This window comes from Coregonus lavaretus (assembly GCF_964263955.1).
Source record: "Coregonus lavaretus genome assembly, chromosome: 19".
NCBI lineage: Eukaryota > Metazoa > Chordata > Actinopteri > Salmoniformes > Salmonidae > Coregonus > Coregonus lavaretus.
The window spans coordinates 45,873,275-45,937,437 of NC_140006.1; the positions used below are offsets into that span (position 1 = coordinate 45,873,275).

The following is a 64,163-nucleotide window of genomic DNA, read 5'->3' on the forward strand; positions in this document are numbered from 1 at the left end:
TTGGCCCTGCCCCTTGGACGTGGTCCCTACTAGACTACTAGAAGACGTTTTGCCTACTGTTGGCCCTGCCCCTTGGACGTGGTCCCTACTAGACTACTAGAAGACGTTTTGCCTACTGTTGGCCCTGCCCCTTGGACGTGGTCCCTACTAGACTACTAGAAGACGTTTTGCCTACTGTTGGCCCTGCCCCTTGGACATGGTCCCTACTAGACTACTAGAAGACGTTTTGCCTACTGTTGGCCCTGCCCCTTGGACGTGGTCCCTACTAGACTACTAGAAGACGTTTTGCCTACTGTTGGCCCTGCCCCTTGGACATGGTCCCTACTAGACTACTAGAAGACGTTTTGCCTACTGTTGGCCCCAACATTGTCTATTGTAAATAGTTCCCTGACCTCTGGCTCAGTTCCAGCCTACTTTAAAACTGTTCCAACCTCTCCTTAAAAAGGCCAACCTCCTCACTTGTCAGCTTCCTGCTTCTCCTGTTTGTCTCCTGGCCTCTAGAGGTCAGCTGTGTTCCCCTCTGCCTTTGTTCTTCCTCATGTGTCCTCATTAGTTTGATCCAGGTCACCTGTGCCTTGTTTTCCCTTTAGTATTTTAGCTGTGTGTTTTCCCCTTGTTTCTCACTTGGTTATTGCGTCCTGACTATGTGTCTCCTGCTTTGTCCCACCGTGTCAGTCCTAGTAAGTTGTTCGAAGTTATCTTTAGTTTGTTTTTCTCCCCTCGTGGAGTTGTTTTGTTTTGCCTCCTGTTTTGGAACATTAAATCTACTTGCCTGGAGTATTGCCTTGGGTGTTTCATTTGGGTCCTACAACATCTCCTCTGTGGCTAAGGGGTAGTACCCCCAGCTCTACACATCTGAGACCGGAGTTCTAGCCCGGCTTGTGACAGAATAACCAAGTCAATCATGGACCCAGAAACACTCAGTTCCCAGGACCTGTTGGCGGTGATCACTCGACATGAGGCTTCTTTCCAGCGCCATGAAGCCGTTCTCAGCCGACAAGAGGAGCTGATGGCTAGTCATTCTCAACTCTTGGCCGAAATGATGAGTGCCCTTCGCCAGCTCTTTGAACGCCTCCCTGGTCCTCTCCCTTCCCCCAGGTCACCCCCCAGTGACGACAGGCCTTCTCGGTTGGCGGAGCCCCGACTACCACCTCCCAAGCCCTTTTCTGGGGATCCAAGCTCTTGCCAGGGTTTCCTCACCCAATGCTCCCTCACCTTCGAGCTCCAACCCTCAAGTTTTCCCACAGACCGTTCCAAGATTGCCTACATCATTACCCTTCTTTCAGAAAAGGCGCTCGCCTGGGCTTCTGCGGTGTGGCAGTCCCAGGAGGCCTGTTGTGACTCCCACGCTGCATTTGTAGAAGAGTTCAAGCGGGTGTTCGATCATCCTGTCAGTGGGCGGGAGGCTTCCAAGCGCCTACTGTCTCTCCGTCAGGGCCCCCGAAGCACGGCAGATTTTGCCATTGATTTCCGGACCATAGCAGCAAGGAGCGGATGGAATGATGAAGCGCTGAGGGTCTGCTTTCAGGGAGGGTTATCTGAGCCCCTTCAAGATGAGTTAGCCACCCGAGAACCAGCTGGAGATCTCGAGTCCCTCATAGCCTTGGCCATCCGCCTGGACAATCGTCTAAGAGAGCGGAGAACGGCTCGCCGTCAGGTGTCTCAGTCCCAAGTTCCTCTGAGCAGCTCTGTTTCTCCTGTTTGGACTCCGTCATTCAGAGCTGCCCCGGCTCCTGAACTGCCCCAGGATTCCCCGGAGAGCATGCAGTTAGGCCGTTCCAGGCTTTCTCCCAACGAAAGGGAACGTCGCATGAGGGAGCGTCGGTGCCTCTACTGCGGGGTTGCCGGCCACTTCCGCTCCACTTGCCCCGAGCTTTCGGGAAACGCCTGTCCCCGCCCAGCTACAGGAGGGTTGTGATGGGGAAAATTAGAGCTCCTCCTACTAACGCGGTCCTAGCTATTCCAGCCACTCTGTCCTGGGAGGGCCACCAGCATCGGGTCCAGGCTATGATCGATTCCGGTGCCGCAGGTGATTTTATGGATGTAACCTTGGCTAAGGAACTTAAGATCCCTACCCAACTACTTCCTCAACCCCAGGCAGTTACTGCCTTAGATGGCAGACCTCTGGAACCAGGAAAGGTTACTGAGGCGACTCAGTCCCTGCGACTTACCATCTCTCAACACCAGCAGGAGGAGACCTTCTATCTCATTGACTCTCCCGAGTATCCTATTATCCTGGGTCACCCTTGGCTATGCAGACATAATCCCCAGATCGACTGGCCTACTGGCACCATTCTAAGCTGGGGTCCCACTTGCCAACTCACCTGCATGCTTCAGAGTCCCTCAGCCCCTAGTACCCAGTTTCAAGAGTCTGTTGACGTCTCCCGAGTCCCCAGTGTTTACCATCGGTTCAAGGCAGTGTTCAGCAAGGCCCGGGCTACTGCCTTACCGCCTCATCGCACGTATGACTGTGCCATTGATCTACTCCCTGGGTGCTGCCCTCCTAGAGGTCGGATCTTTTCCTTGTCCTCCCCCGAGCACGCAGCTATGGACACCTACATTAAGGAGTCCTTGGCAGCCGGCCTCATCTATGCCTCTACTTCCCCGGCTGGGGCGGGCTTCTTTTTTGTTGAAAAGAAAGACGGGGGTCTTAGGCCTTGTATTGATTACCGGGGACTCAACAAGATCACGGTTCGGAATCGATACCCCCTTCCTCTCATGGCCACTGCTTTTGAGCTGCTTCAAGGGGCTTCCATTTTTACTAAGCTGGATCTCCGCAATGCTTACCATCTCGTGCGGATCCGGCCAGGAGACGAATGGAAGACGGCGTTCAACACGCCCACGGGGCACTATGAATATCGGGTGATGCCGTTCGGGCTCACCAATGCCCCCGCAGTATTCCAAGCCCTGATTAATGATGTTCTCCGGGATATGCTTAATCTGTTCGTCTTCGTGTACCTGGACGATATCCTCATCTTCTCGAGGTCACTGAAGGAGCATGAGGGGCATGTTAGCCGGGTTCTCCAGAGGCTCCTTGACAATCACCTCTACGTTAAGCCTGAGAAGTGTGAATTTCATGTTTCTCAGACTCAGTTTCTCGGGTTTATTGTCACTCCCGGGCACCTAGAGATGGATCCCAAGAAGGTCAAGGCGGTCCACGATTGGCCCACACCTGCCACGGTCAAGGAGGTTCAACGGTTCATTGGCTTTTCTAACTTCTATCGGAAGTTCATCAAGAATTTCAGCTCGGTGGTAGCCCCCTTGACGACGCTTACCAAGGGAGGAGGGACCAAGATTCACTGGGGTCCGGAAGCAGCAGGGGCCTTCGAGGATCTCAAGCGCCGCTTCACTTCTGCTCCGATTCTGGTGACCCCTGACCCAGAAAGACCTTTCGTGGTGGAGGTGGACGCCTCAGAAGTGGGGGTAGGAGCCGTCCTGTCACAGAGGGGTGCGGATGGGAGATTACACCCTTGTGCCTTCATGTCTCGCCGCCTGTCTGAGGCCGAGCGCAACTACCACGTGGGGGATCTAGAGTTGCTTGCGGTAAAACTGGCCTTGGAGGAGTGGCGCCATTGGCTTGAGGGGGCTCAGCACCCTTTCCAGGTTCTCACAGACCACAAGAACCTGGAATATCTCCAACAGGCTAAGCGGATGAACCCTCGGCAAGCACGATGGTCTCTTTTCTTCAATCGATTCCAGTTCCTCCTGACTTACCGACCTGGCACCAAGAACGTCAAGCCGGATGCTCTGTCTCGAGTCTACTCTCCCGAGGTACAAGAGAAGCCCTTGGCATCGATTATTCCGAGGTCTAGGATCGTCGCACCTCTTCAGTGGGAACTAGAAAGAGGGGTACGAGAAGCTCTTGTCCAGGAGCCCGATCCAGGCGGTGGTCCTGCCGGTCGCCTGTACGTTCCTCTCTCTGTTCGGGCCCGCGTCTTGCAGTGGGGTCATGAGTCGCCCTTGACATGCCATCCAGGCAGTGCTCGCACACTGGAGTTCCTCCGACGGCGGTTTTGGTGGCCGTCCATCAAGAAGGACGTGCAGGTCTATGTTGAGGCCTGCCCTGTGTGCAACCAGGGAAAGTCGACACGCCAGCGACCCCAGGGACTGCTCCATCCCTTACCTGTTCCTCGAAGGCCATGGTCACACCTTTCTCTGGACTTTGTTACGGGACTTCCTCTATCCCAGGGCAACACCGTCATCCTAGTGGTGGTAGACCGGTTCTCTAAGGCTGCCCGGTTTATCCCCCTGCCCAAGCTGCCCTCGGCTAAGGAGACTGCTGAGCTCCTCATGAACCATGTCTTCCGGATATTTGGTATTCCCCTGGACGTGGTCTCTGACCGAGGTCCCCAATTCTCGTCCCGGTTTTGGGGGGCCTTCTGCAGGCTTGTTGGGGCCACAGCCAGCCTATCGTCGGGGTTCCATCCAGAGTCTAATGGCCAAACGGAACGGATTAATCAGGATCTGGAGACCACCCTGCGGTGTATGGCGGCCAGTAATCCCACGTCTTGGGCCACCTATATCATTTGGGCTGAATATGCCCACAACACCCTCCAGTCCTCAGCCACCGGATTGTCCCCATTCGAATGCCAGTTCGGTTACAACCCTCCATTATTTCCAGAGGAGGAGGCGCAGGTTGGTGTTCCCTCGGCCCAGCGCTTTGTCCAACGCTGTAGGCGGACCTGGAAGAAGGCCAGGCGTGCCCTCCTTCGGACCTCCCAGAGATACCAAAGTCAGGCTAATCGCCACCGCCGGACGGCCCCTAGTTTCCGAGCTGGTCAGAGAGTTTGGTTGGCCACTAAGAACCTGCCCCTCCGGGTCGAATCCAAGAAGCTTTCCCAGAGATACATCGGCCCTTTCCGCATTGCTAGAAAGGTTAACCCTGTGTCTTATCGTTTGGTTCTCCCTCGCTCCCTTCGTATTAACCCCACTTTCCATGTTTCACTTATTAAACCTGTCTTGTCTTCTCCCTTTGCCCCCCCACGCAGACCCCCGCCACCTCCCAGGATTATTGACGGCCAGCCAGCCTACACAGTCCGCCGGATACTGGACTCCCGGAGGGTCCAGAACTCTCTGCAGTATCTGGTGGACTGGGAGGGCTACGGGCCAGAGGAGCGCTCCTGGGTTCCAGCCAGGGACATCCTGGATCCAGGGTTGGTCCGAGATTTTCGCACCCTGAGGCCAGGGTGTTCTGGAAGGAACGTCAGGAGTCGTTCCTAGAGGAGGGGGTCCTGTCAGCTTCCTGCTTCTCCTGTTTGTCTCCTGGCCTCTAGAGGTCAGCTGTGTTCCCCTCTGCCTTTGTTCTTCCTCATGTGTCCTCATTAGTTTGATCCAGGTCACCTGTGCCTTGTTTTCCCTTTAGTATTTTAGCTGTGTGTTTTCCCCTTGTTTCTCACTTGGTTATTGCGTCCTGACTATGTGTCTCCTGCTTTGTCCCACCGTGTCAGTCCTAGTAAGTTGTTCGAAGTTATCTTTAGTTTGTTTTTCTCCCCTCGTGGAGTTGTTTTGTTTTGCCTCCTGTTTTGGAACATTAAATCTACTTGCCTGGAGTATTGCCTTGGGTGTTTCATTTGGGTCCTACAACATCTCCTCTGTGGCTAAGGGGTAGTACCCCCAGCTCTACACATCTGAGACCGGAGTTCTAGCCCGGCTTGTGACATCACTGAATAATTATAGACGTATCTCTAAGCTTCCTTTTTTATCCCAAAGTTATTTTCAAGCAATTGCTGGCTCATTTCTAGTTATTTTGGATACTTTTGATCATAACACCTTTGTTGACCGGCTGGAGAGGTCGGTGGGAATCTCCTGTGTTGCCCTCGACTGGTTCAGGTCATATGTTTGTGGCAGATGTTTCTCAATGAGCATGGGTGTTTAAGTATCGTCCCCAGAACCTATTCACTATGGTGTCCCTCAGGGGTCAATTGTGGGACCCATCCTTTTCCCCCTGTATATGCTTCCCATTAGTGACATCATCTGCAATCATAACATTCCGTTTCACTGCTATGAGGAAGACACACAGCTCTATTTACCAATCAGACCCAGTGACCAAGCTAGCGTAGCTAACCTTCAGACCCAGTGACCAAGCTAGCGTAGCTAACCTTCACAACTGTCTTGCTGACATCAAATGTTGGATGTCTGACAATTTTCTCCAGCTCAATGATAAGAAATCAGAGGTTGTTGTATTTGGCCCCCACGTTGAAGGAACTCAGATTGTAGATAACCTTAGTACTTTTTCCACCAATGTAAAGCCTACGGCCAGAAACCTTGGTGTCGTCTTTGACCCTTGAGCTGCATGTAAAGAAGCTTGTCCAATCCTGCTTTTATCATCTAAGAAGTATAACTAAAGTCAAGACTTTTATCTCAGTCACTGATCTGGAGAAACATAGAAATGCTTTTATTTCATGCCTAGATTATTGTAACTCTTTGTATACCTGCCTCTCGCCTACTGTCATGCGTGAATAGTATAAATGTTTTACGTTTGGCTGGGGGTTCAATGTGTCAGTAGCTACAGCAGTTGTGTGTCGGTCCTCTCCTGTGATATAATTGGGTATTAGTGGGTGGTCCTGGGGGTTTTGCCTGACGGTCCTCTCCTGTGATATAGCTGGGTATTAGTGGGTGGTCCTGGGGGTTTTGCCTGACGGTCCTCTCCTGTGATATAGCTGGGTATTAGTGGGTGGTCCTGGGGGTTTTGCCTGACGGTCCTCTCCTGTGATATAGCTGGGTATTAGTGGGTGGTCCTGGGGGTTTTGCCTGATGGTCCTCTCCTGTGATATAGCTGGGTATTAGTGGGTGGTCCTGGGGGTTTTGCCTGACGGTCCTCTCCTGTGATATAGCTGGGTATTAGTGGGTGGTCCTGAGGGGTTTGCCTGACGGTCCTCTCCTGTGATATAGCTGGGTATTAGTGGGTGGTCCTGGGGGTTTTGCCTGACGGTCCTCTCCTGTGATATAGCTGGGTATTAGTGGGTGGTCCTGAGGGTTTTGCCTGAAGGTCCTCTCCTGTGATATAGCTGGGTATTAGTGGGTGGTCCTGGGGGTTTTGCCTGACGGTCCTCTCCTGTGATATAGCTGGGTATTAGTGGGTGGTCCTGGGGGTTTTGCCTGACGGTCCTCTCCTGTGATATAGCTGGGTATTAGTGGGTGGTCCTGGGGGTTTTGCCTGACGGTCCTCTCCTGTGATATAGCTGGGTATTAGTGGGTGGTCCTGGGGGTTTTGCCTGACGGTCCTCTCCTGTGATATAGCTGGATATTAGTGGGTGGTCCTGGGGGTTTTGCCTGACGGTCCTCTCCTGTGATATAGCTGGGTATTAGTGGGTGGTCCTGGGGGTTTTGCCTGACGGTCCTCTCCTGTGATATAGCTGGATATTAGTGGGTTGTCCTGGGGGTTTTGCCTGACGGTCCTCTCCTGTGTTGTAGCTGGATATTAGTGGGTGGTCCTGTTTTTTTCCCCTGACGTTCCTCTCCTGTGGTGTTGCTTTGGAAAGGTCCAGTATGAAAATGTATGCACTCACTAACTGTAAGTCGCTCTGGATAAGAGCGTCTGCTAACTGACTAAATTGTAAAATGTAAAATAACAATGGGGTCGTCCATCGACCCATATCTCTTCACCACCTTGCTTTCTCTGTCTATCAGGACATTTGATTTTGCCTGTGGACAGAGAGAAACAGATTCACATTTCAAGTTTTATTAGCGTCAGGTAAATTAGTGGTTAAGAGCGTTGTGCCAGTAACCGACTAGGTGAAAAATCTGTTGATGTGCCCTTGAGCAAGGCACTTAACCCTAATTGCTCCTGTAAGTCGCTCTGGATAAGAGCGTCTGCTAAATGACAAAAAAAATATATATATATATATATATATATATATATATATATATACAGTGAGGGAAAAAAGTATTTGATCCCCTGCTGATTTTGTACGTTTGCCCACTGACAAAGACATGATCAGTCTATAATTTTAATGGTATGTTTATTTGAACAGTGAGAGACAGAATAACAATAAAAAAATCCAGAAAAATGCAAATTTTATAAATCGATTTGCATTTTAATGAGGGAAATAAGTATTTGACCCCTCTGCAAAACATGACTTAGTACTTGGTGATAAAACCCTTGTTGGCAATCACAGAGGTCAGACGTTTCTTGTAGTTGGCCACCAGGTTTGCACACATCTCAGGAGGGATTTTGTTCCACTCCTCTTTGCAGATCTTCTCCAAGTCATTAAGGTTTCGAGGCTGACATTTGGCAACTCGAACCTTCAGCTCCCTCCATATATTTTCTATGGGATTAAGGTCTGGAGACTGGCTAGGCCACTCCAGGACCTTAATGTGCTTCTTCTTGAGCCACTCCTTTGTTGCCTTGGCCGTGTGTTTTGGGTCATTGTCATGCTGGAATAGCCATCCACGACCCATTTTCAATGCCCTTGCTGAGGGAAGGAGGTTCTCACCCAAGATTTGACGGTACATGGCCCCGTCCATCGTCCCTTTGATGCGGTGAAGTTGTCCTGTCCCCTTAGCCGAAAAGAAAGCATAATGTTTCCACCTCCATGTTTGACGGTGGGGATGGTGTTCTTGGGGTCATAGGCAGCATTCCTCCTCCTCCAAACACGGCGAGTTGAGTTGATGCCAAAGAGCTCGATTTTGGTCTCATCTTACCACAGCACTTCCACCCAGTTTTCCTCTGAATCATTCAGATGTTCATTGGTAAACTTCAGGCGGACCTTGCGGGTGCTGCAGGATTTCAGTCCATCACGGCGTAGTGTGTTACCAATTGTTTTCTTGGTGACTATGGTCCCAGCTGCCTTGAGATCATTGACAAGATCCTCCCGTGTAGTTCTGGGCTGATTCCTCACCGTTCTCATGATCATTGCAACTCCACGAGGTGAGATCTTGCATGGAGCCCCAGGCCGAGGGAGATTGACAGTTATTTTGTGTTTCTTCCATTTGCACCAACTGTTGTCACCTTCTCACCAAGCTGCTTGGCGATGGTCTTGTAGCCCATTTCAGCCTTGTGTAGGTCTACAATCTTGTCCCTGACATCCTTGGAGAGCTCTTTGGTCTTGGCCATGGTGGAGAGTTTGGAATCTGATTGATTGATTGCTTCTGTGTACAGGTGTCTTTTATACAGGTAACAAGCTGTGATTAGGAGCACTCCCTTTAAGAGTGTGCTCCTAATCTCAGATTGTTAACTGTATAAAAGACACCTGGGAGCCAGAAATCTTTCTGATTGAGAGGGGGACAAATACTTATTTCCCTCATTAAAATGCAAATCAATTTATAAAATTATTGACATGCGTTTTTCTGGATTTTTTTATTGTTATTCTGTCTCTCACTGTTCAAAAAAACCTACCATTAAAATTATAGACTGATCATTTATTTGTCAGTGGGCAGATGTACAAAATCAGCAGGGGATCAAATACTTTTTTCCCTCACTGTATGTATGGTATATGCAGTAGTTAAAACAATGTTCTGGGGCCGGTTGCATCATTTCTTCAACCCACAGCTTATTGTTGGGCGTAAAACAAATATTCATTTCTTTATACTTATAAGCAACATTTTTAATTAGACATTTCAGCCTTTCATAGACTTGCTGTAGAAGTAAAGCCCTGACAACCTATACTGTGGAACACAGAGGTATCGGGTGCAGGACAGCACAATATTTTGAAAATGTATGTCGACCCTGTCCTCACATTGCTGACATTGGCTACTGTAATAGATTTAACACTGAGATATGCGGCCTGGAAAAACAATCTCAGAATTTTTGCACAGTTATTGACAGCTGGCGGTTAACAATAGCATCAGGGTTTGGCAACGGTTCTGGACAGCTGCAAGGCTTTTGTTCCACCGCAGCTCTATCACAGCTGATTCAGCTAATCAACTGCTCATAGTCTTGATTCAAATCAATCAGGCGTGTCAGCTCTATCACAGCTGATTCAGCTAAACAACTGCTCATAGTCTTGATTCAAATCAATCAGGTGTGTCAGTGAACAAAGCCTGTGCACACTGCCAGCAGGTCTCCAGAACTGGGCTTGGTCCGCTACATTCATCTACAGCACACCTTTACCCCTTCCTGTCCAGGTACCGTTTTACCACTCCGTTACAGTGCTCACTCCATTATGAGAATCCTGAGCTTTGGCCTTTGTGGCCAAGTGTACAGGTGTGCCCTCTAGCTTGGAGTACCAGGTAAGCACTGAATTACTTTGACATTGATCTAAGATCTGTTTTGTAATTTCCCCCGTAATGGTTAAGTTGAGGACTTGGTAAGCTGATTCTAAGGAAAGCTTATACCCAATTGTGGATCTAAGAGAAACATGTCCCGCTGATACCATGACAAATGTCAAATATCATGTAAGATATCTACACACCTGCCCATTAAAATATATTGAAAGTCATGAACTCCATTTTAATAATCTGCATGGCATGAAGACTCTCTCTATCCACAACCGCGTCCAGAAAATATGTTGTGACAGCTGTGTGGAAGAGTTGGCCGATACTCAATCACTACAAAGGCTTCAAACAATAAGCCTCGACTGCAGAGATGAGAATAGCATAGCTCAAGAAATTAAAAGACTGTTGGCCTTGCCTACTCAACATGACTCCTGCAGCGCCCCCTATGATGTTTCCAACAGTGGCTTTATAAATACATGACATTGTCACATTGTTGCAAATAGGTTGGGAGAACATTGTGACAACTTTATTCTGCTAGTAGGGGATCGGATGAGACGCATGATTGAATAAAACAAAATGCCACATTAATTTAGCTGAACCAATTGGAAATAAATAACTTTTACACAACAATTGATTGTAGACGTTTGACAGAAAAGATTCAATGGATATTAAAAGCTGTGAAATGATTGACTTGAAAGAAAAAGAGTTGATTGATACCATGAACCTATGTCTCTTAACAAATACAAATCGCACTAGTATATCAAACCTTAAGGATAAATCTCAGCTGAAATCTCCAATGTGGAGAAAGACAGGAAGTGTTTCAGGATTTGTGATTCTTTTGGTGACACGTTATTACTTTTCCTTTATCTGAAGGTGATACACATAAAGGCGTTCAAAGCACTTTTGAAAAACCATTCATAACACCTTTACGTAAATGTTGTTGTACCGTTCATAGCAACATTCATAACACCTTTAAATAAGAAAATAAGTGAATTTCATATCAATAAGGTGTTATGACTTGCAGATAGCGGGAGATCGCAAACGTTGAGATTTACATTCAAGCAGTAGGTTGAGTTCTAAACTAAAGCACTGTATTTGATTTACGTAAATTACAGTTTGTACAAGTTTAATAAGTACAACAGCTCAAGGTCAGCCACAGAGCTTTACTCTCGTAGCAGGTTAGATGGACATGTCACATGCAGACATTCCTGCAGTAGGTAACCTGATCCTCCTTAAGGTCTCAACATAGTCTAGAACAATCAATGGTTAAAGAATAAGGAGTGTGGTTCTCCTGGAAGTGGGTGGGGCTAGTGAGACACAGACACACAGAGGTCTCTCATCCAATCCATTTCCTTCACCAGAGTGGTCCATAATTAACTTTTGCTTGCTTGGCACTTCCAAACAGATATAAGGAGGCTGAGGCCTCAGCGTTCTTAAGTCAGATACCTTCTTCCTCTGTGGTAAGACTCTCTCCGCCTCCTTAGATTTGTACATACAGTTTCATATTTGCGCTCAGCATCTGAGGCAGTAACTAACTGCACTGTTTGAGTTCAGCATTTTTTAAACTTTTTTTTCTCTTTCATATCTCGTAAGACTTTATAATATGCAATCAAGTGGCATTGATTTTAAAATGTAATTTGTAAAATGTTGACTTTAAATGTGTTTTGCTTAAAATCTGTCACTTTCATTCACGGTCAAAAGTGCTGCACCTGCATTTTGTTTGTAAATTGAGGGGGGTGGTCTAGAATGTAACTGGGTTTTCAGGGCTATTTGACAGAATGTACAGTAAAGTAAGAACATGAACGTTTCCAGTTGCACCTGCAGTTGAATTGGATGGAATGGCTGTAATGATTGAGATGATTGACGCCATTCAAAATGTTTTCTTGCTTTTCTGATTCTACGATAAGTTGATTGAGATGTCTTCTTGCCCTTCTGGGCCTTATCTACGATAAGGTTTTAGACTTGTGCGTATTCACAACACCTTAATGTTTTCACAGGGTCCTCCAAGACGTACAAATTCATCTGTAGGAGTGGGAAAAGAAGGTGAGACGTGGTTTGAGTCTTCATATAAAAAAGTGAAGGTGAAAATATTCTGTGTGAGATACCGCTGACTCTGTTGACTGGGGAGGAATGCACCACAGAGTCAATCATGTCTCTTGTTTCATCTCTTTCCTAGTGATCCGTCACCATGAGTACGGACGCGGAGATGCAAATCTACGGCAAGGCTGCCTTGTACCTTCGTAAACCCGAGAAGGAGAGGATGGAGGCACAAGCCACGCCCTTTGATTCAAAGAACGCCTGCTATGTGACAGACGTCAAGGAGCTGTACCTTAAGGGTCTGATCATTGGCAGGACAGAGGGAAAGTGTACTGTAAAAGTCACGAATGCTGACGGCACTAAAGTGGTAAGTCTGATCTGAAAAGTACTCAAGTAAAAAAATTATTCAAATGATAAAATAACATGCCAAAAGCCAATATGAAATCAGTAACAAAAAAATAGATTAAGAAGCATTTCTTTGTTAAAATAATAATATATATATATATATATATATATAACCTTCAAATCTTTAAATATAGAAACTCGGATTACAACACTAGATCACAGGGTTGGTTAACGATGGAGACTTCACGTGTATCCACAGAGTTGGGTAAATCTCCCTTCTCCTACCAGGCCCCTATATATATATATATATATATATATATATAAAATGTGGAATAATCTCCAAGTAACGTTTCATTTGGATGTGTTGTTATCTCTAGGTCAGTTTATGAGAAACTCTAGGGATTTTTATATTGATTCATGTGTTTATTTTGTATATATAACGATAGCTATTTATTTAATTTTGTGTTTTAAATTGTGTATAAAACGATGCATTTTTAAAAAGATTGAACTTGTATTTAATGAGCAAAAAGCATTCAGTCATGTCCAGTTTGATCCGTGTGTAATCTAGATTTCTGACCGTTTCAGGATAAAGAGTTCAAAGAAGCAGACATCTACCAGATGAACCCCCCTAAGTACGACAAGATTGAGGACATGGCCATGATGACCTACCTGAATGAAGCCTCTGTGTTGTATAACCTCAAAGAGCGTTATGCAGCATGGATGATTTATGTAAGAAACCTGCATAAACATACACACATACTGTAAATGAACATAAGAAATTCCCACATGCATGAACACACAAACAGTACTACACAGAAATGAACGGTAGAAACCAAAACATACCAATACAGTAGATCCACATTAGTATATCAAAGCACACCCTCATCCTCACATAAATCCCTTAATTTCATTGAATCCCTTTCATCCAGACCTACTCTGGGCTCTTCTGTGCCACGGTGAACCCCTACAAGTGGCTCCCCGTGTACGACGAAGAGGTTGTCAACGCCTACAGAGGGAAGAAGAGGATGGAGGCTCCACCCCATATCTTCTCCGTCTCTGACAACGCCTTTCAGTTCATGATGATTGGTACGAGCTCTCATGGATGGATGGATAGATAGATAGATAAATAGATGGATGAATGAATGAATGAATGGATGCAAAATATATATATATATATAAATAACACTTAACCAGCACTTCTAGCTCTGACTCTACTGACAGCTACCTTATTGATGGCGCAGTGGTCAAAGGCACTGCATCACAGTGCTAGCTGTGCCACTAGAGATCCTGGTTCGAATCCAGGCTCTGTCGTAGCCGGCTGCGAACGGGAGACCCATGGGGCGGCGCACAATTGGCCCAGCGTCGTCCAGGGTAGGGGAGGGAATGGCCGGCAGGGATGTAGCTCAATTGGTAGAGCATGGCGTTTGCAACGCCAGGGTTGTGGGTTCGATTCCCACGGGGGGGGCAGTATGAAAAAATTATAATGTGTGCACTCACTAACTGTAAGTCGCTCTGGATAAGAGCGTCTGCTAAATGACTAAAAATGTAAATGTAAAAACATTGAGGAAAAATTTACTTTCTATGCCTGTAATATGTGGTTGTCACTCCCAGCTATCTTAAGATGAATGCACTAACTGTAAATAGCTCTGGATAAGAGCATCTGCTAAATGACAAAAATGTAAAATGTAAATGGATGGAGGGTATTTACTGTTTCCTAGTTGAAGCAGTTTACTGGGAATATTTGATTTCACTAGACTTGAATGGAAAATGTACCAAAATGAAATTCATGATGATGCTTATGAATGCAATTGTGTACCCATAATGTTGCTTGAGTATAATAAGAAACATGTTTTTTGGTTCTAGATAAGGAGAACCAGTCCGTCCTGATTACGTAAGTTATATACTATAATTCCACTTGAGAAGATGTTTCTATTGTAATATGTTGGGTCACTTGGTGTTATAAAATACATGACATTATGAATGGATTAGGTCACTTGGGTGTGATGAAAATATACTGAACAAAAATATAAACGCAACATGTAAAGTGTAGGTCTCATGTTTCATACGCACAAAAAGCTTATTTCTCTTAAATTCTGTGCACAAATTTGTTTAGATCCCTGTTAGTGAGCATTTCTCCTTTGCCAAGATAAACCATCCACCTGACAGGTGTGGCATATCAAGAAGCTGATTAAACAGCATGATCATTACACAGGTGCACCTTGCGCTGGGGACAATAAAAGGCCACGCTAAAACGTGCAGTTTTGTCACACAACACAATTCCCAGTCGTGTGAAATCCATAGATTACGGCTTAATTAATTTATTTCAATTGACTGATTTCCTTATATGAACTGTAATACAGTAAAAACGTTGAAAATGTTGCATGTTGCGTTTATATATGTGTTCAGTATACATTGCATTATGAATGGATTAGACTGTGCGTAATATTGAGTCGATGAGTGGAAATATTTGTTAATGATTTACTTATGTTAGAAAACAGGTGAACAGTGTATTTGTCAGTGCTATTTCTTAGCAAAAGCCAATATGACACTTAAACCCATCATTCTCGGTCATATAAACCAGTGGAGAATCCGGTGCAGGAAAGACTGTCAACACCAAGCGTGTCATCCAGTACTTCGCCACCATTGCAGTTTCTGGTGTCAAGAAGGAAGTAGACCCCACCAAAATGCAGGTAGGTTATGCCTTTTTAACATATTTCAGTTTGGTGGGCTGTGTAAACTTTATTTCCAGCGCTGAATACTGTTTTAAGTAAAGTGTTTCCCAGTTTCTGAGCAAGTTGTGTTTTTTCTCAAATCAGGGGTCTCTTGAGGATCAGATCATTGCAGCTAACCCTCTGCTGGAGTCTTACGGTAATGCCAAGACAGTGAGGAACGACAACTCGTCTCGCTTTGTAAGTATGAAGAATTGACTGTGGAAGTACGTTTTATTGGGTGTAAAAATGTCAGTAGTTCCATGTAGTTGTATCAATAGATGTCCAACGAACTGTAACACTTCAAGGGGTCTATTAAAGTAAAATGGTAGATGTATTTAGTTGACCTATTTCTAACCCCCATGCTCTACTATAGGGTAAATTCATCAGGATTCACTTCCAAGGAGGCAAACTGGCTAAAGCTGACATTGAGACCTGTGAGTTGGTTTTGATTGTTTCTCAATGCTTTCCTTAAAGACTTGCTCCGGAACTTTGAAGACTAGCAAGTATTTTTTAAATCTCGCGCTTTGGGCTGGATGTGTCAATGTGTAGTTCATACATGCACAATCTGTCTTAACTTAATTAGCCAGGAAATCCCTAGTTTTAAAGCGACTGTTTTCTGGAAGTTGTGTGGCTCAATTTTTCCCTACATTTCCATCCAGGTGACCTTAGCAATTCAAGTTTCAGCCAATGAGCTTCAGCCCTTCGCCATTTGAGTGACAGCTAGCAATTTGCACACACAGCAGAGCAAAAGAGAGAGTAATGACTTGGTGCACATATCTGCACATATGTGAGGTAGTACGAAATTTTCGGGGACCATTTTTGACTCGTGAGCGATACTTTCAGAACTACTGGCTATAAAGTATACAAAAGTACTGGAGAATATTTTTTATTCACACAGCATATTTTGAGGAGATCATATCATCAGATATCATATTTTTCTATCACTTGTTCTCTTTCTCTCTCAGACCTGCTCGAGAAGTCCAGAGTGGCCTTCCAGCTGCCCGCTGAGCGAGGCTACCATATCTTCTACCAGATGATGACCAACCACAAACCTGAGCTAGTTGGTAAGGCAAAGTAGAGGTTTATGTGAAATTATTCCCACCCCCATCTGTGGAATTTATTAAACATTTTCCTACTCCACACTGTTAATATTATTACAATGACTACATCCAAGGTAACAAGGCATCTAAACATGGGTCAGTTCTTTCAAGGTCTTTCATGGGATAGATATATCAAGTAATGCACTGTGATGCACTAGTCCAGGAGCCTCAGTCCCCTCTTTTGATGCTATGTATTATATACTACATGTATCCTTGAGTCCATCTATTGAGTAAAGGAGGGAGAGATACTCTAAAGGTAGGACAGCACAATTCTAAGAGATTTAACTGACAAACCATTCTCCGTTGTCCACAGAAATGACGCTCATCACCACCAACCCCTACGACTTCCCCATGATCAGCCAGGGTCAGATCACTGTGGCCAGCATCGACGACAAGGTCGAGCTGGATGCCACAGATGTGAGTCATACAAAGTGTTAACCAAACTCTAGATATGGAATGGGTAGGATCACCATACACACTGAATGCACTGTGCAATTCCAACTTGGTGGCAGCTGGGCACCTTGTGTTAGTTAGGCACGTGCTTCAAGGCACTCTTCATGCCTTCACTCTTCGCCTTGAGGCACATACCTGCAAGACATCCACAAGAGACTGCCACTATATGCCCTGTGGAACTGTGTAAAACTAATTTTGTGCTGCCATATACTAGTGTGTTGGCCAAGAGTAATAATGTGGAACAGAGAAGCCAGTCAATTATATCCATCCCATTTGTTCTGGACTGAACCCAGAAACGGTAGTGTACTGTAACTGAGCAAACTGCCGTTCAGTTCTTCACGGTTGTACTTCCTCTCTAATGCCAGGATGCCATTACAATCCTGGGCTTCTCTAATGATGAGAAGATGGCCATCTACAAGCTGACAGGAGCTGTAATGCACCATGGCAACTTGAAATTCAAGCAGAAGCAGCGTGAGGAGCAGGCCGAGTCAGATGGAACAGAGGGTGAGTCCCACTCATAGATATACAATATGGAAAGCATTAGTCCCTTTCCCAGTCCCAAACATAGAAGTAGAACACATAAGAGGGCAATTCCACAAAGTCACATCTTTCACTTAAAATGTGTGCCAAACAAAAATCATGAATTTTAAAGTTAAAAAAAAACATTCAACTCTATGACCAATGACCACTTTTAACAATTTACACTGAACATATTACAAAAACACATTTACTGGAATAACTGTGCAGATGCACATTTTGGTAAGAAGAATTTTGGTAAAATCTCCCTCATTTTTTTTCTCTTAAATATCTGCTCCGAATTGAGATTCAACAATGTCTGCAAATGGCACTGCTGGGTTATTTGAAAAGTCATAGTAAATCCATCAATGATATAATAACACTCTTAGCAAAAATGTTTATCTTTAATTTACAATATTTAGAAACTATGAGAAAAGAAAGGTTCAGTACTTTTGTGAAACGTCAAAGCACAGTTGAAAAATATATGGCAAATAGAAATCAAAACTGGATGGTGTTCAGTGATAGATGGGTTGAGGGGAGCTGAAGGTTGGGACTAAAAATAACAACATAACTAAGGTAACATATACTGTGAACAAAAAATAGAATTATTGTAAAATTGACTGTGTCCAAAATTTTTATTTAGTATGTATAAGCTGGAAGTAGAAGCCTAATTGTTGTTGTCCATTAGTTTAATTAGGGTTAGGGGAAAATAATAAAATAAAATATATATATATCTTTTTTTATATACTGTATATATTTTATATATGGACTTGTTTCACAAGTTTGGACATCAAAGTACAGAGCATCTAGAGTTTTAATCACTTAATAATTCATAAACCAAATTGATATTAGTAAAGACTAACTAATTGGGAGGTCTACCTTTAAGTTCAATATCCTCCCTCCTCTGGGAGAGAATCTAGAACATAGAACTTTTAGAATGTTATAGACCATGTTTTAAACTTACAGAAACATTTCTCCAAAATGAAATATAAGTGTTGATATTAGTTGAACGGATCTTTACTACAACATTGTGTTTTTTGATGTATTTCTAATACCTTTTAAGAGTTTTTCCGGTAGATGTTTTCGAAGACCCTTTTCCATCTGTTTGACCAGAAATCAAAGCCTTTACTGATTCCTCATTTTCAGGATGGAAAATGGTTGAAAAAATTATATATGCCTTAATTTCTAAAAAAATATAGACTCTTAGCTTTCATTTGACACCCAATTTGACATGTTCCAATGATATGCTCCAATGAACTTCAAATGTTTGTGCTCATGGGTCCTTTCACATGGAGATGACCAAGACAGACAGTGCCACATGAAAGTCAGGCAGGATATCATTTTGGAGACCAAATTCCAACCTCCAGAAAGGATTTGAATAATGGATGTGGGTTAAAATCTTAACCTAACCTACAAAGAGCTGGCCAAACTATTTTGTCAGTGTGACATCAGAAACAAGCGATCTGTTGTTGTTGGCTCTCTCTCCAGTTGCTGATAAAATCGGCTACCTGCTGGGCCTGAACTCAGCTGAGTTGTTGAAGGCTCTGTGCTACCCCAGAGTGAAGGTCGGCAACGAGTACGTGACCAAGGGACAGACTGTGCCTCAGGTAAGGCGGTCAAACACAGCATCTACCATTTTCTAACGACCTGAATTATTTTGGGGGCAATTGCATTGCTTTTAAAAAATATCACCATATCACTAGACATGGTCAATATCTCATATATTAATTTGAGGTATTATCATTGCAGGTTTATAACGCAGTCATGGCTTTGGCCAAGTCCATCTATGAGAGGATGTTCTTGTGGATGGTCGTCCGTATCAACGAGATGTTGGACACCAAGAATCCAAGGCAGTTCTATATTGGTGTGCTCGATATTGCCGGGTTTGAGATCTTTGATGTGAGTATGAGACCAGAACAAGACAATTAGTTGTGATTGAGAAGGATTACAGCCTTGTATAATGAAATTATCCCTTTTGAAATTCCATCAACAGTACAACAGCATGGAGCAGCTGTGCATCAACTTCACCAATGAGAAACTGCAACAGTTTTTCAACCACACCATGTTCGTCCTGGAGCAAGAGGAGTACAAGAAGGAGGGAATCGTCTGGGCCTTCATTGACTTCGGCATGGACTTGGCTGCCTGCATTGAGCTTATTGAGAAAGTAAGTTATCTGTAAGGATTATTATGGGCATCAACAGCAAAGCTCATAGGGAGCGCATTGAGAGATATTATCACAGTGGTACAACGTATCTGAACTCAATATGTTTCCTATTATGTGCCCCTAAATTAATAGAATCCTATAAAAGCATGTTTGCTAAAGGAATAAATGTGATCCTAAATGTAAATATCACTCATTTGATATACATTTCCTTTTGTAAAGCCATTGGGCATCTTCTCCATCCTTGAAGAGGAGTGCATGTTCCCCAAGGCGTCAGACACTACCTTCAAGAACAAACTGAACGACCAACATCTTGGCAAAACCAAGGCATATGAGAAGCCCAAGCCTGCCAAAGGCAAGGCAGAGGCCCACTTCTCCCTGGTGCACTACGCCGGTACTGTGGACTACAACATCACTGGCTGGCTGGAGAAGAACAAGGACCCCCTGAACGACTCAGTTATTCTGATGTATGGGAAGTCCTCAGTTAAACTGTTGGCTGCCCTGTATCCTGCTGCCCCACCTGAGGGTAAGACCAGCATCACGTCAACATATTTAATTAAGACCTAGTTACAACTCTAGACCCACATTGTCTTTAAAGCCAACAAACTCTTCTGAGTCAAGATCACTTTCTGAGTCAGAATGCAAGCCAAGAAAATGAAAGACTGTGCAACATTAACCAATTAATAACAGTACTGTAGAAATGAGGTTTGTGCAGTAGGCTATAGGCCCAATACATTATCACTGCATATTGGCTTTGCTTGAATTGTCCTGCCAATGTTGTTCTTCTCAGACCATTTAGAAATTCTATATATTTTAAAATAGGTATATGATCACACTGGTAATATTACTTGTTGTATTACTTGTGAGGCATAGCTGAGTGAGCATAATAATTAGCTTTTTTTTTTTACTGAACTGATGGCCTTCATCTGATGGTCAGTCTGTGGGGAGGGAGGGAGGGAACAGCGCGGTGAGGCTGCCTCTCACCCAACTCACCGTCCCTCCTCTCTCCCTCCCTCCGCTGAGAAAAGGGGACACAGTCTTCCAGCTGATGGCGAAACTCAAGTCGCACTGCATTATTTCTGCCTCATGCACCGACTCATGTTGTTACTGCTATGACCAGAGAAAGTGAAATATTCTGCGCTATTAAAAAAAGACACAAGCTGCTAATAATAACAACGCAAGCTTATCGGAACACATTGCTGTACTCATTCATTGTAGCTGCAGTGCTGGTTGTAGGGTGAGTGGAAGTAGGGAGGACGCACATTTTATGGCTTAAAGTGTTGAACAAAGTGTTGACAGTGTTTAATAATAACGTCTTATAAAAGTGTTTAACAAAGTGTTGAATAACAACTTAAACATGAACTCACTAAAATAAAAACAGCAGCACTTTGCTGTATTCGTTGATTCTCTCCAGTCACGTTTTGAAATTCACAGTTTCAACTTTGCTGTGCGTTCGAGGCTTCTTCTTACATTTTAGTCATTTACAGACGCTCTTATCCAGAGCGACTTACAGGAGCAATTAGGGTTAAGTGCCTTGCTCAAGGGCACATCGACAGATTTTTCACCTAGTCAGCTCTGGGATTAGAACCAGCGACCTTTCGACCTTTACTGGCACAACGCTTTTAACACTAAGCTACCTGCAGCCCAGTGGCTCGAGGAAACTGTGCAGACGCGATGATCTGACTTATCTGATTGCCCACAGTACGTACATACGTGCAGTTGATTTGCTGTCTACCTTCAAACATGAAGTGGTTCAAAATGGGAAAATGTTGCCTTCCCAATGCTATGGCTGCTGAATCCATTGCAGCTACCGTCAACAACAACAACAATACGACCGCTTTATCACTGTTGTTTTTACAGAAATGTTTGCTGATCGACTCACCGGTTGGTGACCACTGCTTTAAAGCCTTTGAATGTATCACAATTTCTCAGGGTTATCCACTGGGTTAATTTACTCATACAATAGGTGTTATTTTACACAATCTCATTGGCGGCGTTTGCATTTGATTATCTAATTTATAATTATATTTTACTTTTCCACATTTGAACAGATACAACCAAGAAAGGAGGCAAGAAGAAGGGTGGTTCCATGCAGACTGTGTCCTCCCAGTTCAGGGTGAGCTCTTGAAATGTGTATATTCAGTCCTTCAAAAGGTGCATTGATTATCATAAATGATGTCTGAGAAAATGGTTTGTAACCCTCTTACAGGAGAACTTACAAAAGCTGATGACCAACTTGAGGAGCACTCATCCTCACTTTGTGCGCTGCCTGATCCCCAACGAGTCAAAGACTCCAGGTACAAGAAATATTGCGTTAAATATTACATCTTATCAATACAGTATGAGTAACCTTAATGAGCCCAATCTTTAATCTGTTTATGTATATTAAAATAGACTTGGTTTGTTTTACCAGGTCTGATGGAGAACTTCCTGGTTATCCACCAGCTCAGGTGTAATGGTGTTCTGGAGGGTATCAGGATCTGCAGAAAGGGCTTCCCCAGCAGAATCATCTATGCTGACTTCAAGCAGAGGTACACACACACAAACACAAATGCACACACACACAACAACAACACACACACACACACACGCACACACACACACACGCACACACACACACACACACACACACACACACACACACACACACACACACATAAAGTTCCAAGGGTTTTCCCAGCATCAGAATAGGCTTATCTTTTAAACGAGTTTTTGCTTTGTCATTATCGGATATTCTGTGTAGATTGATGAGAACAATATATTTTTTAAATACATTTTAGAATAAGGCTGTAACGTAACAAAATATGGAAAAAGTCAAGGGGTCTGAATACTTTCCGAATGCACTGTATAACCAACCTATTACAACTTCACATAAGTTAAACATGTCTCCTCATTCAGGTACAAAGTACTGAATGCCAGTGTCATCCCCGAGGGCCAGTTCATGGACAACAAGAAGGCTTCAGAGAAGCTGCTTGGGTCCATTGACATAAATCACGACGATTACAAGTTTGGACACACCAAGGTCAGTCAAATACCCCCAGCAAAAGCTGACAACAAAACACAACTTCAATGATCATTTCAACCCTAACTGTTCAACATCTCACCAGTATCTTCATTTAACTAATGAAAAAGGTTGAAAAACAATTTTTTTCTTCAAATTCGTACAAGTATAGAAACTCAACTCATTATCATGTTGCATTGGTTTATAGTGGTTTGGTTGCAGTTATCTGTATCTGTGTACATTATTCATCTTCAACTGTACAATAACTTACAACTTAGAAACAGCCTATGCAATGTTTATGTTGTTCAAATCAATCTAGTGGTGTTGTTGCCCTGTTTTGATCCAACCCTTTCTATCTGTAACCATCTGACTGTGGTTCCAATGTTCCATGTTTACCTGTGCCTCAGGTGTTCTTCAAAGCTGGTCTGCTGGGTGTCCTGGAGGAGATGAGAGATGAGAAGCTGGCCGTTCTGGTCGGCATGGTCCAGGCTCTCAGCCGTGGATTCCTCATGAGGAAAGAGTTCACCAAGATGATGGAGAGGAGGTGAGGAATAGTAGACATTTTGGCAAAGCTTTCTGTGGACCACCTGTATGTAATGCATTATGATTACATACTGTATATGCTGTGAGGTGATCAGAATGAGAAAGTATGTCTTATAATGCTTTATTAAATTATTATTATTAATTTTTATTTATTTATTATTATTATTAATGCTGCAGTTTGGGATTTGGGAAGCTGTTCAGTTGTCATTTATATTTGTGATATTCATTCTTAAAGAATATAAAATGCCTCATGATTTAAGCATAACCTGTCAGTCCATGCATCTAGAGCACTGTCTATGAATTTAAAAGTGGTTCCATTTCCTTAGCCCCATTCCTCAGCTGTAGACAAAAAGTGTTGGGGAAGGCCCGTTTTGTTGTTCTTCAAATCCCAGAATGTAGCTTTAAGCATGTCACTCACCATGCCACTCACCATGCCGCCCACCATGCCACTCACCATGCCGCTCACCATGCCGCTCACCATGCCGCCCACCATGCCACTCACCATGCCACTCACCATGCCACCCTATCCTTTCTGTCGACCAGAGATGCTGTCTTCACCATCCAGTACAACATCCGCTCATTCATGAATGTGAAAACCTGGCCATGGATGAAGGTGTACTTCAAGATCAAGCCCCTGCTGAAGAGTGCCGAGACTGAGAAGGAGCTGGCTAACATGAAGGAGAACTTCGACAAGATGAAGACAGACCTGGCCAAGGCTCTGGCCCGCAAGAAAGAGTTGGAGGAGAAGATGGTGTCCATGCTTCAAGAGAAGAATGATCTGGCACTCCAAGTTGCATCCGTGAGTGAGAAAAAACCTCATAAAGGAACATTTACGTAAATATGAATACAAAACAGTGGTACAAAACAAGGACACACATTTTTATTGCCCATGTTAAATATATATTTCATGAATTTATATAGATTTGCTCTGACCTCTGACTGAATCAAATCTATATGTTGATACACAAAGTGAGGCTGCTGATTTTTCTCCTGTTCTGAAACCAGGAATCAGAGAATCTGAACGATGCTGAGGAAAGGTGCGAGGGGCTCATCAAGAGCAAGATCCAGCTGGAGGCCAAACTCAAAGAGACGACTGAGAGGCTGGAGGATGAGGAGGAGATGAATGCTGAGTTGACTGCCAAGAAGAGGAAGCTGGAGGATGAATGCTCTGAGCTGAAGAAGGACATTGATGACCTGGAGCTCACCCTGGCCAAAGTGGAGAAGGAGAAGCACGCAACTGAAAACAAGGTCTTGTGTCTTCCATAGACAGTCTAACCAAACAATAATCAACTCAAAACATAGCTCAACAGAAATTGAATTCCAGTTGGGTGCAGGAAAAATGAAGACACAAAATAGTGGAATAGTGGTACTCCCTACATTCATTGTATGTACTGCGCCCCCTTTATGACTTCCATTCAGTATACTGGCATTGAGTACACTGCCATCTAGTGTTCAATCTATAGTACAGTACTTGTTGACATTTCTAATCTGAATGAAATAAATGCAATACATATCAAACTAATTCTCCCCTTTATGGTCAAGTGCCCAAAGACTAATTTTGTTGTGGCCGTTTTCAGGTTAAAAACCTGACAGAGGAGATGGCATCTATGGATGAGAGTGTTGCCAAGCTGACCAAGGAGAAGAAAGCCCTCCAAGAGGCCCACCAGCAGACACTGGACGACCTGCAGGCAGAGGAGGACAAAGTCAACACTCTGACCAAGTCCAAGACCAAGCTGGAACAGCAAGTGGACGACGTGAGTGGAGTTTGACATTTTGGCCATGATAGTATGTAAGATGATATTATCTTCAGTTGTTTACATAAGAAAAATACATGTGTGTTTTTATCTTGTAGCTTGAGGGTTCTCTGGAGCAAGAGAAGAAGCTCCGTATGGACCTAGAGAGAGCCAAGAGAAAGCTGGAGGGAGATCTAAAACTGGCCCAGGAGTCCATAATGGACCTGGAGAATGACAAGCAGCAGTCTGATGAGAAAATCAAGAAGTAAACACAAATGAATTACTACAGTATTACCTGCCATCTTGATCATAATGGTTGTTCTTGACTAATTCTTGAAATTATGAAATAGCATTTGCATGTGATTCGTATAATACTCTCTCTTTACACTATCGAACCAAAACCATCTTTGCAATCGACGTGTTTGTGTTTCTTAGGAAGGAGTTTGAGACCTCCCAGCTCCTCAGCAAGATTGAGGATGAGCAGTCTCTGGGATCTCAGCTGCAGAAGAAGATCAAGGAACTCCAGGTACAGTACAGGAAAGCACACACCTGAAACATTTCATAAAAAAATATTCTGGTAGCACACATTTTACCTGGTGGCTTGTAGGTTGAAACATGGGGCTTCTTGCTGGTGCTTCTTACTGTTATGGTTTCGGTTCCCGCATGGGACACTATTTACTTATTATATTAGTGTAACTGGCTTTGTATGAACACATTTCTGAAAAATATACATACTATTATTATTTTATGTATTGTAGTGTTCATCCCTCCCTGCTCCTGCCCCCTGTTCTAGGCCCGGATTGAGGAGCTGGAGGAGGAAATTGAGGCTGAGCGTGCTGCCAGGGCTAAGGTTGAGAAACAGAGGGCCGATCTCTCCAGGGAACTTGAGGAGATCAGCGAGAGGCTGGAGGAGGCCGGAGGCGCCACTGCTGCACAGATTGAGATGAACAAGAAGCGTGAGGCTGAGTTCCAGAAGCTGCGTCGTGATCTTGAAGAGTCCACTCTGCAGCACGAGGCCACAGCCGCCGCTCTGCGCAAGAAGCAGGCCGACAGTGTGGCTGAGCTCGGGGAGCAGATCGACAACCTGCAGCGCGTAAAGCAGAAGCTGGAGAAGGAGAAGAGTGAGTACAAGATGGAGATTGATGACCTCTCCAGCAACATGGAGGCCGTCGCCAAGGCTAAGGTGAGTAGTGATGCTTTGATCAAGCAGTGTTGAGGAGGGTCAACTACATTACCATTCAAGTGAACTGAAGTTGACAGGAGTCCCATATATAAAGTTATGATGGAACATGTTTCACTAACAGGGCAATCTGGAGAAGATGTGCCGTACTCTTGAGGACCAGTTGAGCGAGATCAAGACTAAGAATGATGAGAATGTTCGCCAGATCAACGACATCAGTGGACAGAGGGCCAGACTCCTGACAGAAAATGGTACCATCATCAACAATGAACAACAAACCAATGCTTTCTTTCTGTAAAACACAATAACATGGGTTGGGGGCTGTGCCCACATAGTCCAGTCCACATAGTTTATACTGTACTGTTCACAGAGAGTAACTGATGACATGGAATCTGATTACAAAAAAAACGCAAACTGTAATGGTCGCACTTTAAAGCCATGGTTACATTATCAGAAAAAAGATTGTAATCAAATTACTAATACTTTTGAAAAACTAGACGATTACTTATTTGATTACTTTTAAATTCAGAAATGATGTTTGGCAAAAAATACATATTTCTGTTTTCTCGCAAGTTTGTTTGTTTGTTCCAAAAGCGAGTCTGACCACAATTCAGAGACCACTATGATGAAAAATGACTATGACTATGATGATCACCAAATGCATTTGATGGATCCTTTTTGTCTGCTTCTAATGCCACTTAAGGGGAAAATAATCCAAAAGTAACGGAAAGTAATCCGATTACATTACTGAGTTTGGGTAATCCAAAAGTTACGTTACTGATTACAATTTGACAGGTAACTAGTGACTAACGGATTACATTTAGAAAGTTATCCACCCAACCCCGACTATTCAAGACCTAACACTGCCCTATGTTACCTTAAAAAACATTTTTCAAACTTAGTGAACAGAGACCCCATTAACAAGAGGTCCCTCTATCCCTGCAGGTGAGTTTGGCCGCCAGCTGGAGGAGAAGGAATCCCTGGTGTCTCAGCTGACCAGAGGAAAACAGGCCTTCACTCAGCAGGTGGAGGAGCTGAAGAGGCAGATTGAGGAGGAGGTCAAGGTAAGGGACTCAAAACGGACACCACTGACCACAGACTTTAGAGCCATATCTTCGTATAGACAAGGGATGGGAAACATATCCGGCCTGCCTGCCCATTAAATCTGGCCCGGGGGAGATTTTATTTGAGGGTTATTTGGTGGGGGGGGCACTCTTGAATGTCTAAAACTATATATAATATCGACGTACTTTCTAATGGACCATTAAGTGTTAAATTAAATAAAAATGTTCTGGCCCGCATATTTATCTGACGAACAAATCGGTCCGAAAAAATCTGTGTGGCCCTCAACTGATTTTTTTTATCCTGATGTGGCCCTCGAGACAAAATGATTGCCCACCCCTGATATAGACGGTGACTAGGCCACCCTCAGAGACGTCTACTGTCATTTGTTTTACTATCTCTCTTAGTCTTTATATTTCTCTCTTTCTCTCGCAAAGGCTAAAAACGCACTGGCCCACGGTGTCCAGTCTGCCCGCCATGACTGTGACCTCCTGAGGGAGCAGTTTGAGGAGGAGCAGGAGGCCAAGGCAGAGCTGCAACGCGGAATGTCTAAGGCCAACAGTGAGGTGGCTCAGTGGAGGACTAAGTATGAAACTGATGCCATCCAGCGCACAGAGGAGCTGGAGGAGGCCAAGTGAGTCGCACTCAACAGCAAAAACTCAAACATACGGTGTGGATGGTGAGGGTGGTAGGGGGCTCTAAGAAAATATTACGTCGATATGTATTTGAACATTTGTACACCCTCTGTCGTCCAACAGGAAAAAGCTGGCCCAGCGTCTGCAGGAGGCTGAGGAGACCATTGAGGCAACAAACTCCAAGTGCGCCTCCCTGGAGAAGACCAAGCAGAGGCTGCAGGGAGAGGTGGAGGACCTCATGATTGATGTTGAGAGAGCCAACGCAATGGCTGCCAACCTCGACAAGAAGCAGAGAAACTTTGACAAGGTTAAAATGAATAAACCTCACTCTAGGGTGATATTTTCTGTCTGCTATATAATCAATTGTAGTATAATTGTAGCATATTTCTGATTCCAAACTTCATCAATGTCTTCTAATGGATTTCCCTAGGTTCTGGCAGAGTGGAAGCAGAAGTATGAGGAGGGTCAGGCTGAGCTGGAAGGAGCTCAGAAGGAGGTTCGCTCTATGAGCACTGAACTCTTCAAGATGAAGAACTCCTACGAGGAGGCTCTGGATCATCTGGAGACTCTGAAGAGAGAGAACAAGAACCTGCAACGTGAGCATTTGACAGCAGTAATCTGTAATCTGTAATCTGTAATCTGTAATCATCAACATTTTCTATTATACCATAAAAAAAAAAAACTTGTAATCGGTATTCCTTTGAACAACCCAAGGAAGTGGGGGCAATTAGATTTGCAAGACCCTGTGAAGTGCTGATTAAATCATGTATGAAAATGTATTTGTCACAGGCTTCGTAAACAACAGGTGTAGGCTAACAGTGAAATGCTTACTTACGGGCCCTTCCCAACAATGCAAAGAGAAAGAAAAGAGAAATTATAGAAAAATTATAACCCAAGGAAAAAAATACACAATGAGTAATGATAACTAGGCTCTATACACGGGGTAAAAGTACCGAGTCCATGTGCAGGGGTACGAGATAATTTAGGTAGATTTTTGCATATAGGTATAGATAATAAACAGTAAAAGCAGCACATGTGATGATTTAGTGCAAAAAGAGACAATGCAGATAGTCCGGGTAGCTATTGGTTAACCTCTACGGGATCGGTGTCCCATATACAGGACAGTTGAGCTAACCTGCGCTAATGTGATTAGCATGACTGTTGTAACTAACAGCACATTTTCCAGGACATAGACATGTCTTATATGGGCAGAAAGCTTAACATCTTGTTAATCTAACTGCAATGTCCAATTTACAGTAGCTATTACAGTGGATTGCGGGGAGCTCGGCCCCAGTAATTATTATGATTAAATGTCAACTTCATTGCATTGGCAATATCCCCCAAAATCTCCCAAGTCTAAACTGCTCCTGTGTTTGTGTGTGCAGAGGAGATCTCTGACCTGACTGAGCAGATTGGAGAGACTGGCAAGAGCATCCATGAGCTGGAGAAGGCCAAGAAGACTGTGGAGACAGAGAAGTCTGAGATCCAGACCGCTCTGGAAGAGGCTGAGGTACAAACTACAGCTGTTTGATTGGAAAAATAGTGTTATCCCCATGAGCTTTTGCAGAACCATCAGCTACTCTTCCTGGGGTCCACTAAAAACACAAAACATGACAAGTAACAAAACCCTGATAGACAAGGACAGTCACACACATTTAAAATATGATATACAAACAATACGACTAAAGTGGTACACTAGCCAATGCCAGCTACAGTCCAACACTCCCTGTATTGGTGTTTATTGTAGTCATATATATGTAATTCCTTGTGTTATACACATCCAAATGTATTGAACACAATTTGCCTGACTGCTTCTCTTTGTTCAGGGAACACTGGAACATGAGGAATCCAAGATTCTGCGTGTGCAGCTGGAGCTGAACCAGATCAAGGGTGAGGTGGACAGGAAGCTGGCTGAGAAGGACGAGGAGATGGAGCAGATCAAGAGGAACAGCCAGAGGATGGTTGACTCCATGCAGAGCAACCTGGACTCTGAGGTCCGGAGCAGGAATGACGCCCTGAGGGTGAAGAAGAAGATGGAGGGAGACCTGAACGAGATGGAGGTCCAGCTGAGCCACTCCAACAGGCAGGCCGCTGAGGCCCAGAAACAGCTGAGGAATGTCCAGGGACAGCTCAAGGTAAAGGGACTGGGGAGGGATTTGCTTGTGAATCTGTAGAAAATTATAGCACAGAGGAATTTAATAGAGTTAACTAATATGCTGTAGAACGGTAGGGATATTGGGGAAATTCTTACCAATGAGCATTTCTATCACCCATCCTATCACCTCTACTTCCACAAGTAATTTATATTTACATTTACGTCATTTAGCAGACACTCTTATCCAGAGCGACTTACAAATTGGTGCATTCACCTTATAGCCAGTGGGACAACCACTTTATAATATGATTATTATTCAAAAAAAAAAATAATTGGGGGGGGGGTAAGGGGGGAGTAGAAGGATTACTTTATCCTATCCCAGATATTCCTTAAAGAGGTGGGGTTTCAAGTGTCTCTGGAAGGTGGTCAGTGACTCCTAATGAACCTATGTCATTGTGAACCCCAGGATGCCCAATTGCACCTTGATGACGCCGTCCGCGCCTCAGATGATATGAAGGAGCAGGCAGCCATGGTGGAGCGCAGAAACGGTCTGATGGTGGCTGAAATCGAGGAGCTGAGAGTTGCTCTGGAGCAGACAGAGAGAGGCCGCAAAGTGGCTGAGACTGAGCTGGTAGACGCCAGCGAGCGCGTTGGACTGCTGCACTCCCAGGTACGGGTCAAAAGCCCCTTCAAATTAAACTCTACCTAACATACCGTTTACACACACCTGGAATTTGACATTGCTTGCGTTCAGATTTTAATAATTTCAGCTTTGTGACTTGTAAGTTCTCTTGAGAGTCAAACAAATCGTTTTACCTCCTCCAGAACACCAGCCTTCTGAACTCCAAGAAGAAGCTGGAGTCTGACCTGGTGCAGGTGCAGGGAGAGGTGGAGGACATCGTCCAGGAGGCCAGGAATGCAGAGGAGAAGGCCAAGAAGGCCATCACTGACGTGAGTCAATTACATCCACTTGATTTGTATCCAAGGGCCAATGGTAGCCGGGCTGGTTTACCACAACAAAGATCTCATAGGGACGTTATGATTATTGCCAATTGGTGCATAAATTAAACAAACTACCATTCCAGGCGGCCATGATGGCTGAGGAGCTGAAGAAGGAGCAGGACACCAGCTCTCACCTGGAGAGGATGAAGAAGAACCTGGAGGTCACGGTCAAGGACCTGCAGCACCGCCTGGATGAGGCTGAGAATCTGGCCATGAAGGGAGGCAAGAAGCAGCTCCAGAAACTGGAGTCCAGGGTGAGTTAATAGCAGGGTGGATTAGAGTTGATTGAAAGACTGATTGCTGGAAATGTATTTGATCATATACAAATACACAGGAGCATTGAGTAATGACGTTTTATCTCACCTAGAGAATGAAAAGATGTTGTTATCATTACAGACCCCCTTCAATTAAAATTGTAAAAGTACATAGGAAGAGACAATCTGATTTCACCACCTCAAATAAATGCCTACGTCCATTTTTTCCACAAAGGTGCGTGAGCTGGAGACTGAGGTGGAGGCTGAGCAGAGAAGAGGTGTAGACGCGGTCAAGGGAGTCCGGAAGTATGAGCGCAGAGTCAAGGAGCTCACCTACCAGGTAAGAGAAAGTACCTTCTTCACAAACTTGACACTAACACAGACAGGTTTGTGTATAAAACTATGGGGTATTGATTCTTTGATCTTCTCCCACAGACTGAGGAGGATAAGAAGAACGTTAGCAGACTTCAGGACCTGGTAGATAAGCTGCAGATGAAAGTCAAGGCCTACAAGAGGCAGGCTGAGGAAGCGGTGAGTCACATACTTAGTCAAATACTCTGAAAGCATACATTCAAAAACATATTTTTTTCCCTTGTAGACATTACAAAACATAATTGCATTTAGATTTTAGCAGACACTCTTATCCAGAGCGACGTACAGGAGCAATTAGGGTTAAGTGCTCTGCTCAAGGGCACATCGACAGATTTTTCACCTAGTCGGCTCGGGGATTAGAACCAGCAACCTTTCGGTTACTGGCACAACACTCTTAACCACTAAGCTACCTGCCGCCCCATGTCCATACAGTTTAATGTCCATAGTTTAGGCTCTTTCAATTCCTAGTGGTAGATGGCTGTAAAAAAAAGCAGACACTGAATAACCCTTTGAGGGTGGTGAAGTTATTAATTAGGCTTTGGATGGTGTATCAATACACCCAGTCACTACAAAGATACAGGTGTCCTTCCTAACTGAGTTGCCGGAGAGGAATGAAACCTCTCAGAGATTTCACCATGAGGCCAATGGTGATTTTATAAACAGTACAGTGTTTAATGGCTGTGATGGGAGAAAACTGAGGATGGGATCAACAACATTGTAGTTACTCCACAATATTAATCTAAATTACAGAGTGAAAAGAAGGAAGCCTGTACAGTATAAAAACATGCATCCTGTTTGCAACAAGGCACTAAAGTAATACTGGCAAAGGAAAACATTTTGTCCTGAATACAAAGCGTCATGTTTGGGGCAAATCTAAAACAACACATCACTGAGTATCACTGTCCATATTTTCAAGCATGGTGATGGCTGCATCATGTTATCGGTATGCTTGTCATCGGCAAGGACTGGGGATTGTTTCAGGATTAAAAAAAACAAAAACAGAATGGAGATAAGAACAGGCAAAATCCCTGTAAGATGAAAAACCTGGTTCTGTCTGGTTCTGGGGGACGAATTAACCTTTCAGCAAGACAATAACCTAAACACAAGGCCAAATCTACACTGAGGCTTTCTTACCTAGAAGTAAATGAATGTTCCAGAGTGGCCTAGTTACAGTTTTGACTAAAGTAAAGTAAAGAAACTAAAGGGAAGGAGGAACGGTGATATCAGGTGCCGCTAAAGTTGTTCATGGCCAAAGTTCACACTGTGAATGGGAGTAATTCCATCCCATGCGTCATCAACTTCTTTCGGTGTAGCTGGAATGGGAGTGGGGGATCATCTCCACGTTTGAATTGAATAATACATTAGAAACGCCAAAGCAAGGCTTCTGCCTACAGCCATATTGATCACACATACGTGAGTAAAAATAGGCACCAAAAAAATATTCAAAAATCGGTCCAGACCTGTACAGGCTGTCAGTCGATACACTCAACTAAATAAAATGTAAAACAGCCTATAAATGAAGCTCACAGACGAATTCAACTACTCACACCAAACACCTACTCGCTCAGTATTAACTGTGGGTAGCTAATGAGAGGGATTTTGACTTGAAAAACTATGGCAAGACTAGCAATGATGGCTGTCTAGCAATGATCAACATCCAAATTGACAAAGCTAGAAGAATTTTGAAATTAGTAAATGGGCAAATATTGCACAATCCCGGTGTGCAAAGGTCTTAGAGACTTGCCCATCGCTGTAGTTGCTCCCAAAAGGTGTTTACATCATGTATTGACTCAGGGGTGAGAATACTTATCTAGTCCAGATATATTAGGGTTTTATTTTTCATCAATTAAAAAAAAAAACGAATCATTCTTCCACTTTGACATTAGAGTATTTTTTTTGTAGATCGTTGACAAAAAATGTAATTTAAATCCATTTTAATCCAAATTTGTAACACAATTAAATGTGAAGATATCCAAGGGGAGTTAATACTTCTGATTGGCCCCTGGAGGCCCCTGGAGGCCCCTGGAGGCCCCTGGAGGCATTGGTTTGTTCCCCCGTTCCACCACTCACGTTCTCTGCTGTATCATCTATCTCCCTATGAACATTGCTATTCCTAAATCAGTCAATAAAATAAAATAAAACGTTGAAATACCTTAAGAAAAAAAGAATATTAATATGCTACCTGAAGCTTCAAATTTTGAATACTGATGTTTACTCCTCTCTTTTCCTCACCCAGGAGGAACAAGCCAACAGCCACATGTCTAAGTTCAGGAAGGTTCAGCATGAGCTGGAGGAGGCTGAGGAGCGTGCTGACATCGCTGAGACTCAAGTCAACAAGCTCAGAGCCAAGACCCGCGACACTGGAAAGGTACAGAACTGCTGCTAAACCTGTATCTGACTAAATGATCAAATATGTGACCGACTGGCTCGATTTAGTCTTATGTAGCAAAATTTGAAATGTTGTTTTTTACATTGGATAAAAGTAGAGACTTGTATAAAAAAATATATATCATGCACTACAGTTGAGGAACAATGGAAAAGTAATTCTGCTTTTAAAGTTGATAAACTTGTAACCTCACTTTTGAGAAAAGGGCCCTTGAATGTTTTGGTACACCTACTGGAGAGCTCTTCTTTGTCTACACCCATTCAGCATCGTTCACACCCACTTAAGCCCTAGCCCCACCCATTTCTTTAAGGATTCACATGTGAGGCTATGTATTAAACAACCAAAGATTTCAAGACTAAAGGCTGGTTTATACTACGGGTGTGTTCGTAAATTTAATCTGGAGTGCCAGAGTGTGCTCTGGACATTTGTAAACTCAGAGCGTTGTCAGATTGTCAATTTTTATGTTATCCAGAGGCTGTTTTTATGTTACCAGAGCGTTGGTGACCATAACTGTGCTGCTGGCAACAATTGAATTATGCTTTTTTGCCAACGTTTACTGACACTGCCCATATTCAATGGGTGTTGAGCTTTCGTACATTTGTTAGTTATTCTGCACTCTGGCACAGTCATACGAGAGTGCTCTGAAGTCGGAGTAGATAGCCAGAGCGAATTTATCAGCTACGTCTATCGACAGTTGTCGCAGTGACATCATAAAAATTATATTGAAATAGTTACTTGCATAGTGGAGTCTTTTGTTTAGACATGTAGCTAGCTAGCTAAACAATTAGCCATAATCCCAACTCTAATGTTACTACCCTGACTGAATCTGCAGGTAGCTAACCAACCAGGTTCAATGTTAGCTAGCTAACATTAGGCTATAACTAGCAATGAAAATGGCTCTGAGATACTAATAATATTACTACACAGATCATACACGTAATGTTAGCTAGCTAGCCAGCCAGCTAACGTTAGCTAGCTAGCTAACAGTACACTTTAACTTGAAATGAAAACGACATTCTGACAAAATTAGAAACGTGTAATGTCTGAAAATGTAGCTAGCTAGACTATCTTGCCCATATACATGGATGGACACTTCTCCCTCTCTGTCATGGATGCCATGGTTGCCTTTAGTTTGAAGATGTAATCCGGAGACAGGTGTTTTATACAACAGCCTTCTGTGTGTTCTCTTTTCGACTCTGTCTGCATATTTGCAATGAAACACCAGAATTGTCTCCATCTCCTTAGCTATCATACTCTAATTCTCCTAATTTCAAAACTTGGTCCTCCAGAAAGTGGAGAGCAACACTTATGCAATTGTACGACGTGATATCTTTCAAAAACAACGCGTTAGAAAGGATTACCTACACATACCGACCAGCTCATATTATAGACAGTAGCGTGCTACATGGCAGACCAATCCGAACTCATCTCTCGGCATGTCCAGCCCACTCAGTATCTCAGCCAATCTAGCGGGAAGGTTGCTGTCTTTTTCCATGGCTTAACCAACTAGTCTCGTAATTTAACAATTGTATTCGTATTTACAGATGGCATACAAGTTTGTTATTAAGGCACATGAAAGTTCACATGTTCCAGAAGGCAATCTGCCAAAAAAACGCATTTTGATAAATAAATAAAGTTTATGTTCAAATGGCGCTCCTGTGAAGTAGTGACACGCGACATACACCTAGTTTCCTGAAACAAGTCACATATGGGCACATCAACACCACCTATGATGCAGTCTTCACAGAGGTCAATACAGAACTTTTACACAAAAAATAAAAAATAAATAAAAAAATAAATATTTAATTAATTAATTAAATAAAATACTAAAATGTATTTAAGATCTCTAAGAATAACATTTCGGGTCAAAACATAAATGGATTAATTAAAACTAAGTTGGTACGTCAAAATTGAAAATCAAAGCTTAGCACTGAGCCTTAAATGTTTGATCCATTACATGATTTCCAAATGTACATATATTAATATATTTAGCATGTTCATTATTAATACTCATCCATTATATTCTGTCTTTCTTCTTACAGGGCAAAGAAGTTGCTGAATAAACAAGACCAAAGTCTTATATCGTTTTCCTGTGTTGCATAAAATATGATTTTCATGGTGAAAATGAGCATTGATTAAAAACATGTAGACCTACATACACTTCCTTTGTGACTGTGGATTTATTACTCAGCAAACAGCTAAAACATGTAGGCCTGCATACACTTATTTTGTGATTGTGGACAACAATAACAAAAAACGAAGACTTGGAATGCTTGTTTGAACATCGAAGAACTGTCAATGAACAATCATATCAATGGATGGAATCAGTGAATGAATGGCTGCAGCAACCGTCACATGGTCTGCAAGCTGCTTAACATATGAGGCATAATTAGACAAAATAACAAAATAGCTTGTTCAAACGACTTTGTATCTCATTCGAACGACTTAGTATCTTGTTCAAACGACTTAGTATCTAATTTGAATGACTTAGTAAAAAAAATTATTGTTTAAAAAGTTCAAACGAGATACTAAGTTGTTTCTTTTCCTAAGTCGTTCAAACAAGATACTAAGTCGTTCGAATGAGATACAAAGTCGTTTGAACAAGCTATTTTGTTATTTTGTCTAATTATGCCTCATATGTTAAGCAGCTTGCAGACCATGTGACGGTTGCTGCAGCCATTCATTCCCTGATTCCATCCATTGATATGATTGTTCATTGACAGTTCTTCGATAGCCTAAGGCAGGGCTGCTTTTGAATGCCAGTTACTAAGTCGTTCAAACAAGATACTAAGTCGTTCGAATGAGATACAAAGTCATTCAAATGAGCTTGAGAATGCCAGAGCATGTAAGTGTAGAGTGAGGAGTAGAGTGTAATTCGAGCAGACTTAGAAAATGGTGTCTGCCTTCTCTCTGTGCTCCAATTTCGCTCTGGTTCTTCTCAGCCACAAGCTCTGGGCATGCTCTGCCTAGCATTTTTCATTTCCTTTATCACTATTCTTTTAATTGGGGCTATTCGGTTGTAATTATTTATCCTACCCCACCCACAGTAGCCTATATATAGTTTATATTCTACTTTCTAACATTAGGATATGTAGTTTCTATTGTGAAGGACTTCAAATGTATTAAAATATGTTTTAGGTAGGCAATATATAGGCTACTGTAAAATGTATTTTTGTTTTTCTCGGAATAGAAAAAACATCATATAAATCAATTTAATTAAGCTAAAATATCAGAAAGAAATCATAAATAATAATTCCCATGCTCAATGCATATGTCAAGCTTGTTGGTTCTTGCTTCTGTGAGCAAATAATTTGACCGCTGCAGTTTGAAATTATTTATTTTATTTTATTTATGAAAAAAAGCTGATACTGGCCTTTACTTTTTATGATTTCTTTCTGATATTTTAGCTTAATTAAATTGATTTATATTATGGTGTTTCTATTCCAAGAAAAAATAAAATTAATTTCACAGTAGCCTATGTATTGCCTACCTACAACTGTGGGTGGTGTAGGCTAAAGGTAGCTTAGTGGTTAAGAATGTTGTGCCAGTAACCGAAAGGTCGCTGGTTCTAATCCCCGAGCCGACTAGGTGAAAAATCTGTTGATGTGCCCTTGAGCAAGGCACTTAACCCTAATTGCTCATGTAAGTCGCTCTGGATAAGAGCGTCTGCTAAATGACTCATGTAAGTCGCTCTGGATAAGAGCGTCTGCTAAATGACAAAAAAAAACAATTACAACCGAATAGTGATGAAGGAAAAAAAAATGCTAGGCAGAGCAGACCAAGAGCTTGTGGCTGAGCAGTACCAGAATGAAATTGGAGAGGGAGAGAAGGCAGACACCATTTTTTTTCTCATCCGCTCGAATTCTTTGGACAACAGCCATGTTGAGATCTGGCACCATTACTCCTATACACTCACAGGGTATAGTCCCGAGTTGTGTTTAGTAGGCACCAAACAGACGAAAACAGACTGAAACATGGAGGGTATACTTCGACCGATAAGAAATACACATTTTTGTTTTCAAATTGCAAAATGTTTGAAGATGTTTTTCTTTGCATGTCCTAATGACCATGGGCCTTGCTTTTTATAGCAAATCTCCGAATATCATGGGCCAAACAAGCAGTATCTCCAAACAAGTAGTATAACTATTCTCCAACAGAGGGCACTAAATGCCCAGGCTAGAAGAGGCTATGCTAAGGGTCTTTTCTTGCCTGCCACTGCACAGGTTAGGAGAAGCCAAAAAAAATTGCCTAAACAAACAGTTAACCTCTCCACCAATCAAGGAGTAGAACATGGGAATGAGACTACGATATTATCCACTGGCCTACATCACTTCCACCCTGACCGTCTGAGTCAGCATGCAGTGAGGGCTTCCACTGACAGTTTGTTAACTAGCCTATTTATAGCCAACGTGTTTTAGGAAAATGGGGAATCGCTGCGGTACTCATCAAGGGCTTCCGCTGGGCTGGTTGGTGGTTACTGTGGTGTGTGTGAGCTCACGCTTCAGGAAACAGGCAAGGGATCACCGCATAGCTACGTGTGTGTAGAAGGAAACACAATGAAACATATTTCAATGTAGTTGATTGGTGTAACGTTAGCTAGAAACCACAAGTGTCTATCCAGATAATGAAAAGGCACCCAATAAAGACAATTCAAGGAAATTATAGTTACATTTAATTTGCGGCGTACATGATCATGAGCAAAGTCATTGTAGCCTATCATTTCCCTTCCCCTGTGAGAACCATGAGCATGGGTTGACTTGGCTTTGCTATACTGCACCGAAGCCTGCCAGCAGCCAAGCTAACAAAGGTTGCACTGTGTCCATTACAATGTAGAAAAATGCATATCAGCTACCTTTCAATAGTTCAGAAAGGAAACATCAAGTAGAAATATGTTTAATCTGGATTTGAATCTGAATCTGAATCTGGAGCCATTCTTTCTAAAATTAGCCGCCGAAATTGTCGCAACCCCTATTACTAGCCCGTTCAACCTTACCTTTCGTATCGTCTGAGATCCCCAGAGATTGGAAAGCTGCCGCGGTCATCCCCCTCTTCAAAGGGGGTGACACTCTAGATCCAAACTGTTACAGACCTATATCCATCCTGCCCTGCCTTTCGAAAGTATTTGAAAGCCAAGTTAACAAACAAATCACCAACCATTTCGAATCCCACCGTACCCTCTCTGCTATGCAATCTGGTTTCCGAGCTGGTCATGGGTGCACCTCAGCCACGCTCAAGGTCCTAAACGATATAATAACCGCGATCGATAAAAGACAGTACTGTGCAGCCATCTTCATCGACCTGGCCAAGGCTTTCGACTCTGTCAACCACCGCATTCGTATTGGCAGACTAAATAGCCTTGGTTTCTCAAATGACTGCCTCGCCTGGTTCACCAACTACTTCTCAGATAGAGTTCAATGTGTCAAATCGGAGGGGCTGTTTTCTGGACTTCTGGCAGTCTCTATGGGGGTGCCACAGGGTTCAATTCTCGGGCCGACTCTATTCTCTGTGTATATCAATGATGTCGCTCTTGCTGCTGGTGACTCTCAGATCCACCTCTACGCAGGCGACACCATTTTGTATACATCTGGCCCTTCATTGGACACTGTCTTAACAAACCTCCAAACGAGCTTCAATGCCATACAACACTCCTTCCATGGCCTCCAACTGCTCTTAAATGCTAGTAAAACTAAATGCATGCTCTTCAATCGAACGCTGCTTGCACCCGCCCGCCCGACTAGAATCACTACTCTTGGCGGGTCTGACTTAGAATATGTGGACAACTACAAATACCTAGGTGTCTGGTTAGACCGTAAACTCTCCTTCCAGACTCACATTACGCATCTCCAATCCAAAGTGAAATCTAGAATCGGCTTCCAATTTCACAACAAAGCCTCCTTCACTCATGCTGCTAAACATGCCCTCGTAAAACTGACTATCCTACCGATCCTTGACTTCGGCGATGTCATTTACAAAATAGCTTCCAACACTCTACTCAGCAAATTGGATGTAGTCTATCACAGTGCCATCCGTTTTTTCACCAAAGCCCAATTTACTACCCAACATTGTGACCTGTACGCTCTCGTTGGCTGGCCCTCACTACATATTCGTCACCAAACCCACTGGCTCCAGGTCATCTATAAATCACTTCTAGGCAAATCCCTGCCTTATCTTAGCTCATTGGTCACCATAGCAACACCCACCCGTAGTATGCGCTCCAGCAGGTATATCTCACTGGTCATCCCCAAAGCCAACACCTCCTTTGGCCGCCATTCCTTCCAGTTCTCTGATGCCAATGACTGGAACGAACTGCAAAAATCTCTGAAGCTGGAAACTCTTATCTCCCCCACTAACTTTAAGCATCAGTTGTCAGAGCAGCTTACTGATCACTGCACCTGTACACAGCCCATCTGTAATTAGCCCACCCAACTACCTCATCCCCATATTGTTATTTATTTTGCTCATTTGTACCCCAGTATCTCTATTTGCACATCATCTTCTGCACATCTATCACTCCAGTGTTAATACTAAATTGTAATTATTTTACACTATGGCCTGTTTATTGCCTCACCTCCATAACTTACTACATGTGCACACACTGTATATAGATTTTCTATTGTGTTATTGACTGTACGTTTTGTTTACCCCATATGTAACTCTGTGTTGTTGTTTTTATCGCACTGCTTTGCTTTATCTTGGCCAGATCGCAGTTGCAAATGAGAACTTGTTCTCAACTGGCTTACCTGGTTAAATAAAGGTTAAATAAAATAAATAAAAAATAAAAATAAATATTAAAGAATGAATAATGCAACTCTTGGCGATATAGGCTCTGCTCCTTCAGGGTAGCTCACTGCCCAAGCAAAGCGTCAATATAAAATAGCCTACAGGCAGTAAGCTATACCAATCCCCCAAAACAGCACGACGATGTGTAACTAAGGCAGAACGCGCCTTAGTCATCCTACCATTACAAGACTGTGTATACCTTGTGTGAATATTACCCATGTCTAGGATGAGCTGTGCAACGTATGTCTCATATGACGCACGTCTGGGTACCCTCGCTTGAGGCAAGATGAGCTGTCATCTTGGTATATGGGAATATTCTCCCTAGCAACCGTAAGCAGCATGAACCCAGCCGCCCTGGAGACGCACTGCCGGGTGCCCTCGCTGAAACTAAATGAGTAATCATCTGGTAATCATCAACATTAAAAATATCTACTCATGTACATGCAAACCTTAAGCAATATGACCCAGGCAACCACTTGTAGATATAGGCAATGTACTTATATCAGGTAGCCAGCGAAGATGGCAACATGTAGGCTGTTGACCATTTGCTGACGCCATCATAGCAAACTTAATGAGGCATGGTACTGGCAGGTAAACTCATTGCCGTTTATGAGCTCTCAATAGACCAGCGAAAGGTCATTCTACATGACTGAGTACTAGGCCTGTGTGTGAATATTAACAATCAAATTCAATCAAATGTATTTATAAAGCCCTTTTTACACCAGCAGATGTCACAAAGTGCTTATACAGAAACCCAGCCTAAAACCCCAAACAGCAAGCAATGCAGATGTAGAAACACGGTGGCTAGGAAAAACTCCCTAGAAAGGCAGGAACCTAGGAAGAAACCTAGAGAGGAACAAGGCTCTGAGGTGACCAGCAGGGTAAAATAATCACAGTGGTTGTAGAGGGTGTAACAGGTCAGTACCTTAGGAGTAAATGTCAGTTGTCTTTTCATAGCTGAGCATTCAGAGGTCGAGACAGCAGGTGTGGTAGAGAGAGAGAGAGAGTCAAAAACAGCAGGTCCGGGACAAGGTAGCACGTTTGGTGAACAGGTCAGGGTTCCATAGCCGCAGGCAGAACAGTTGAAACTGGAGCACGACCAGGTGGACTGGGGACAGCCAGGAGTCATCAGGCCAGGTAGTCCTGATCCTAGGGCTCAGGTCCTCCGGGAGGGGAGGGAGAGAGGGAGAGAGCGAGAATTAGAGGGAGCATACTTAAATTCACACAGGACACCATATAAGACAGGAGAATTACATCAGATATAACAGACTGACCCCAGCCCCCCGGCACATAGACTATTGCAGCATACAGTAGATACTGGAGGCTGAGACGGGGAGGGGGGGGAGGGGGGACACTATGGCCCCATCCAACGATACCCCTGGACAGGGCCAACCACTATGACCCCACCCACTTTGCCAAAGCACAGCCCCCAACACCACTGGAGGGATATCAACAGACCACCAACTTACTACCCTGAGACAAGACTGAGTATAGCCCACGAAGATCTCCTCCACCGCACGAGCCTGAGGGGGGTGCGAAAGCGGACAGGAAGATCACGTCAGTGGCTCAACCCACTCAAGTGACGCACCCCTCCTAGGGACGGCATGCAAGAGCACTAGTAACCCAGTAATAGGGTCAGAGGTGAGAGGGGAGCCGGCCAGGCAGAGAGAGCAAGGGCGGTTCGTCGCTCCAGTGCCTTGCCGTTCACCTTCGCACCCCTGGGCTAGACTACATTCAATCATAAGACCTACTGAAGAGATGCCCTTGTAGAGTCTTCAGTAAAGACTTAAAGGTTGAGACCGAGTCTGCTTCTCTCACATGGATAGGCAGACCATTCCATAAAAATTGAGATCTATGGGAGAAAGCCCTTTCTCCGGCTGTTCGCTTAGAAATATCTAGAGACAATAAGGAGGCCATGCGTCTTGTGACTGTAGCGTACGTGTAGGTACGTACGGCAGGACCAAATCGGAGAGATACAGTAGGTAGGAGCAAGACTATGTAATTAGTTGCAGGTTAGCAGTAAAACCTTGAAATCAGCCCTAGCCTTAACAGGAAGCCAGTGTAGAGAGGCTAGCACTGGAATAATATGATACATTATTTTGGTTCTAGTCAAGATTCTAGCAGCCGTGTTTAGCACTAACTGAAGTTTATTTAGAGCTTTATCCAGGTAGCCGGAGAGTAGAGCATTGCAGTAGTCTAATCTAGTTGTTGCAAAAGCATGGATTAGCTTTTCTGCATCATTTTTGACAAACATTTTAGATTTTTGCAATGTTACGAAGATACATATTCTTGATAAGTTTGTCAAAAGAGAGATCAGGTTCCAGAGTAACGCTGAGGTCCTTCACAGTTTTATTTGAGACGACTGTACAACCATCAAGATGAATTGTCAGATCCAACAGCAGATCTCTTTGTTTCTTGGGACCTAGAACTAGCATCTCTGTTTTGTCCGAGTTTAAAAGTAAACAATTTGCTGCCATCCACTTCCTTATGTCTGAAACACAGGCTTCCAGGGTAGGCAATTTTGGGGATTCACCATATTTCATCGAAATGTAGAGCTGTGTGTTGTCCACATAGCAGTGAAAGTTGACATTGTGTTTCCGAATGACATCACCAAGAGGTAGAATATATAGTGAAAACAATAGTGGTCCTAAAACGGAACCTTGAGGAACACCGAAACAAACAATTGATTTGTCAGAGGACAAACCATCCACAGAGACAAACTGATATCTTTCCGACAGATAATATCTAAACCAGGCACTTGTCCGTGTAGACCAATTAGGGTTTCCAATCCCTCCATAGGAATGTGGTGATCGATGGTGTCAAAAGCAGCACTAAGGTCTAGGAGCAGAAGGACAGATGCAGAGCCTTGGTCTGACGCCATTAAAATGTAATTTACCACCTTCATGAGTGCAGTCTCAGTGCTGTGATGGGGTCTAAAACCAGACTGAATCATTTCGTATACATTATTTGAAATTTGAAATTTGCTGTCGTAACTGTTAGCAACACCTCAGCCTTTGCGGGATGTGCGGGGGATATGGTCACTAGTGTAACCAGGAGGAGAGGCCTCATTTAACACAATAAATTAAACAGGCTTGAGCCATGTTTCTGTCAGTCCAATCACATCAAGATTATGATACGTGATTAGTTCATTGACTATGACTGCCTTGGAAGTGAGGGATCTGTCATAAAGTAGCTTATTTTGCCAAGGTAGCAGCTACTCTTCCTGGGGTCCAGCAAAATTAAGGCAGTTATACATTTTAAAAACATTACAGATTTCACAACATAATAAGTGTGTGCCCTCAGGCCTCTACTCTACTACAACATATCTATAACACAAAATCCATGTGTACGTGTGTATAGTGCGTATGTTATCGTGTGTTTGTATGCATGTGTCTATGTTTGTGTTGCTTTTGTGTTGCTTCACAGTCCCCGCTGTTCCATAAGGTGTATTTTTTATCTTTTTACTGCTGGCATGAGTTACTTGTTGTGGAATAGAGTTCCATGTAGTCATGGCTCTATGTAGTACTGTGCGCCTCCCATAGTCTGTTCTTGACTTGGGGACTGTGAAGCAACCTCTGGTGGCATATCTTGAGGGGTATGCAAGGGTGTCCGAGCTGGGTGCCAGAAGTTCAAACAGACAGCTCGGTGCATTCAACATGTCAATACCTCTCACAAATACAAGTAGTGATGAAGTCAATCTCTCCTCCACTTTGAGCCAGCTGCTTGAGTCGTCACTACTATTCGACTGGACGGTGTTGCCCGGAGCGCCCCCATTTGATAGCGGAGTCGAAGGAGCACAGCAAGAAGAGCATGGCAATCAATGATCGTCGCATGTCAACAAAGGTGGTTCACGAGCCGTGGAAGCCGAAGACAGCGGTCTCCCGCAAAAAGCAGTCTACACTCCCAACGAGAGGACCGGTGCGGATACAAACAACAAATCGTTTCTCCGCCCTGGAGCCTGATCTTCCTCCACCTTCGTCACCGGGGGTACCTGTGTCTGCCGATGTGCCTACTCCTACACCTCCCCCTACGATTTTCGAAGTCGACGTCAGCAACCTTCCGTCCTTGCTCTGGATCGAGCGGGGCTTCTCCATCTGTCGGAGGCCTGCACCAGGCGCTACAGGCTCAAGTTATCTTGCTTGTGGCCCGTCCTTAAAGGGTTCTCTGAATCTTCCTGCACCTTCGTCGCTGGGGGTACCTGTGTCTGCGGCCGCAGTGCCTACTACTACGATTTCTAAGTCGACGTCGGCAACCTTCCGTCCCTGCTCAGGAACGAGCGGGCCTTCTCCATCTGTCGGAGGCCTGCATCCTGTGAAGCGTGGGAGTGGGCGGATTTCCTCGTCCTTCTCACCAGCCGTGATTTTGGGCAGCTGCATGGTAAGAAATGTGACTGTTCCTGGTGCAAAAATAATGTCCTATCCCAGATCTTGAGTAAATTACATTACTAAGCTGCTCCCGAATGTACTACGCCAGGCAATGGACATCGATTCTATCATAGTCCATGTGTGTTTTAATGACATTATGAAGGGCAGCTCTGAACAGTTGAAACCGGATTTTAAAGAGCTGATTGACTCTCTGCTAGACACTAATAAAAAGCCCATCAAATCTGGCCCTGTGCCCTGTCACGGTTTCGGCCGAGGCTGCTCCTCTTCCTTGTTCGGGCAGGCTTCGGCGGTCGTCGTCTCCGGAGTACTAGCTGCCACCGTTCTATGTTTCATGTTCTTTTGGTTTTGTCTGTTTCATAACACCTGTCCCTTATTTGTGTATTAATTGTTTCCCTTATTTAGTTCGTGTGTTTGGGTCAGGTGTTATGCGTGATTGTTCATTGTCAGCCTGCCTCTGTGAAGTTCGGATTATTTCTCTCGTTGTGTTTTACCGAGAGCTCGCACTGTGTGCGCTTTTCTTGTTTTGACGCACTGTGTGTTTTGTGCGTAATTGTGTGCGCCACCCGGTTGGGTTGGCTACTCCTTGTTCTCGTTGCTTTGGGAACATTACTAAAGACGGTTGAAGTCATCCTGGGTCCTGCGCTTGATTCCTTCCACTCACCTACACACACCACTCTGACAGAATCACGCATCAATCATGGAATCAGCAGGAGCGACCACGCCGACAGCCGAGATGGCAGAACGTCTTCGTGGTCAGGAGGACCGCATCAATCAGGTCTGTCACGCCCTGGAGGGAGTGATGAATACTCTGCACCGATGGGAGACCAGCGGGGTTCCCACACCTCCACCAACCGAACCAGCCCCATCGGTCAGCCCCCCCGTCTCATCTCCGGAACCTAGTGGGATTCGGCTCTCGCTCCCGAGGGCGTACGACGGCTCCACTGCCGGGTGTCAAGGATTCCTGCTGCAGGTGGAGCTCTACCTCGCCACCGTCCACCCGGCGCCCTCGGGACACGAGAGCGTCTCAGCCCTCATCTCCTGTCTCACCGGCAAGGCGTTGGAGTGGGCCAACGCCGAGTGGAGGAGAATGGACGCCGCTACTACGAACTATGCGGAGTTCTCCCGCCGCTTCCGTGCTGTGTTCGACCATCCACCGGAAGGGAAGGCGGCGGGGGAACGTCTGTTCTACCTCCGACAGGGGATGAGGAGCGCCCAGGACTTTGCCTTAGAGTTCCGGACCCTAGCGGCTGATGCAGGGTGGAATGAGCGGGCCCTTATCGACCATTTCCGCTGCAGCCTCCGGGAGGACGTCCAGCGAGAGTTGGCGTGCAGGGACACGTCGTTGACGTTCGACCAGCTGGTCGACATGGCCATCCGGCTGGATACCCTGCTCGCCACCCGTGGGCGTCCCGGAGGGGGGGGTTCGCCCATTCCACTCTCCAGCACCTCCGAGCCGAGCCCTATGGAGCTCGGAGGTGCTGGCGCTAGGGAACGGAGGAGGAGGAGCCCGAGGGGACCCGGCCCTTGCACCAACTGTGGTCGTGGAGGACACACCGCGGCTAGGTGTTGGGGCGGGTCCTCCAGTGAGGGAGATGGCAGGTCACGCATTGGGGGGTCCCCCCAGGTGAGTAGGCGCCCTGCTTACCCAGAGCTTTCTGTCGTGCACCTAACCTTGCCTGTTTGTTTCCCACAGGTTGCACCTCGTTCCCAGCATAAGGCGCTGGTAGATTCAGGCGCAGCTGGGAATTTTGTAGATCGCCAGTTCTGTATAGAGTTAGGGATTCCCCTCCTTCCAGTGGATAAACCTTTCCCCGTCCATGCCCTAGATAGCCGTCCGTTAGGGTCTGGGTTGATTAGGGAAGTCACAGCACCCATTCAGATGACGGCGCAGGAGGGTCATGAGGAGAGAATTCAGCTCTATCTGATTGACTCTCCTGCGTATCCGGTAGTGCTGGGTCTTCCCTGGTTGATGACTCATGACCCTATTATTAGGTGGCGAGAGAAAGCTCTTAAAGGGTGGTCTGCTCAATGTGAGGGGCGGTGTCTGGGTGTTTCCATAGGGGCGACCTCGGTGGAGAGTCCGAATCTAATGCCAGCACTGCAGATTCCCCCCGAGTATGAGGATTTGGCACTGGCGTTCAGTAAGACTCGGGCGGCGCAGCTGCCGCCTCATAGACGGGGGGATTGTGCGATAGATCTCCAGTCAGGAGCAGCTCTCCCGCGGAGCCATGTGTATCCCTTGTCTCAAGAGGAGAGAAAGGCTATGGAGACATACATCTCTGAGTCTCTGAGACAGGGATACATACGGTCCTCCGTTTCACCCGCTTCCTCAAGTTTCTTTTTTGTAAAGAAAAAGGATGGAGGTCTGCGCCCGTGTATTGATTACCGCGGTCTCAATCAGATCACAGTGAAGTACAGCTATCCACTTCCTCTGATTGCGACTATGACGGAGTCATTGCACGGTGCGCAGTTCTTTACAAAATTGGATCTTAGGAGCGCATATAACTTGGTACGCATTCGAGCGGGCGATGAATGGAAGACAGCGTTTAGCACGACTTCCGGACACTACGAGTATCTAGTCATGCCATATGGGTTGATGAATGCTCCCTCAGTCTTCCAATCCTTCGTCGATGAGATTTTCCGGGACATGCAGGGACAGGGAGTAGTTGTGTACATCGACGACATTCTGGTGTATAGTCCTACCCGTGCTGAGCATGTAGCCCTGGTGCGCCGAGTATTGAGGAGGCTGTTGGAGCATGACCTATATGTCAAGGCAGAGAAATGTCTGTTTTTCCAGAAGTCGGTCTCCTTTCTGGGTTACCAGTTGTCTGCGTCAGGGGTGAAGATGGAGGTAGACCGGGCGTCAGCTGTGCGTAATTGGCAGACCCCAACCACTGTGAAGGAGGTGCAACGGTTCTTGGGTTTTGCGAATTATTACCGGAGGTTTATCCGGGGTTTTGGACAGGTGGCAGCTCCCATAACGTCTCTGTTAAAGGGGGGTCCGGTGCGCTTGCGGTGGTCAGCTGAGGCGGACAGGGCATTTGGGAGACTAAAGGACCTGTTTACCTCGGCGCCGGTGTTGGCGCATCCGGATCCTTCTTTACCGTTCCAAGTAGAGGTGGACGCGTCAGAGGCCGGGATAGGGGCCGTTCTTTCCCAGCGTTCTGGCACTCCACCTAAACTCCGTCCCTGTGCGTTCTACTCTAAGAAGCTCAGTCCGGCGGAGCGGAATTATGACGTAGGAGACAGGGAGCTGTTAGCCGTGGTACAGGCCCTAAAGGTGTGGCGGCATTGGCTCGAGGGGGCTCAACACCCTTTCCTCATTCTAACTGACCATCGTAACCTGGAGTACATCCGGGCAGCTAGGAGACTGAATCCTCGCCAGGCTCGTTGGACTATGTTCCTAGCCCGGTTTGTGTTTAAGATCACATACATCCCTGGGTCCCAGAACGGGAAGGCAGATGCTCTGTCTCGGCGGTATGACGCAGAGGAGAGGTCAGTTGAGTCCACGCCCATACTACCGGAGTCTTGTCTGGTTGCTCCGGTGGTGTGGGAGGTTGATGGTGAGATCGAGCGGGCGTTACGCACCGACCCGAGTCCTCCACAGTGTCCTGTGGGTCGGACGTACGTTCCGCTCGAGGTACGCGATCGCCTCATTTGTTGGGCTCATACGTCCCCCTCCTCTGGCCATCCGGGTATCGGCCGGACAGTGCACTGCCTTAGCACGAAGTACTGGTGGCCAACGTTAGCTAGGGATGTGAGGATTTATGTCTCCTCCTGTTCGGTGTGTGCCCAGTGTAAGGCGCCCAGACATTTGCCCAGGGGTAAGTTACAACCCCTGCCTATTCCACAACGACCCTGGTCCCACCTCTCGGTGGATTTTGTTACCGACCTCCCCCCCTCACAGGGGAATACTACCATCCTGGTCGTTGTGGATCGGTTCTCTAAGGCCTGTCGTCCCCGAGCTCCGGGTCGGCGCACGGCTGGAGCCGCGCGTCAAGGGGGGGGTACTGTCACGGTTTCGGCCGAGGCTGCTCCTCTTCCTTGTTCGGGCAGGCTTCGGCGGTCGTCGTCTCCGGAGTACTAGCTGCCACCGTTCTATGTTTCATGTTCTTTTGGTTTTGTCTGTTTCATAACACCTGTCCCTTATTTGTGTATTAATTGTTTCCCTTATTTAGTTCGTGTGTTTGGGTCAGGTGTTATGCGTGATTGTTCATTGTCAGCCTGCCTCTGTGAAGTTCGGATTATTTCTCTCGTTGTGTTTTACCGAGAGCTCGCACTGTGTGCGCTTTTCTTGTTTTGACGCACTGTGTGTTTTGTGCGTAATTGTGTGCGCCACCCGGTTGGGTTGGCTACTCCTTGTTCTCGTTGCTTTGGGAACATTACTAAAGACGGTTGAAGTCATCCTGGGTCCTGCGCTTGATTCCTTCCACTCACCTACACACACCACTCTGACATGCCCTCTCTGAATCATGGCATTGAATGCTTTAGCAGGATTCTTTCTCTTCACAACTGGCTATGTGATTATTGCAACTCAATGGGTATAACTTTTGTTGACAATTTCGATACCTTTTGGAAACAAAGCACGTTTTATAAGGAGGATGGGATTCTCCCAAATCATTTGGGTTCCTGGATCATTTCACAGCATTATAAGGCTGCGTTGAGACAATGAATTATCAATGACCCAAGCCCAGCTCAGCTAATGCCTACCAATGTGACGCAGAGTTGTCAAAATGCTTCAGCAAATGTACATTACATCAGGGGCATTGGTAGACACAATGTAAGTAACCTAATATATGTCCCTCTAACTGCCCTGAATGCCTCTGCTGATCCTACAGCTATTGTATTCAGCAATAATGTGCCCATGAACCAGAGTAATAGTGTTAGCAATGAGGCGGTAACTTCTGCTAAGCTTCCCAGTAAAGCAATGAAAACAAGCAAGCATCCCAGAAAAGTGTTCAAAATAGCCCACGTTAACATATGTAGCTTAAGAAACAAGGTTCATGAAATTAATAACATGCTAATAACAGATGACATTCATATTCTGTCTATGTCTGAAACTCACTTTGACAATACCTTTGATGATACAGTGGTAGCAATACAAAGTTATAACATTTAGCGAAACGACAGGAATGCCAGTGGTGGAGGTGTTGCTGTTCATATTCAGAACCACATTCCTGTAATGATTAGAGAGGATCTCATGTTAAATACTGTTGAAGAAATATGGCTACAGGTTTATCTGCCTCACCTAAAGCCCATTCTTGTGGGAAGCTGCTATAGAACACCAAGTGATAACAGTCAGTATCTGGATAATGTGTGAAATGCTTGATAATGTATATGATATCAACAGAGAGGTATATTTTCTAGGTGATTTAAATATTGACTGGGTTTCAACAACCTGGGGTCTGACAACTTGGATGGAAAATTACTGAGGTTAATAGCGGACGATATTGCTACTCCTATTTGCCATATCTTAAATTTAAGCCTACTAGAAAGTGTGTGCCCTCAGGCCTGGAGGGAAGCAAAAGTCATTCCGCTACCTAAGAATAGTAAAGCCCCCTTTACTGGCTCAAATAGCCAACCAATCAGCCTTTTACCAACCCTTAGTAAAGTGTTGTTAGAAATAGTGTTTGCCCAGAAAAAAATGCTATTTTACAGTAAACAAATTGACAACAGACTTTCAGCACGCTTATAGTGAAGGACATTCAACAAGCACAGCACTTACACAAATGACTGATGATTGGCTGAGAGACGTTGATGATAAAAAGATTGTGGGGGCTGTTTAGTTAGACTTCAGTGCGGCTTTTGACATTATCGATCATAGTCTGCTGCTGGAACATTTTTATGTGTTATGGCTTTACACCCCCTGCTATATTGTGGCTAAAGAATTACCTGTCTAACAGAACACAGAGGGTGTTATTTAATGGAAGCCTCTCCAACATAATCCAGGTAGAACTAATGGGGATCCATAATAAACCCCAGGAAGAGTAGCTGCTGCCTTGGCAGGAACTAATGGGGATCCATAATAAACCCAAGGAAGAGTAGCTGCTGCCTTGGCAGGAACTAATGGGGATCCATAATAAACCCCAGGAAGAGTAGCTGCTGCCTTGGCAGGAACTAATGGGGATCCATAATAAATACAAATACAAACCAACCTATAATGAAATAGAAGGTCAAACTTGAGATAACAATAGATGTCAAAGATAGGCCAGTGGTTTCCATCTGGGGCTAAGTTTTCCCTAAATCAAAGTTTATGACAAATCTGGCTCCAGAACCAGCAAGAGCCAGCAAGCTAATCTTTTGAATACGGTGTAGTAAAAAAAAAAAAGCAACAGATAACGTTAGCTAACTAGCGAAGATTAGCAAGATAGCTAGCTACTGACAGCTGTCAGTGCCCCATTTGTTGATGTTTATCAACTTCACATGGAACTTCCCACACCCAATTTGTGAATATGTATAAGTAGCCTTCGTCATTCTTCGGAGGCAGAACCTAAACGTGTATGTCCTCTCTAGGACATAAATTATGTTGAAATAGTGGCAGCAACTTCCTCTGTGGGGGACCTTTAAAGCTGCACTTTACAACATTTTTAGCAACCAAAAAGGCTGTCATCGGCAGTGCTATTGTAACCTGTAATGCGGCCTCTGCCAAAAGATATGGACCGTAAAAGGTAGGTAGCACAAACGTAACCACATGTAACATATGGATATGCATTAGTATACACATCAAAAGTCTAAATGATGCTTAGTTAACCATGTCATGTTTTATGGGATAGAGCGAAACACATTGCTGATACCAGTTTCGATCTGTCAGCACCACTGACTGGCTAGCGCTTAGCCAGCTAATGTTAGCTATCATATTTTTGCACAATTAATGTGAAAGGTAGCTAGCTAACTAATGATTGCCTAAACACTTAAAATTTTAGGAGAATACGTTGTTGTCTTTTAATACCAATATGCATGTCAATATGCTAGTGTCACGGTTCAGTAGCATGTTAGCTAGCACAACAGCTAGGCTGTCCCCGCCAGCTGGTCTAGGCTGTCCCTGCCAGCTGTTCTTTGAGGTTCTGAAGAATGTCTATACAGTGGGGAGAAGAAGTATTTGATACACTGCCGATGTTGCAGGTTTTCCTACTTACAAAGCATGTAGAGGTCTGTAATTTTTATCATAGGTACACTTCAACTGTGAGAGACGGAATCTAAAACAAAAATCCAGAAAACTACATTGTATGATTTTTAAGTAAATCATTTGCATTTTATTGCATGACATAAGTATTTGATACATCAGAAAAGCAGAACTTAATATTTGGTACAGAAACCTTTGTTTGCAATTACAGAGATAATACGTTTCCTGTAGGTCTTGACCAAGTTTGCACACACTGCAGCAGGGATTTTGGCCCACTCCTCCGTACAGACCTTCTCCAGATCCTTCAGGTTTCGGGGCTGTCGCTGGGCAATACGGACTTTCAGCTCCCTCCAAAGATTTTCTACTGGGTTCAGGTCTGGAGACTGGCTAGGCCACTCCAGGACCTTGAGATGCTTCTTAAGGAGCCACTCCTTAGTTGCCCTGGCTGTGTGTTTCGGGTCGTTGTCATGCTGGAAGACCCAGCCACGACCCATCTTCAATGCTCTTACAGAGGGAAGGTTGTTGTTGGCCAAGATCTCGCGATACATGGCCCCATCCATCCTCCCCTCAATACGGTGCAGTCGTCCTGTCCCCATTGCAGAAAAGCATCCCCAAAGAATGATGTTTCCACCTCCATGCTTCACGGTTGGGATGGTGTTCTTGGGGTTGTACTCATCCTTCTTCTTCCTCCAAACACGGTGAGTGGAGTTTAGACCAAAAAGCTCTATTTTTGTCTCATCAGACCACATGACCTTCTCATTAAATTATCTGGCAACAGCTCTGGCTGGTGGACATTCCTGCAGTCAGCATGCCAATTGCACGCTCCCTCAAAACTTAATAAATCTGTGGTATTGTATTATGTGTCAAAACTGCACATTTTAAAGTGGCCTTTTATTATCCCCAGCACAAGGTGCACCTGTGTAATGATCATGCTGTTTAATCAGCTTCTTTATATGCCACACCTGTCAGGCGGATGGATTTTCTTGGCAAAGGAGAAATGCTCACTAACAGGGATGGAAGCAAATTTGTGCACAAACTTTGAGAGAAATAACCTTTTTCTTTTGGGACACTTTAAATGTTGCTTTTATGTTTTTGTTCAGTGTAGATAAGACAGAAGGCTCAGTCAACCAATGACAACCAAAATAATAGCATACCGCAGTATTATGTAGGGAGACTGGAAAAACACCCCAAATAGTGTCTAGCGGTGAAGTTTCCCCTTTAAAAACCATTGTCTCTCTTCAGCCTTGTTCACAAACACACTGCTAGATACACCTAAATGTAGACCTACATCGTTTTATATTTAAGCAATAAGGCCCCAGGGGGTGTGGTATGTGGCCAATATACAGTGGGGGAAAAAAGTATTTAGTCAGCCACCAATTGTGCAAGTTCTCCCACTTAAAAAGATGAGAGAGGCCTGTAATTTTCATCAAAGGTACACGTCAACTATGACAGACAAAATGAGAAAAAAAATATCCAGAAAATCACATTGTAGGATTTTTAATGAATTTATTTGCAAATTATGGTGGAAAATAAGTATTTGGTCACCTACAAACAAGCAAGATTTCTGGCTCTCACAGACCTGTAACTTCTTCTTTAAGAGGCTCCTCTGTCCTCCACTCGTTACCTGATCTGATAACATTCAGTGTGCTGGAACGCATACTACGGGTGGGTGTTGCTATGGTGACCAATGAGCTAAGATAAGGCGGGGATTTGCCTAGAAGTGATTTATAGATGACCTCGAGCCAGTGGGTTTGGCGAAGAATATGTAGTGAGGGCCAGCCAACGAGAGCGTACAGGTCACAATGGTGGGTAGTATATGGGGCTTTGGTAACAAAACGGATGGCACTGTGATAGACTACATCCAATTTGCTGAGTAGAGTGTTGGAGGCTATTTTGTAAATGACATCGCCGAAGTCAAGGATCGGGAGGATAGTCAGTTTTACGAGGGCATGTTTAGCAGCATAAACCTCCTACATGTTTTTTTCTCTGTAAAAGTACATGGATGTGTATGAAATGTGGAATTTGCTCAAATGTGCAGAATTTGTGTAATTTCAGTAGCCTAGACAAGGAAGCATCATGAAAAATATATTGGCACACTCCACTTGCCATGACAATTGGTAACAAACTAAACCAACCAGCTGGATGGTTTAACAAACTCCCTCTGGTGGCTAAGTTGTCCTGTATAATAAATGTGATTGGATGGTGCTCTACCATTTAAGGTTGATTCGTTATTTAGTTACTGGAACTAATAGTCTGCTCAGCTGTTGTGTAACAGCCTGAATTTAAAATTGATTTCATTGAGATTTTGTGTCACTGATCTACACACAATACTCCATAATGTCAAAGTAGAATTTAGTTTGTAGAACATTTTAGAAATGAATAAAGAATTTAAATCTGAAATGTCTTGAGTCAATAAGTATTCAACCCCTTTCTTAATGGAAGCCTATATGAGTTCAGGAGTAAAAATGTGCTTAACAAATCGCATAATAAGTTGCATGGACTCATTCCATGTTCAGTAATAGTGGTTAATATGATTTTTGAATAACTACCACATCTCTGTACCCCACACATACAATTATCTGTAAGGTCCCTCAGTCGGGTAGTGAATTTCAAACACAGATTCAACCACAAAGACCAGGGAGGTTTTTCAATGCCTCGCGAAGAAGGGCTCCTATTGGTAGATGGGTAAATATAAAAAAAAGCAGACACTGAATATCCCTTTGAGCATGGTGAAGTTATTAATTAGGCTTTGTATGGTGTATCAATACACCCAGTCACTACAAAGATACAGGCGTCCTTCCTAACTCAGTTGCCGGAGAGGAAGGAAACTTCTCAGGGACGACTATGTAGTATGGTGCCGGAGGGGATGGCTGCCGTTTTATGGGCTCCTAACCAACTGTGCTATTTTCTTAATTTTTTCGCATTGTTTGTAACTTATTTTGTACATAAAGTTGCTGCTACTGTCTCTTCTGGAAATCAGAACAGCGATTACTCACCTCGAACTGGATGAAGATTTTTTATTTTATGTGTCCGACACGAAGGATATACTGCTTTCAGGAGAACAGGCCCAAATCCCCGCCATTGGCGTGAAGAAAAGGCGAAGATACAGAGGGAGAAGTTCGGGGTGCTAGGATTTGTAGGCGAGAGAGCACCATCAGTTCTATTGGCCAATGTGCAATCACTGGAAAACAAACTCGATGATCTACGATCGAGTCTATCCTACCAACGGGACATAAAAAACGGTAATATCTTATGTTTCACCGAGTTGTGGCTGAACGACGACATGGATAATATAGAGCTGGCTGGGTTTTCTGTGCATCGGCAGGACAGAGTAGCTACGTCTGGTAAGATGAGGGGCGGGGGTGTGTGTCTATTTGTAAATAAATGCTGGTGCGGGATGTCTAATATTAAGGAAGTCTTGAGGTAGAATACCTCATGATAAGCTGTAGACCACACTGTCTACCAAGAGAGTTCTCAGCTATATTATTCGTAGCAGTCTATTTACCACCACAAACCAATGTTGGCACTAAGACTGCACTCAACAAGCTGTATAAGGCCATAAGCAAACAAGAAAATGCTCATCCAGAAGCGGCGCTCCTAGTGGCAGGGGACTTTAATGCAGGAGAACTTAAATCCTTTTTACCTAATTTCTACCAGCTTGTCACATGTGCAACCAGAGGAAAAAAAAAAAAAAACTATAGACCACCTTTACTCCACACACAGAGATGCATACAAATCTCTCCCTCGCCCTCCATTTGGAAAATCTGACCATAATTCTATCCTCCTGATTCCTGCTTGCAAGCAAAAACTAAAGCAGGAAATACCAGTGACTCGTTCAATATGGAATGGTCAGATGATGCGGATGCTTTGAGAGAATGCCAAGAGTGTGCAAAGCTGTCATGAAGGCAAAGGGTGGCTATTTGAAGAATCTCAAATATAAAATATATTTTGATTTGTTTAACGCTTTTTTGGTTACTACATGATTCCATATGTGTTATTTCATAGTTTTGATGTCTTCACTATTATTCTACAATATAAAAAATAGCAAAAATAAAGGAAAACTCTTGAATGAGTAGGTGTGTGCAAATTTTTGACTGGTAGTGTATGTAACATTACATTACATTTTTTCTTTTTTTTTTAAGGGGGGGGGGGGGGGTAGAAGGATTACTTTATCCTATCCCAGGTATTCCTTAAAGAGGTGGGGTTTCAAATGTCTCCGGAAGGTGGTGAGTGACTCCGCTGTCCTGGCGTCATGAGGGAGCTTGTTCCACCATTGGGGTGCCAGAGCAGCGAACAGTTTTGACTGGGAAGAATGCTGTTAATTGACTACAGCTCATCGTTCAACACCATAGTGCCCTCAAAGCTCATCACTAAGCTAAGGACCCTAAGGACCCTGGGACTAAACACCTCCCTCTGCAACTGGATCCTGGACTTCCTGACGGGCCGCCCCCAGGTGGTAAGGGTAGGCAACAACATATCTGACATGCTGAGCCTCAACACCGTGGCCCCTCAGGGATGCTTGTTTAGTCCCCTCCTGACTGCGTGGCCAAGCACGACTCCAACACCATCATTAAGTTTGCTGACGACACAACAGTGGTAGGCCTGATCACCGACAACGATGAGACAGCCTATAGGGAGGAGGTCAGAGACCTGGCAGTGTGGTGCCAGGACAGCAACCTCTCCCTCAATGTGAGCGAGACAAAGGAGATGATCGTGGACTACAGGAAAAGGAGGGCCGAACAGGCCCCCATTAACACCGAAGGGGCTGTAGCGGAGCGGGTCGCGAGTTTTAAGTTCCTTTGAGTCCACATCACCAACAAAACTATCATGGTCCAAACACACCAAGAATGTCGTGAAAAGGGCACGACAACACCTTTTCCCACTCAGGAGACTGAAAAGATTTGGCATGGGTCCCCATATCCTCAAAAAGTTATACAGCTGCACCATCGAAAGCATCCTGACCGGTTGCATCATTGCCTGGTATGGCAACTGCTCTGCATCCGACCGTAAGGCGCTACAGAGGGTAATGCGTATGGCCCAATACATCACTGGGGCCAAGCTTCCTGCCATCCAGGACCTATATACTAGGCGGTGTCAGAGGAAGGCCCAAAAAATTGTCAAAGACACCAGTCACACAAGTCATAGACTGTTCTCTCTGCTACCGCATGGCAAGCGGTACCGGAGCGCCAAGTCTAGGTCAAAAAGCCTCCTTAACAGCTTCTACCCCCAAGCTATAAGACTAGTAAACAATTAACCAAAAGGCCACCCGGACTATTTACATTGACCCCCCGCTTTGTTTTTACACTGCTGCTACTCGCTATTGATTATCTATGCATAGTCACTTTACCCCTACCTACATGTACATATTACCTGGACTAACCTGTACCCCCGCACATTGACTCGGTACCGGTACCCCCTGTATATTGCCTCGTTATTGTTAAGTAATTTTTTTGTGCTACTTTTTATTTAATTATTTACTTTAATTTATTTAGTAATCATTTTCTTAACTCTATTTCTTGAACTACATTGCTGGTTAAGGTCTTGTAAGTAAGCATTTCACTGTAAGGTGTTGTGTTGTTTCGGCACATGCCTCGTTATTGTTAAGTAATATTTTTCTGTTACTTTTTATTTAATTTTTTACTTTAATATTTTCTTAACTCAATTTCTTGAACTGCATTGTTGGTTAAGGGCTTGTAAGTAAGCATTTCACTGTAAGGTCTACACCTGTTGTTTCGGCGCATGTGACAAATACAATTTCATTTGATTTGATTTCTCCATGAGGTCAATGGAAAGTTTAAAACAGTTACAGAGTTTAACTACGGTCAATGTCCGCACCCCCGCGGAAATCCAATTAGCATAATACAAAACTCCCCATACAAATCGGTCAGTTTAAGCTAGAGATGTCCGCATCCGCCGATGTCGTACTTCCGCATCTGCGGTGAAAGGTGACAGAGCTAGACCGGTGTTTGTCAGACCATGAGACATCCCGTAAATCAGTCTTCTCACAAAACCGTCTATAGTGTCCGAACGGTTTGGCCTATAAGCTATTATGTACCCCTCTATGGAAAGATGAGTGTTCTCCGTTTTGCTCTACGACCCCCACAAGCGTCTTGGGACTCGTCTGAAGTCGGTACAGCCGATCTGCCAACTTCTGTCTGTAGCGTCCGAACAGTTTGGGCTACACACTAATGACCCCTCTGTGGAAAGGACTCTCACGAACACGTACATGTCGGTTGTTTTGCTCTAGGACACTTCAGAACAAACATCCTTTTGATTTTTGGGGGCACTAAAAAAAGTGAATCTGTTATTCAATGCATTTGTATGGGCTAATACCAGTAAGGCCCAAATAGAATTCAAAATAAAATAACAGAATTATCCTTGGTATAACCTTCTTAAAACAATTCCATATAGCTTAGTAAAACCCCACCTCAGGCTTAGACAGGGCTTAGACTCTGATGATTGTGATATTAGAAAACTGAGGATGGGATCAACAACATTGTTACTCCACAATACAAACCTAAATGACAGAGTGAAAAAAAGGCAGCCTGTACAGAACAAAAAATATTCCAAAACATGCATCCTGTTTGCAACAAGGCACTTTAAAAGATTTGGCAAAGAAATTAACTTTTTGTCCTGAATACAAATCATTATGTTTGGGGGCAAATCCAACACAATACATCACTTCATATTTCCAAGCATGGTGGAGGCTGCATGTTATAGGTATGCGGCTATAAGCACAGGCAAAATCCTAGAGGAGAACCTGGTTCAGTCTGCTTTCCAACACACACTGGGAGACAAAATCACCTTTCAGCAGGAAAATAACCAAAAAAACACAACATCAAATATACACTGGAGTTGCTTACCAAGACGACATTGAATGTTCCTGAGTGGCCTAGTTACAGTTTTGACTTAAATCGGCTTGAAAATCTATGGTAAGACTTGAAAATGGCTGTCTAGCAATGATAAACAATCAACTTGACAGAGCGTGTAGAATTATGACAATAATAATGGGCTAATATTGAGACTAACCCAGAAAGACTGATAGCTGTAATCGCCGCCAGAAGTGCTTCTAAAATGTTTTGACTTATTTAAAACAAGATATTTCTGTATTTCATTTTCAATACATTTCTAAAAACATGTCTTTGTCATTATGAGGTATTGTGTGTAGATGGGGTGAGATTTTTTATTCATTTGTTCAATTTTGAATTCAGGCTGAAACACAACAAACCGTGGAATAAGTCAACACTTTCTGAAGGTACTATAAATCAATCTTCCAATTGTAAGACTGGATGTGAAGTGTTCCACTTCTAAACATTGATCATTGGGGTCGGGCCATCTAGTGGATTGGGCTGCCACTTGTCCTGACTCTTCCAAAAGGCGAGTGCCCTGCTCCCCCAGAGACGCTTGTGTTCCAACAGCTGTGTGGGGATTCCCCGTTTTTATTGATGTTCTCTGTTATGGACTTTATTGTCCTTGACTGCGTCTTCCTGCGATCTGTGTTGTCTTGACATTTGAAAGTCTAAAAATAAAGCAGTCTAAAAAGAAGCAGGTATTTGATTGGTCCGTTTAATGGCCATATCAGGTCTGTATCACATATGGTCATATCCTCTGGTGCACAGCTCAAATTGCAACAAAGCAATCAGTGGTGTAAAGTACTTAAGTAAAAATACTTTAAAGTACTACTTAAGTAGTTTTTTGGGGTATCTGTACTTTACTTTACTATTTATATTTTTGCCAACTTTTACTTTTTACTTCACTACATTCCTAATGAAAATTATGTACTTTTTACTCCATACATTTTCCCTGACACCAAAAAGTATTTGTTACATTTTGACAGAAAAACAGTGCAATTCACACACTTACATTTTAGTAATTTAGCAGACGCTCTTATCCAGAGCGACTTACAGTTAGTGAATACATATATATATATATTTTTTATACTGGCCCCCCGTGGGAATCGAACCCACAACCCTGGCATCGCAAACGCCATGCTCTATCAACTGAGCTACATCCCTGCCGGCCATTCCCTCCCCTACCCTGGACCAATTGTGCGCCGCCCATGAGTCTCCCGGTCGCGGCCGGCAGAGCCTGGATTCGAACCAGGATCTCTAGTGGCACAGTTAGCACTGCGATGCGGCACCTTAGACCACTGCGCCACTCAGGAGACACTGTATAATGCCTGTATGTACTGTATAATGCCTGTATGTACTGTATAATGCCTGTATGTACTGTATAATGCCACTTATCAAGAGAACATTCCTGGTCATCCCTACGGCCTCTGATCTGGCGGACTCACTAAACACATATGCTTCATTTGTAAATTATGTCTGAGTGTTGGAGTGTGCCCCTGGCTATCCATCAATAAAAATAAAAAAATGGTGCCATCTGGTTTGCTTAATATAAGGAAGTTTAAATGATTTATACTTTTACTTTTGATAAGTAAATTTTTTTGCAATTCCATTTACTTTTGATACTTAAGTATATTTAAAACCAAATACTTTTAGACTTTTACTCAAGTAGTATTTTACTGGGTGGCTTTCACTTTTACTTGAGTCATTTTCTATTAAAGGTGTCTTTACGTTTACTCAAGTATGACAATTTAGTACTTTTTTCCACCACTGAAAGCAATTTAGCAATGCTAAATTACCTTAGAAGTATTGCTGTGGAAGCTTCCAGATGGGCAGTTTTTTCCGTCTATCTTGGGTTTCTTGCACAAATTGATTATTATCTGTCTAATATTAGGGGCCTCAAGAAATAAAATGGTTCGGTGAGGGGGGCCTTGAGGAAAGAAATGGTCCGGTGTGTTTGAAATACAGATTTCTGGTCCCAGTCCGCCCCTTGACACACCCCTTTCTGAATATGGTCATATTGGGCTTGTAAATGATCTGTTGCTTTAGTTCGCTTCTTGTATCTCTGCCATGGGATCAAAGTAGAGTTTGAAGAACAGCTCAGAAGATGTGGTTTGATACCATCTCTATGACGGAGGGTCATAAAGCAATCCCAAACAACTTTAGGCTGCATGTATTTCTGACATCCAGTTTCGGAACATGGCCATTGGCCAAGGAAAAGGTCACTGACAGGGGGTAAAAAACAACCAGATCAGTTGTTTTGTGGATCCATGCCACAGCATGTGACATTTCAAATCCAGATTTAGATGTTTGCGGCTTGTGGCATTTGAATGGATGAAATCATGTAAAAAAAATGCTGACATGAGCCAAGGCGTTGGGGTGTCTCAGGCAAACTACTGTCTGTGGTGATAAAACTACTTTGCAAGCACAGACTAGGGGCTCGATTCAATCTGTATCGCAGAAAACCTGGTTGTAGCGCGGTTGACATTCAAAGTTAATTTAGGATTGCATTTACCGTGAACTCAGTCTCCGCGATTGCGGTAAGATTGCCTTTAAATTCCAATCACACTACAATGCAGATCTTATGGGATTTAATCGAGCCCTGAGTCGTACCCTTAAAATGTAATGGATCAAGAGTTACTGTTCAATACTCCCAAGGCCCTGCCAGAATACATCAAATATGTACTGTATAATGCCTGTTTTATAATTAAGCAATAAGGCCCGAGGGGGTGTGGTATATGGCAATATACCACGGCAAAGGTTTGTTCTTAAACTCAACTTAACGCGGAGTGCCTGGATACAGCCCTTAGCCGTGGTATATTGGCTATATACCACAAACCCCTGAGGTGCCTTATTGCTATTATAAACTGGTTACCAACGTAATTAGAAATGTTTTGTCATACCCGTGGTATACGTTCTGATATTCCACAGTTTTCAGCCAATCAGCACTCAGGGCTCGAACCACCCAGTTTAGTAAGGACAGTTAAAGCTACATACGTTTGTTGACTTTTATATTAATGTTATCTTCATTGATTCTTGAAGAATACAACTTATTAATGCCTCATGAGCTTAGTTCAACTGTCGTACCCAATCAGAACCTCAAATCTAGCCTCAAAACATTGCTAAAACTATTAATCTGATCTCATGGATGGTCAGTCCTTGCATCCATAGCTCCATCTATACATCTGAGAGTGGTTACATTTGCACCATCCCATCCCTCAGCTCTTTACCAAATCAAAGGTGGTGTCCCTACTTTGTAATTTCTTTTTTTCTGCAGATTTCCCCTTTAATAACAGTATATCAGGGGCATGCATCTCCTGTTCTGGACAGCCAATCCACATGGTGTGCAGGCTTTTATTCAAACCCCAGCACTAACAAAGCGGGTTCAGCTAATTCAACTGATCATAAATCTTAAATTTAGCCCTTAATTAGGTTCAGTATGTTAGTGCTGGAGTGGAAGAAATGTTGTGAACGATGTTGTGCTTGACCCTCACGGCAGTCATGCGATGCATTTAGCCAATAGTTGTTCACAGTCTAATCCGGTTGTGGCCGCAACTAGACCTCGTTTCAAATGTATCAAGAAATAATCGTATTTGTATGTCTAGCAATCAATAGATGTACATTGTTTAAAGCAAGGCTCAGTCACAAATGATCGCTCCAATGAATAAGCCCTCCATGGTGAACGACATGAGAACAAGAGGCTTGTAGAACAGTGACTCTTTCAAGTCTTCAGTTCACCGTTCACCGGTAGGGGGTCCTGCTTGCTCTGGGAATTACTGAATCAAATGAACAAAATGTGTCTATAGATTTGTTCTTTTGAACGAGTCGGGAAAAATCGGAGAACCTCTCCTCCTGGCTGTCTGTGAGTCAGTGACAGAATCTCTTCTCCTGGCCGTCTGTGAGTCAGTGACAGAATCTCTTCTCCTGGCCGTCTGTGAGTCAGTGACAGAATCTCTTCTCCTGTCTGTCTGTGAGTCAGTGACAGAATCTCTTCTCCTGGCCGTCTGTGAGTCAGTGACAGAATCTCTTCTCCTGGCCGTCTGTGAGTCAGTGACAGAATCTCTCCTCCTGGCTGTCTGTGAGTTAGTGACAGAATCTCTCCTCCTGGCCGTCTGTGAGTCAGTGACAGAATCTCTCCTCCTGGCTGTCTGTGAGTCAGTGACAGAATCTCTCTTCCTGGCCGTCTGTGAGTCAGTGACAGAATCTCTCCTCCTGGCCGTCTGCGAGTCAGTGACAGAATCTCTCCTCCTGGCCATCTGTGAGTCAGTGACAGAATCTCTCCTCCTGTATGTCTGTGAGTCAGTGACAGAATCTCTCCTCCTGGCTGTCTGTGAGTCAGTGACAGAATCTCTCCTCCTGGTCTTCAGTGACAGAATCTCTCCTCCTGGTCGTCTGTGAGTCAGTGACAGAATCTCTCCTCCTGGTCTTCAGTGACAGAACCTCTCCTCCTGTCTGTCTGTGAGTCAGTGACAGAATCTTTCCTCCTGGTGGTCTGTGAGTCAGTGACAGTGTGTAGTAAGAGGATCACTGCAGCAGTCAGCATGCTGCCAGGGCTTCCCCTGGTACTTTACATTCTTGGTCTACCAGTGTGTGTGCCTGTCTGTGTGAGAGAGAATGTGCCTGCGTGGGACACTCCTTAGGGAACAGCATGACCAGTGCAATCTAGTATCAGCTGAATTGGTTTGTGAAATTAAACTAAATGTTACTCTCAATCATCCCATCAAATGTATTTATCAACTTGCCTTCCACTGTCCTCAGACTGTAAATGATAAAATCATGAGTAATTTATTATAGTGTTAATCAAAATTAGACACATTGTGGAATTGTGCTGTCAGTGTTCACTTGAACCACGCTCCTACAATGATAACATTAGTCTATACCAGTTCATGACCAAGATAAAAGCATTTCATGTATTCAGTAATGTTACACTTATCCACATACCAGGGGCTTCAAGTTGCAATGAGCCCTGTCTGTAGATCTTTGTCAGCAGGTATTAAATCAAAATCGTCTGATCTCAGATCTCCACTACGTCTGCCACGTCACATGCAGTCAGGTCCAAAATAAAAGATGAGCAAAAAAAGAGAATACATAAATAATCAAAATACTGAGTTATATTTTATGCAAGAAACATTTGGTACTGGGCCTGCATTTCTTGTGGACCGATGGAGCTCCCGGGTTGTTTCTTCCACCTGTTAAATACCGTGGAAGGCTTCTCCCTCTCTCGTTGACGGATGCTGGCTTACTCTGTCCGGTTCACCTCTCTTCACTAGATGGACGGTAACTTTA

General features: G+C 44.1%; 1 protein-coding gene across 2 annotated transcripts; it reads left to right on the plus strand.

Moving 5' to 3' along the window:
- Positions 1–12,343: 12,343 nt before the first annotated feature.
- On the plus strand, positions 12,344–35,804 carry LOC311146854 (myosin heavy chain, fast skeletal muscle-like; the record flags this gene model as incomplete). Of its 2 annotated transcripts, none has more annotated exons than XM_084183459.1 (39): positions 12,344–12,559; positions 13,123–13,266; positions 13,467–13,623; positions 14,401–14,428; positions 15,119–15,227; positions 15,354–15,446; positions 15,622–15,682; positions 16,214–16,312; positions 16,662–16,765; positions 17,167–17,305; positions 18,806–18,924; positions 19,067–19,216; positions 19,311–19,481; positions 19,701–20,004; positions 21,530–21,594; positions 21,688–21,775; positions 21,892–22,009; positions 22,377–22,500; positions 22,887–23,023; positions 23,566–23,821; positions 24,028–24,270; positions 24,600–24,776; positions 24,875–25,020; positions 25,191–25,281; positions 25,549–25,938; positions 26,060–26,186; positions 26,881–26,999; positions 27,435–27,631; positions 27,756–27,939; positions 28,063–28,228; positions 29,018–29,142; positions 29,459–29,767; positions 30,194–30,397; positions 30,553–30,678; positions 30,813–30,983; positions 31,219–31,323; positions 31,419–31,514; positions 33,592–33,723; positions 35,784–35,804. In XM_084183459.1, the coding sequence occupies 39 exons, from the start codon at positions 12,344–12,346 to the stop codon at positions 35,802–35,804; spliced, it is 5,811 nt and encodes a 1,936-aa protein (XP_084039585.1). The 2 variants fall into 2 exon arrangements, with proteins under 2 accessions (XP_084039585.1, XP_084039586.1); XM_084183460.1 differs by having other exon boundaries at positions 12,344–12,556.
- Positions 35,805–64,163: the final 28,359 nt, after the last annotated feature.